At 47.5% G+C, this 60948-nt stretch overlaps 1 protein-coding gene across 1 annotated transcript; it reads right to left on the bottom strand.

Annotated features, from left to right (window-relative positions):
• Positions 1-17460: 17460 nt before the first annotated feature.
• Positions 17461-33278, bottom strand: LOC144491819 (hepatic and glial cell adhesion molecule-like). The gene is made up of 3 exons (XM_078210113.1): positions 33242-33278; positions 30265-30606; positions 17461-17843 (listed from the first exon to the last, which is right to left on the bottom strand). The coding sequence occupies exons 1-3, from the start codon at positions 33276-33278 to the stop codon at positions 17461-17463; spliced, it is 762 nt and encodes a 253-aa protein (XP_078066239.1).
• Between the last annotated feature and the right edge of the window lie 27670 nt (positions 33279-60948).

The raw sequence follows: 60948 nt of genomic DNA, 5'->3' as shown, positions 1-60948 counted from the left end.
AGGAAAAACAATGATTTACAGACAATCAGTTAAAAAAGAAACAGGCAATAAATACGTTATTCCATTTGACAAAATTTAACATTTAAAGTTGGGATACTGTGTGCAATTCTGGTCACCCTATTATAGAAAGGATATTATTAAACTAGAAAGAGTGCAAAAAAGATTTACCTGGATGCTATCGGGACTTGATGGATTGAGTTATAAGGAGAGGCTGGATAGACTGGGACTTTTTTCTCTGGAGCATAGAAGGCTGAGGGGTGATCTTATAGAGGTCTATAAAATAATGAGGGGCACAGATCAGCTAGATAGTCAATATCTTTTCCCAAAGATATAAAGCTAGAGGGCATAGATTTAAGGTGAGAGGGGAGAGATACAAAAGTGTCCAGAGGGGCAATTATTTCACACAGAGGGCGGTGAGTGTCTGGAACAGGCTACCAGAGGTAGTCGTAGAGGCGGGTACAATTTTGTCTTTTAAAAAGCATTTAGACAGTTACATGGGTAAGATGAGTATCGAGGGATATGGGCCAAATGAGGGCAATTGGGATTAGCTTCGGGGTTTTAAAAAAAAGGGCGGCATGGACAAGTTGGGCCGAAGGGCCTTTTTCCATGCTGTAAACCTCTATGACTCTATTAAAATCGCCTTAGATTCTGAAACAATGAATCCTGAGCATAACATTAAAAGTGTCAAATATTCATTCATCCAAATTAATAAGCAAGTCACACACCCCACACATATCTTTCAGACTCCAGACATGAAGGTGTTAAAATAAAGCTTTATGTTGTGTTGATTTGGGATCTGGAGTTGGGAATTTGTGAATGGCCGCTAATCCGCAAAGTTCCTTATTCCCAAATTTGATTTTGTGTGCTTAAAGGCCAATCAAAACATTATCCATACGACTGACTTTGTAAAATAATACCTTCTGTTTTACCGTCAGAACCTTCATGTGGTCACTTCAATGGTTAAAAAGTAACAAAACAAAAAAGACGAATCTGAAAAGACAAAGCAGTCTGAAACAATGATGATCAAGGCAAATTTGAAGGAGTTCAACAATAATAAACACACTCGTGGGATGCATCTTTAAATTTCCAGTGGATGTTTCATTTTACAGATGGAGGCTTTCTGAAAGATGAAAATGTGAAATGTAAACTGAAATGTTTGTTTGGCCCAACCTTGGGATAGAGCAGGACAGACTTAAATATCACATCCTGGTCACAAGGGAATGTTATTTTTCTGCTCCCTGACATACTCGTCAGTAGAGGGCAGTATGACACAACTCCCACAAGAAACAGGATTCTCAGCGTGTCGATAGGAACTTAACCTGAGAAAATCCAAATGGCGAATCCAAATCTGTATAAGTAGTTTTAAATTATATTAAGTGCATAGTAAGAGAAAAGGCAGTTTTATATGGCTTATTTAATTCTCAGAAAATGATGAGAATATGGAATCTGTTACCACATGGAGTGGCTGAGGCGAAAAGAATTGATGTATTAAATAAACAGCCACATAAGTAGATAAGGGAGAAAGGAATATGTTGATTGTGTGAGATGAAGGAAGAGAGGGGGGACGGTGTCTTGTGAGCAGTTTAAAAAACTGGCATAGACCACTTTGGGCAAGTGGTTTGCTTCTCTGCTGTAGTGTCTCTGGACGTTTGCATAATCAATGGCAGTGTTGTACCAACACATCACACCCAGTGCCAAAACATTGGATAAACGGATTTCTCATCTGAAATTCTTGGACATTTATATCATAATAATACAGATAAAGCTGCCAACACCTCAACATATAAAGAAGTTGCTCATCAACACGTCCCATTAAAAGCGTACAACTTTTTAAAAAGAACAGTCACAACCTATAATTCAGCATTTTTTTGTTGCAATTCACATAATGCAGCAGTGGCATATTGCAGAAAGTAACAAAATCGACATTTCATTAGATCTAACATTTGGGGCGCAGTTTTCTCATTTTTGCGGAGTTGGTCACGGGGAGGAGTTTCAAGTAATCAGCTGCCACAAGAATATGTTCCACTGAGAAAATGGTGGGATATGAGTTACAAATAGCACTTGAGGGGGTTGTTTGATGATCATTCACTTGTATCAAAAATAAATTATTAATGTAATCCAATAAGGTTAATTTAAATGCACGGTTAGCACTGCTGCCTCACAGCGCCAGGGACCTGGGTTCGATACCCAACCTGGGTCACTGTCTGTGCAGAGTCTGCTGTTCTCCCCATGTCTGTGTGCGTTTCTTCCAGGTGTTCTGGTTTCCTCCCACAAGTCCAAAAGACATGCTGGTTAGGTGCACTGGCCATGCTAAATTCTTCCTCAGTGTACCCGAACAGGTGCCGGAGTATGGTGATCAAGGAATTTTCACAGTAACTTCATTGCAGTGTTAATGTAAGCCTACTTGTGGCACTAATAAAGAAACTTAAATTTAAACAAATGTCTCACATGTTGGTAAACCAATGCAAAAACGTGACCAACCACCCGCCCCAACCCCCTCCACCCCCCACTCCCCCCTCACCCTACCCCCCCCCCCCCCCCCCACCCCCCCACCCCCCCTCACCCCCACGGAGGACCCTGCCTCCTTGCCATGGCTCTGCTTCCTGTCATGGGCCTGCGTCTTCAGGTCCCATCCCCTTAGCATTGCCCGGTGCCCAGTGGGCAGTGCCAGAGTGCCAGGCTGGCAGTGACCGGCCCTGCCCCTGACCACCCAGGTGCCTCAATGGCCTCGAGCCCCACTGTCGAGGCCATCACATCAGGTCCCCGGTAGTGGGGACCATATGTGATCCTCGGCAGTGAGGGCCTCCACCGGCGGGCCTCAACAAATGAGTCTGGACGAATGTATCCGCCTCGCTAATTGTACTGAATATTTACATCAGCCATGCACCCTTTCCAGCAGAACAATGACAGTAACATCGCGAGAGGCGAGAATCCTAGCATGAGCCCGATTTTCCGCTTCTCACCTATCTTACCAGCTCATCACACTGATCAACCAGCGTGCCGAGCCGGTCAGATTGCCCCGTTTGAATTTAAATATCTCTATCGAACCTCATCTTTATATTTTCTTCTCAAGGAGAACAACTACCACCTATCCACGTAACTGAAGATCCTCTCCTTGGAAACGTTCCTGTGAATCTCTTTTGCGTCCTCTCTAATGCCTTCACATCATTCCTAATGCTGAGGTGAAATAAGTGTTTTATGAAGGTTTATCATAACATCCTTCTTTTGGTACTTTCTACCCTATCTATAAAGCCCAGGATCCAAAATGCTTTATTCGCTATTTCCTCAACATGTCCCATCACACCTTCAATAATTTGTGCACATACACCTCTAGGAACAGGGTGGCATGGTGGCACAGTGGTTGGCACTGTTGTCTCACAGCACCAGGGACCTGTGTTCAATTCACGGCTTGGGTCACTGTGCGGAGTCTGCACGTTCTCTCCGTGTCTGCATGGGTTTCCCCCAGGTGCTCCAGTTTTCTCCCACAGTCCGAAAGACATGCTGGTTAGGTGCATTGGCCATGCTAAATTCTCCCTCAGTGTACCTGAACAGGTGCCAGTGTGTGGCAACTAGGGGATTTTCACAGTAACTTCATTGCAGTCATTATGTAAGCCTACTTATGACACTAATAAAAAACTTTAAAACCTCTGTCCATTTAAAATTGTGCTCCTTGGTCCTGATCTTCCAGATCTCCAGGTGGTGAGAGATTATCTATCAGCAACCTTCATCAGCTGCTGCAAAGTGTTAGTGATATCCTCGCCAGATAGTGACCTTGAGATGAATCCTAGATATGTTCCCATTGAGGTGATTGTATCTGTGTTGGTGAGGGCACGGGGGGAAGATGTGATGGTTTACCCTCTGAGCTCCAACATCTTCATGCTCAGAGGTTGACTGCAGTGTCATGGACAATGGAGAAGGCCACGTTCTCAGAAAGTGAGGACCTGAATTGGAGAACACAACAAATTAGTTTAGTGTAAATCACAGTCCCACTTCTCAACCCTCTGTCACATGTGTCTACTTTCTGTCCAGTGGTCAACACCAGAGGTGGGATTTTCTGGCCGGGCTCACCCCAAACCAGAAAACTCCACCCGAGGTCAATGGATCTTTCCATGGGGTCCACCTACCCATCCTCCCGCTACAATTTCCGTGGTGGACGGGACAGGAAAATTCACCCCCAGGTTTGAGGCTTTTTCGCTCTGTGTACTTTGCACTTCTGCTTCACTGTCCATGCTTGCCTGCTCTCCTGCCAGTTCTACTGCCTCCTCTTATGTAGTTGTAATTTTAAGTTGGGCACTCCTCATACGACCATATGAACAAGGAGCAGGAGTAGGCCATTCAGCCCCTCCAGCCTGCTCCACCTTTTAATTACTGATCGGATGATAACCTCAAATCTTTATCCTGCCTACCTCTGATAACCTATCAGTTCCTTGCTTTCCAAGAATCTCTGCCTTAACAATATTCAAAGACTGTGCTTCCGCCACCTTTACAGGAAGAAAGTTCCAAAGACTCATGATCCCCTGAATAACAATACTTCACCACTTCTTTATTTTAAATGGGTGACCCCTTATTTTCAAACAGTGACCCCAGTGCTAGGTTCTTCCACAAGAGGAAACATCCTCTCCACAACCATCATGACAAATCCCCTCAGAGCCTGATAAGTTTCAATCAAGTCACCACTTACTCTTCTAAATTCTTCAACACTAGTCTGGCATCCTTTCCTCATCAGACAACCCACCCATTCCAGATATTGGGTTGGTAAACTTTCTCTGAAATGCTTTCAATGCATTTATGTCGTTCCTTCGATAAGGAGACCAATATTTAATACTCCAGATGTAGAGTGCAACTGTAGCACAACCTCCCTACATCTGGAGTCAATTCCCTTCACAATAAATTATAACATTCTATTAGTTTTCCTCAATGCTTGCTGTACCTGCATACTAGTCTTTAGTGATTCATACACTGGGATGCCTAGATCCCTTTGCACCTCAGAGCTCTGCGACCTCTCGCCAGTTAAATAATTCTTTTTTATTCTTCTTGTCAAAATGGACAAGTTCACATTTGCCCACATTAAACACAATTTGCCAAACCATTGTCTACTGATTTAACCTATCTACATCCATTTGTAGCCTCCTTACAACCTCTTCGCAATTTACTTTTTAACCTATCTTTGTATCATAAGCAAATTTAACAACCATCCCTTCAATCCCATCATCCAAGTCATTTATATAAATTCATAGAATCATAGAATTGTAGAAATCCTACAGTGCAGAAGGAGTCTATTTGGCCTATCGAGTCTGCAGCAACAACAATCCCACCCCAGGCCCTATCCTCAGACCTCTCACATTTATCCCGCTAATCCCTCTAGCACATCCCGGGACACGAAGGGGCAATTTTGCATGGCCAATCAATCTAATCTGCACATCTTTGGACTGTGGGAGGAAATTGGAACACCCGGAGGAAACCCATGCAGACACGGGGAGAACGTGCAAACTGCACGCAGACAGTGACCCAAGCCGGGAATCGAACACAAGTCCCTGGAGCTGTGAGGCAGCAGTGCTAACCAGTGTGCCACCATGCCACCCCAATTGTAAATAGTTGAGGTCTCAGCACTGTGGCACACCACATATTACATCATGCTGAGCTGAAAAAGACTCACTTATACTTATTCCCTGTTTCCTGTTAGCTAGCTTATCTTTTCTTTATTCATTCATGGGATGATTTCAGCAAGGCCTTTGACAAGGTCCATCATGGGAGGTTAGTTAGGAAGGTTCAGTCGCTAGGTATACATGGGGAGGTAGTAAATTGGATTAGACACTGGCTCAATGGAAGAAGCCAGAGAGTGGTTGTGGAGGATTGCTTCTCTGAGTGGAGGCCTGTGACTAGTGGTGTGCCGCAGGGATCGGTGTTGGGTCCATTGTTGTTTGTCATCTATATCAATGATCTGGATGATAATGTGGTAAATTGGATCAGCAAGTTTGCTGATGATACAAAGATTGGAGGTGTAGTGGACAGTGAGGAAGGTTTTCAAAGCTTGCAGAGGGATTTGGACCAACTAGAAAAATGAGCTGAAAAATGGCAGATGGAGTTTAACGCAGACAAGTGTGAGATATTGCACTTTGGAAGGACAAACCAAAGAAGAACGTACAGGGTAAATGGTAGGACTCTGAAGAATCTTAGAATCTTAGAAACCCTACAGCACAGAAAGAGGCCATTCGGCCCATCGAGTCTGCACTGACCACAATCCCACCCAGGCCCTACCCCCATATCCCTACATATTTACCCACTAATCCCTCTAACCTACGCATCCCAGGACACTAAGGCAATTTTAGCATGGCCAATCAACCTAACCCACACATCTTTGGACTGTGGGAGGAAACCGGAGCACCCGGAGGAAACCACGCAGACACGGGGAGAATGTGCAAACTCCACACAGACAGTGACCCAAGCCAGGAATCGAACCCAGGTCCCTGGAGCTGTGAAGCAGCAGTGCTAACCACTGTGCTACCGTGCCGTCCCTGGAGCGTAGAAGATTGAGGGGAGATTTGATAGAGGTGTATAAGATTTTGATGGGTACAGATAGAGTGAATGCAAGCAGGCTTTTTCCGCTGAGGCTAGGGGAGAAAAAAACCAGAGGGCATGGGTTAAGGGTGAAAGGAGAAAAGTTTAAAGGGAATATTAGGGGGGGGCTTCTTCACGCAGAGAGTGCAGTTGAACAGAGGGATCTGGGAATACAGGTACAGAATTCCCTAAAAGTGACGTCACAGGTGGATAGGGTCGTAAAGAGTGCCTTTGGTACATTGGCCTTTATAAATCGGAGTATCGAGTATAAAAGTTGGAGTGTTATGGTAAGGTTATATAAGGCATTGGTGAGGCCGAATTTGGAGTATCGTGTACAGTTTTGGCCACCTAGTTACAGGAAGGATGTAAATAAGATTGAAAGAGTGCAGAGAAGGTTCACAAGGATGTTGCCGGGACTTGAGAAGCTGAGTTACAGAGAGAGATTGAATAGGTTGGGACTTTATTCCCTGGAGCGTAGAAGAGTGAGGGGAGATTTGATAGAGGTGTATAAGATTTTGATGGGTATAGATAGAGTGAATGCAAACAGGCTTTTTCCGCTGAGGCGAGGGGAGAAAAAAACCAGAGGGCATGGGTTAAGGGTGAAAGGAGAAAAGTTTAAAGGGAATATTAGGGGGGGCTTCTTCACGCAGAGAGTGGTGGGAGTGTGGAATGAGCTGCCGGATAAAGTGGTAAATGCAGGGTCACTTTTAACATTTAAGAAAAACTTGGACGGGTTCATGGATGAGAGGGGTGTGGAGGGATATGGTCCAAGTGCAGGTCAGTGGGACTAGGCATAAAATGGTTCGGCACAGACAAGAAGGGCCAAAAGGCCTGTTTCTGAGCTGTAATTTTCTATGGTTCTATGGATGTGGGCATTGCTGACTGGACCAGCATTTGTTGCCCATTCATATTTGCTCTTGAACTGAGTGACATTTCAGATGGCATTTAAGTGTCAAAGTGCCAATCATATGTTTTCTATCATGCCAATCTTTTACCCCCTACAGCATGAGCTTTTATTTTCAACAATAACCTTTGATGTGGCACCATATCAAAAACCTTCTGGAAATCTAAATACAGTACATCCACTGGTTCCCCTTTATCCACATCACATGTTACTTCCTCAAAGATCTCCAAGAAGTTGGGTAAAAATGATTTTCCTTACACAAAATTATGGGAGCGATTTTGAGCCTGCACTCTCCATCTGCTGGAGTAGTAGCACATGCTCAAAATTTGGAGAGACTTGGAAAATGCGGCTTGCGGTGGCAAGTTTCCAAGTTCCGATCTTCCTACTCCCTCGCTGTATGAGTAGCATGAAACACATTTTAAATGAAACTCATTTTAACACATTACCGTGTTATTAGCGAGTGTTCCCTCTGGGACTTGCCCCTCACCAGATATTCAGCGGGTGCCGGTGTCAAGTCATGCTCGTGCCATCTACAACTGGTCTTCTTTAGCATGAACCTGGCGCCTTCACTTCCGAGGGAGGTTTCAGAGGTGAGCGCACAAACAGCCAGCACCATCCACGGTGTGCACTGCTCAGGGGACACCGGAGAGGACTCGGAGGACACCGATAAGTTCAACTCATGGCTGGGGGGGGGGTTCCAGAATCACCATTTTGCGGAGAGGGGTAGGGAGGCGTCACTTACATGCCTTACCTTCCCTTCATGTTGGGCTACCCCTTGCTTTAAAGGGATTGTGAAGGCAGCACTTCCTGTGTCCTCCATCCTGGGTTCCTGTCCATATTGCAGCTGAGGGAGTGCCTTTCTTTAGTGGCGGCTGGCAAGAGAGTGCAAGGACTTGAAAACAAGAGGCTCAGAACTGGGGGCAACTGTGTGTCACCTGGGTGGGCTTCCATGAGAGGCCGGGCTGTCAGGGCAGAGTGGGGGATTCAGGAATGGGCTGCATTTCCTCTCATGCGGCTTGAAGGGCCCCACACTCGGAGCAGGATGACTGCAGTGATTGGAACCCACATTCAGGCAGTGGTGTGAGGACAAAGGGGAGAAGCTGCCCGACAGCCAAAAGCCAATTGTCAGGGGTGCTTGTGTGTAGCGGTAAATCTCAATGGATCACGGAAGGCTGCTCAGCTCTGCACCTATTGTGACCTGGGAGGAACAGAGTGCACTCTGGGAATGAGCTGGATATGCTAATAGCTGACCTCACGATTCAACTGTGCCTCAACTGTCACAAGAGGAAGACACTTGGCTGAATAGTCATCCCAGCCTCCAGTGGTTATGTCAATAAATACTGAGCAGCCAAACAGTGCAGCCACTTAGCGGAGACCACCTTTTAATCCCTTTGCAAGTGTATGTCCCAAGCATGGGTGGGGAGGTGGGCCTGGGTAAGATACTCTGTCAGAGTATCAGTGCAGACTCTATGGGCCAAATGGCCTCCTTCTGTACTGTACATTACAAGTAGCTAGTGGATGGTAAAGTAATTGTTTTCTGAGCATTTCAGCAAATTTGGTGGCAGTGAGTTAGGACGTGCAGAGTGGGAATCTCAGATTTTGTATTTGTTGAGGACCCATGCTAGTTGCAAATGAGAATTTGAAATGAGAGATGGAGAAATGACCTCCTGGAAGACAATTAACTAGAGAACTGGGGTTCCATCCAATATTATAGCTCGCTTCATGCATGAGTGGATTTTGCTGGATAGTACATTGCTTTTTGTTTTTATCTGGGAATTGGATAATACTTGAAGGAGAAATAATTGCAGGGCTATGGGGGAAAAGGGCAGAAGAATGGGACTAATTGGGTAGCTCTTTGAAAGATCTAGCTTAAGCATGATGGGCCAAGTGACCTCCCTCTGTGCTGTGGCATTCTATGATTTTATTCAACTGACATTGCCAGTAAGGCTGCAACATCGCACAGATAACACTGTTTTGTGACTATAGTGTTAGAATGGAAGGTGTGAGGGGTGGCTTTAAGGCACCTACTGAGTGTGCTGCCATTGGGTGGTAGTCCCAGAGGAATTGGAGGATGAGTGTCAGGGCTGTAGTATTCTATTCTTTACAGTGCATGGTTTAGAGGATCATGGAGCCTGTTGAGTTGGCTATCCTACTTATTGGCATAGAACAGTGGCAGAGACACCGCAGTGCCACGGCACCTGGCCAGGACCAGCGCCCTGCGGAAGAGGGTGAGGCTGGGCCTGTCGCTGTTCTGGAAGCAGCACTGCAGATGTGTAGGTACTGGCTGAGGGTATTCTGACGTCAGTCATTGTACCTGCAGATGTCAGAGATGTAGTGCTGTAGAAGGCTGTGTCTGTCCCAGGGGCCTGTAGACGCCAGACCCTGCAGGAGCTGGCACCAGGTGGAATGGGGAGACATCCACTACCTATGGCCCTTACACCCAGACACTCTGAATTTCTACACAAATTCCAGGGCAGCACAGGCGACCTGTGTTGCACCTCCCAGTCAGCCACACGCAAAGGTATTCAGGAGGTTGCAGATGCCCTTTGTGCAAGAGCTCACGATGTATATCAGCTTGGACTGGGACCAGGCGAGTCAAGATGCCAGGGCCATGGGCTTTGCCACCTTAGCAGGCTTGCCCCAGATGCAAGGTCTGCACCCTCAAGGCCCTGTGTGCCATTCATGTACCACAAGGGATACACCTCCCTTAATGTGCAGATTGTTTGTGGCCACATGATGCTCTTCATGCCAGTCTCTGCCCGTTTCCTGGGGAACACCCATAACAGTTACCTCTTGGAATGCTCTCAGATCTCAGCCATCTTTGAGGGAGAGCGACGCCTGGCTCCTCGGGGACAGGGGCTACCCACTCAGCAGGTGGCTGATGACGCCTATGCAGAGGCTAAAAACACCTGTGGAGATTCATTATAACGAGGCTCATGCTGCAACGCACGTGCTGGTTGAACAGGTGATTGGTCTGCTGAAGATGTAGTTCTGGTGTCTGGACTGGTTGGAGGAGGGTGCCCTACAATACAGCCCCCAGAGGGTCTCCCCCATCACAGCAGTCTGCTGTGCTCTCCACGACTTGGCTTTGCAGAGGGGATACCTGGATTTGGAGGGGATGGAGGAGTGCCACATCTCCTCGAATGAAGAGGATATTGAGGAGGGTCATGAGGGTGACCACACAAAGGAGGAGGTAGAAGAACCCTGGGCAGTGGACAGGGCCCGACTGGGCTGACGAGCTATGGATGACCTCACAGCGTCTCGCTTCGGAGACGAGTAGGACTCAGGAGCTCTCCCACCATGGGAACTAACATCTCCCCAGTGGTGCCAGCAGTATGCTCCCGTGCTGCTGTCAGGTGTCATGGGCAGAGCACTGAAGTTTTTGGCCGGACTCTGTAGGAGAATAATGATAACTTGCATTGAGGACAGAGCGATGCTCCCCTCATCCTCAGCAATATGTCTGACTCCTGCCTGACAGAGAGTTTAACACATCCTGCCATCGAATGGGCTTATCATCGGGCTCAGAAACGTGGGATGTACAGCATCAGCTACTAGAGGCCCCACCTAGGCCAGGGGTCCTGGTGTTCACATCCATCTTACAGCCGAGGTGAGGAGCCTGGCAGCACTTTGACTGCCTTTGGCCTCGTGATTACGAGAGAACACTGTTGGACATGAGAGGGATACACTTTGATGGAGGGGTACTGGGACCACCCTTCCGTGCATAGGGGTTGGGGGATAGGCTCCAGGGGGGCATGCCAGCAGCAGCATCTCCTTCCTGCATCACGGGTGTGGGAGGGACATGGCACTGCCATTCTCACACTCCACAGTGATGAGGTGCCATGTGAGCGCTTCTTTAATCAATAAACAGTTGTAGAACAAAAGCATACAGGGGACGATTCGCTCCGTTTGCTGAGGTCGCTAACTCTCGCGAGAAGGTCATAATGGGGTTTGGGCTTGGGAGATCTCAGAATGAGATCTTCCTCACCGCTTGCCGACACCATCATCAGGTTCATGCCCAGCGAGGGAGTGAACCAGATTGCCATCAATTTAAATGTATTTAAATATTCAGAAATAGCTTTACGCCATTTCCTCCGGGTTCCCCAGATATTTATAAAGGGTGCACTGACCTCTGTGGAGATGGCCTTGCTGGCATCTTTAGGCCCTGCCTCCCAGTGACAATGGCGCAACCCCTGCTTTTTTTTGTCAAAGTGTCAGAGGATCAGAAGAGGAAACCTGTCTGTTTCTCTGGGGAGATGCATGTCAATTTTCAGTCAGGACCTAACACTTTGCCTCAGCGTTTTGACTAAGATAAAGCGTCGTCAGATCAGGCTCAAGATGGGGTGCAATACCTTATCTTGTCAGTTTGGATCATGTTTGTCTCTCTTGTGGGGACTCAATTGGAATTTGACTTTGGTTTTTGGAGCAAGCAATGAATGGATTTGGGTTTGCACCGGTCCACTCTGAGCATTGGCTTTGTAACTTAAAGAATGGAGTAAAAATTTAAGACAAAAATTTTGGGGGGAAATTTCCACTGACAGTATCCCTGCAAACTGTACCACACAATGAAGTAACAGGTGAGTGGACAATGACTGCATTCTCTGGAGGGTTTCATGTTAATGTGGCACTTACCGCTTTAACTGTGGCACCTTTGATAGAGATATACTATGGTTAAAGTCAGAACTGTCATCACCACAGGGATCAGGACCATAAAACATTTTCTCTTACCTAAAACAGATACATAGAATTTTATGAAACAAGAAGGCATCATCCAGCTCATCAGATCCATGCTGACACTGAGAGAACCACTTAGTCCATCGCTCCCCGCACTCGATACATTTTTAAACATTTACTTTTCCAAATATCAATCACTTCTGCTTTAGAAGCCATTTTGATTTCTGCTGCCATCTCTATTTCTGCTGAAGCATTACACATTCAATAAACCCCACGCATGAAAAAATATCCCCTAACTTTTTTTTTGGTGCTTTTCAATCCGATGGGTGGAAATAGTTATTCCTAATTTAAAACCAAAGCATCTCTAATAGATGTCTAATCTCTATTGCCTCTTTTCTTTCTCTGTTCCTTCTGCTGCCATCTTGCCCAAACGTAGTGAGATATTGGTGGGAAATCCAGCCTGTATAGCCTGATTCACAAGTTCTTCAAGTTTCATTGATAACTTTGTGTAAAGACTTGTCCGAAACTGTCTGTGGGTGTTTATGAACAGTGGATCATGTACTGATACAATGTAAAGGATTAGTTTTCAAGGTGTAAAAAATAAAATTTTGTATCTGCTGCTACTACTGACCTGATAAGAAGTCTCCAACAAAGGTGTGTACACTTTGGCTTTACCACCTGACTTCATTCTGGTGTCAGCTAAAGGGAATCTCTGGCATCCAGCAACTTTGCTGTCTTCAAGCAGGCTAAGCAGCCAATCACATTGAAGTAATTGCAATATTTATTATTTATAATTTTAGAGAAATCAAGGATAGGGCACTCAAATGGGCTTAAGGTAGAAGTTGAAATATCACAAATAAACTTTAAAACAAATATTTTTTAAATCTAGGCTATTTTTCATCATGGAGTGGAGAAACTTGACATTCACGCAAATATAAAATCAGTTTTTCAGGGCCAGGCAGGTTAACTAGTAATAATTATGACTGTACATTGTTAAAACTCAGCTACATCTCAATTAGCTGGGTTTAATGCACAGCTCAGAGTCAGTAGTGCATAAACAGTGGAGGCCCACATTAATTTACATCCTTTGGAGCAACAGAGAATAGCTCACAGCAGTGATTCTAGAATTCCACATTTAACTACACATGCGGATGTGATGGTGAATACTGACAGTTTTGTCATCGTTACAATCACAAAATCGGAACAAAATATTTTGCTGCAAATGGCTGGCAATCTATTGGACAATCTGGCCGATAAAATCGGCCAATGTTCTGCCGCCTCAAAAAGAAACAGGAATAAAGTTGTGAAGAAAATCTGATTTAACAATAAATCCAAAGATGACTTGATGGCATGAAAAGGAAATTTGGCAAGATTACAAAAAAACAACGGCAAGTCAAAGAGTAGGATTCACAGCTGAGCTTCAGTGACACAAAAGAGTCATCACACTGAAACCTTTAGAAATGCACAGTTCATCTATGGGAAAAGGAACAGTGTTTGAATTCCCTGGGCCCGATTTTACCATCGCATTCGCCTGTTTTCGGGCATGAAAACTTGGTAAAGTCGGACATGAGGTGAGTAGCGCGATCCGCGCCTGCCTCCACGTCGGTTCCCCCTTTACCAAGGGCCGAAAATGACCGCCGTCGGGATTGCATCCGAAACGGGCATTTAAATGGACTTAATGAGCTGCACGCCCAAACATAACGGCATTTCCCCCTTTACCACTGCATTCGCCCATCGTTGCGAAACATACATGGTCTGCAAAGATCCAATTCGGGCGCTCCAGCTTCTGAGGACGTAAGTTCAGAGCTTCCAGCATCTCTCTGACTCAGATCGGTGGATGGGGGCATGGGTGGGGGGGTGGGGTGGGGGGGGGGGGGGATGATGGTGGAGATGGGTCAGATCGGTGGGGGGGGAGGGAGGTGGTTCAGGTGGCTCCACTCCGATCAGTGGAGGGGGGGGAGGGAGGTGGGTCAGATGTTTCTCTGACTCAGATCGGTGGGGAGGGGGAGGGAGGTGGGTCAGATGGCTCCACTCAGATTAGTGGTGGGGGGTGGGGGAACGGAGGGAGGTAGGTCAGATGGTCCACTCAGATTGGTGGTGGTGGAGAGGGAGGGAGGTGGGTCTGATGGCTCCACTCAAATCAGTGTGGGGGGAGGGGGGAGGGAGGTGGGTCAGATGGCTTCAGTCAGATTGATGGGGGGAGGGGAGGGGGGTGGGTCAGATAGCTCCACTCAGATCAGTGGGGGGCGGGGGGGTGGCGGGGGGGGGGGGGGGTGGGGAAGGGGAGGAGGGAGGTGGGTCAGATGTCCCTCTGACTCAGATCTGTGGGGAGGGGGAGGGAGGTGGGTCAGATGGTCCACTCAGATTGGTGGTAGTAGAGAGGGAGGGAGGTGGGTGAGATGGCTCCACTCAGATCGGTGGGGGGCGGTGGGGGGGGGAGGGAGGTGGGTCAGATGGCTCCACTCAGATCAGTGGGGGGTGGGGGTGGGGGGGTGGGGGAGGGAGTTGGGTCTGATGGCTCCACTCAGATCAGTGGAGAGGGGGAAGGGAGGTGAGTCAGATGGCTCCACTCAGATCGGTGGGGGGAGGGGCGGGAGGTAGGTCAGATGGTTCCACTCAGATCGGTGGGGGGAGGGGAGGGAGGTGGGTCAGATGGCTCCACTCAGATCGGTGGAGGGGGGGAAGGGAGGTGAGTCAGATGGCTCCACTCAGATCGGTGGGGGGAGGGGCGGGAGGTAGGTCAGATGGTTCCACTCAGATCGGTGGGGGGAGGGGAGGGAGGTGGGTCAGATGGCTCCACTCAGATCGGTGGGGGGAGGGGAGGGAGGTGGGTCAGATGGCTCCACTCAGATCGGTGGGGGGAGGGGAGGGAGGTGGGTCAGATGGCTCCACTCAGATCGGTGGGAGCGGGGGGTGGTGCAGGTGGGTCAGATGGCTGCACTCAGATCGGTGGGATCGGGGGGGGTGGTGCAGGTGGGTCAGATGGCTGCACTCAGATCGGTGGGATCGGGGGGGGTGGTGCAGGTGGGTCAGATGGCTGCACTCAGATTGGTGGGGGAAAAGGAGGGTCCGCTGCCACTCTGCATGTGATCAGTGGGGGGAAGGGGGGCAGGAGGCCACGATCAGTCTGGGTAGTGGGGGGGTGGGGGATAAGGGGGTCATTAATGTTGCGGGCATGAGGCAATGTCTGTGGGTGCCAAGGGGAGGCATTACCTGGCCTGGGAATGATGTGGCAAGGGCGCATTTTTCTATCTTTTTTTCAGTGCATGTGCAGTTGGAGGCACCGATCGGAGCTGTAGGGTTTTGGGCGCATTAAGCCCCGCCCACAGGCTTCTGCAGCGCGATTCGAAATCGCTGATATTTTTTCAGGCAGAGTGCGTTTGGGGAAGCCTGAGAACAGATCTAAAGTTGGATCTGAAACACTCCCAGTTTCAAGTCCGCCCAGCACTTCTGCCTCTCAATATTACAATGCATTCTGCAGAGGTCAGTCAACTGTCCTTTTGCAGACCTGACTAACTGGCTTATGAAATATTGCAAATAAAATTAGACTGAATACTCTGATGACAGATTTTTATTTGGGTGCTGGGCCAAAAAATGATTCAAAGGCTCTTTGCTTGCAGTTGAATTGGGGCTATCGAAACATCATTGGGCAAAATCAACAATGGCATGTTTTGGAACAGAGATTAGATCAGATAAGACTTCTGTTGAAATACCACCCACAACATTTCATAGAATCCCTACAATGCAGAAGGAGGCTATTCGGCCTATCAAGTCATAACCGACCACAATCCCATCCAGACCCTATTCCCGTAACCCCATATAATTACCCTGCTAATCCCCCTGACATTAGGGTTAATTTAGCATGGTCAATCATCCAAACCCACACATCTTTGGACTGTGGGAGGAAACTGGAGCACCCGGAGGAAACACACGCAGACACGGGGAGAATGTGCAAACTCCACACAGACAGTGACCCGAGGCTGGAATTGAACCCGGGTCCCTGGAGCTGTGAGGCAGCAGTGCCAACCATTGTGCCACCATGCTGTTCCATGTTATTTCATGCCTCACTATCACATTAATGTAACAATATGTAGCAGTGTAAAACTGCACGTTACATGGGAGGGAGGTAGGGTGGACACACAAAGCAAATAATTAATCTGATTTGCTTTTAGGGTTGGGTTGATGAAGCTTAAAAAGCTTCATTCTAAATGAGCAGCTGATGATCATTGTAGATATGTAATCAGTACTCTGTAGGGGGAGATACTGAGATTTCAATCCTGTACATGTTAAGCTTGATGGCGCCTGTAAATGATGCACAAGGAAAGCAGTATAATACTTTAATATCATTGTTTTCAATCAGAGCAAGTGAATTATATTTTTGTTCCAAGAGACACTGAATACCATTTGCCTTATTTTAACCAGTCCCACAACACCAGGTTAAAGTCCAACAGGTTTATTTTGAATCACGTGACAGATTGGAATGTGAAGAGTGGTTGGAGTGCGAGTCTTTACAAGTGATCAAGCCTTTACAGGTATTAACAGTGTGAGTGGAGAGAGGGATAATTATAGTTTAAAACATTCTCCAAGGCGGCCTTCAAGACACACGACAACACAGAATCGCCGAGCTGAAACTGATAGCCAAGTTCTGCATGCATGAAAATGGCCTCAACCAGGATCTTGTGTTCATGTCACACTACTTGTAACCCTCACCATACTGCCTGGGTTTGCAAAATCCTACCAATTGTCCCAGCTTGAGACAATTCACACTCTTTAACCTGTGACTATCCCTCTCTCCACTCACACTGTTCGTACCTGTAAAGACTTTATTACCTGTAAAGACTCGCACTCCAATCACTCTTCACATTCCAATCTGTAATTATCTTGCAGTTGTGTCTTTGCCTATACATGCTGTGTTTGTGAACTAACCTCCACTCACCTGATGAAGGAGCAGTGCTCCGAAAGCTCGTGATTCCAAATAAACCTGTTGGGCTTTAACCTGGTGTTGTGAGGCTTCTTACTGTGCCCACCCCAGTGCAATGCTGGAATCTCCCCCTTATTTTAACAGTTTTTAACAGTTTAAACTTCCTGGCTCAAAATATATTTATCATTTTGAAATTGTGGTTACATCCAGAAAACCATTTAGATTTGGAGAATTTATAAACCAGATAATAATTAGGCTGGAGTTTCCTCCATTATCCTACAGCAACTGGATATGCCATCTCTCAGCAAGATGGCCATTTTCTGTAATCCGCATCACAGCCCCAGTATCCAAATAAACTGTCAGATTTAGTAGCTGTTTTAGCCAGGGATTTAGAGGAAGGTATGTCTCAGAAGATCACCATTGAATATTTTTGAGTGAATTCCTGTAAGGAAATACGACGAATAAAGAGTTGCTGCATAGTACACATAATTTTCCCATAAATCTCACCAGTGGGATTGGTCCTGTTACTTAGGTCGACTTTCACTGGGTCGCTGGTTGCATTACTGATTCGGTTTTCTGCAATGCATCTGTACACATTTTGCTCCTCTTCAGTAACACAGTCTATCACAAGCACTGTCTTATCATATGTCTCACTGAGAGCTCCAGAAATGGACACCTTTTCCCACTGAATCTTGACATTTGTTCCTTTGGAGACAGAGCAGTTCAAAGTAATATTTGGTGAACTTGCACAGTTACCAAGAATCGCTGTCTCAGGTTGGGAAACTGGTTCTGAAATAGACAGATAATAATTAGCCTACATAATATAGCCATTGCATTAATTTATTTCATATTATGTGCCTTGTGAGACATTTCTGAATGATTTGATAAATCAGAACACAATTGCACGTCTTTCTTTTCAGTTTTGTGTTTTAAGCGATTAACATTAAATCTGAAGTTTCAATATATTAGAGGTCCTGATATTGACTGAATCATTGTTTTTGTATTTTAGCAATGCATCCAGTTTGTGCATCATACATTGTTATTAGCTGTCCCTCGATTGAGGATAATGTCGATTCAAGGTTGTAAGTGTCTGCCATATGGTTCTTCATGTGACTGAATAGGTTGATTCTTGACCGACTTTGGGAACTTGGGGCAGGATGTCCCATTAGCTATTGGCATCAGAGTGTAGGATTTGCTTCTTTTTCTTTTCTTCTCTGTTGCTACTCTGCTTCATCATTAAGACATTGGGGCTCAAAGTGTGTTGCAAATCAATGGACAAGGTGTTGCCTCTGCGAACAATTAATAGCAAGCTCCCCCCAGTCATTAATGTCAATGTTGCCATGCTTCAAGGAAAGCTGCAGAGTGCCTTTGAAGCATTATCTTTGTCTTCTTTTGGAATGTTAAATATTTGAGAGTTGTATGTCCAGTCCATCGAAGTTGATTTTGCAGGTGTTTTGCCTGAATGCTTGTAGACGTGGCTTCAGGAAGGATACGAACCTTCGCTTGATGGTTTCCCCCCGCACCCATTGAATCTGCAGGATACATCTGAGTTATTGCTGATGGAATATCTCTAGCCTCTTTATGCCCAGGTCTCACTTCAGTACAGGTGTATGGTGTCAACAACTGCTTTGTACACTAGGATTTTTGTTTCCTTGGGGAGGTCTTTGTTGTCAAACAGGCTGTGTTGTAGTTTGTAGACACTAAGGTCAATCAACCTAACCTGCACATCTTTGGAGTGTAAAGTAAAGTAAAAGTTTATGTATTAGTCACAAGTAGGCTTACATTAACATTGCAATGAAGTTACTGTGAAAATCCCCTAGTCGCCACACTCTGGCGCCTGTTCAGGTACACTGAGGGAGAATTTGGCATGGCCAATTCACCTAACCTGCACATCTTTGGACTGTGGGAGGAAACCGGAGCACCCAGAGGAAACCCACGCAGACACGGGGAGAACGTGCAAACTTCACACAGACAGTGACCCAAGACGGGAATCGAACCCGGGTCCCTGGTGTTCTGAGGCAGCAGTGCGAACCACTGTGCCACTGTGCCACCCTACATGCCACCGCGCCATGTGGGAGGAAACTAGGGCACCCGGAGGAAACCCACACAGACATGGGGAGAGCATGCAAACTCCACACAGTCACCCAAGGTCAGAATTGAATCTGGGCCTCTGGTGCTGTGAGGCAGCAGTGCTCACCAGGTGTGCTAGTGGAAGGTAGAGACATGCCAGAGGCTGTTTGGATTATCTCAATCTGTTGACACCCCCATAACTGACACTTGTTGTTGGAAACACAAAAAGCTTTCAGAAAAAGAAGTGCTACGTTTATTTTTGTTTCCATCTCCTTTATTATGTCCACTGCAAACGGTCTGTTTGTCTATTAGTCATCCTTTGCATTGACAGCCTTGCATACTGTATAATTTAATACTGTGAACAGATGCTCATTGCAGTGTGCATTGTGTTTCAAACGTTCATTTGAACTACTCTTTCCCCAAGTGATAACATCACAAGCCCATATATTCCTAAGATTTCCTTCTGTAAACTCTGTGCCATCAAGTAAAGATATAAAAGTCTCATTCATTGCAATTTCAATCCATACTTCTTTGGCTTATTCAGCCCGTGTTCAGCATTCTTGTATTTATTCTGTCTCATAAACCAAATGTTACTGAATGATGCAAAGACAATTATGCCCTCAGTTACAGTAAGAGGCAATTATTTTCAAACAAGGAAGGAAATGTCTCTGAAGTTAGATGGTGGAGAGGCTGATATATTGCCATGTGACACTCAGTGTTAGTGTTGATGTGCTTGATAGTTGTTTGGAAATCAATGGAAAGCAGCAGTCAGCAGAGGTAGCAGAGGCCATAAGACCATAAAATAGAGGAGCAGAATTAAGCTATTTGGCCCATCGAGTCTGCTCTGCCATTCAATCATGGCTGCTAAGTTTCTCAACCCCATTTTCTCGCTTATGTCTCATAACCTTTGATCCTTTTACCAATCAAGAATTATTTATCTCTTCCTCAAATACACTCAATGAACTGGCCTCCACAGCCTTCTGTGGCAATGAATTCCATAAATTCACCACTCTCTGCCTGAAAGAATTCCTCCTCATCTCAGTTCTAAAGGGTCGCCCTTTTATTCTGAGGTTGTGCCCTCGGACCCTAGTCTCTCCTACTAATGGAACCATCTTCCCCAAGTCCACTCTATCCAAACCTTTCATTATTCTGTATGTTTCAATCAGATCCCCCCTCCGATCCTTCTAAACACGATTGGGTACAGACCCAGAGTCCTCAGACGCTCCTCATGCATCAGGCTTTTCATTCCTGCGATCATTCTCATGAACCTCATCTGGACCCTCTCAAAACCATCCTTGCTTAAATACGGAGCCCAAAATTGCTTGCAATATTCTAAATGTGGTCTCACCAGAGCCTTATAAAGCCTCAGCAGTACATCCTGCTTTTGTATTCTAGTCCTCTTGAAATGAATGCTAACATTGCATTTGCTTTCGTAACTACCAAGTCAACCTGCAAGTTAACTTAAGAGAATCCTGAACTAGGACTCCCATGTCCCTTTGCGCTTCCGATTTCTGAATTCTCTCCCCATTTGGAAAATAGTCCACACCTCTATTCTTTCTACCAAAGTGCATAACCTTACACTTTCCCACATTGTATTCCATCTACCACTTTGCCTACTCTCTTAACCTGCCCAAGTCTTTCTTCAGCCTCGCCGCCTCTTCAATACAACCAGTCCCCCCACCTACCTTTGTATCATCTGCAAACTTAGCCACAATACCCTCAGTTCCTTCATCTAGATCATTGATGTATAAAGTGAAAAGTTGTGGTCCCAACACTGATCCCTGCAGACCTCCACTAGTCACCGGCTGCCATCATGAAAAGAAACATTTTATCCCCACACTCTGCCTTTTACCAGACAGCCAATCTTCTATCCATGTGAATACCTTGCCTCTTACACCATGGGCTTTTATCTTACTCGGCAGCCTTCTGTGCTGCACCCTGTCAAAGGCCTTTTGGAAATCCAAGTAGATAACATCCACTGAGTCTCCTTTGTCCAACCTGCTCTTTACCTCCTCAAAGAATTCTAACAGATTTGTCAGGCATGACCTCCCCTTGATGAAACCATGCTGACTTTGTCCTATTTTACCATGCCAAGTTTTCCAAAATCGCATACTTAATAATGGATTCTTAAATCTTACCAACGACTGAGATCAGACAAACCGGCCTATAATTTCCCGTCTTTTGCCTCCCTCCCTTCTTAAACAGAGGTGCTACATTAGTGATTTTCCAGTCCTCTGGGACCCTCCCGACTCCAGTGATTCCCGAAAGATCACCACAAATGCCACCACTATCTCTTCAACTATCTCCTTCAGAACTCTGAGGTGTAGTCCATCTGGTCCAGGTAATTTATCCACCTTCAGACCTTTCAGCTTCCCTAGCACCTTCTCCTTGGTAATGGTCACCATACTTACCTGTTCGTTACTACTTCTCCAGCGTAGTTTTCAAGCAGTCCAATGTCCACTCTTGCCTCTTTATATATCTATATCCCTTTATATATCTAAAAAAATCCTTGCAATCTTCTTTTATAATCCTGGCTAGTTTACCCTCATATTTCATCTTCTCCCCTCCTTATTTCTTTTTTAGTTGTCCTCTGTTGGTTTTTAAAGGCTTCCCAATCTCCTGGCTGTCCACTAATCACTAAAATTGTATGCTTTTTCTTTTGCTTTTATGCTGTCCCGACTTCCCCTGTCAGCCATAGTTGCCACAGCAGTGATGCTGAAGACAATGTAAAAAGAGGTGTGGGTTTTCATAGAACACAGAATCCCTACAGTACAGAAGGAGACCATTCGGCCTATCAAGTCTGCACCAACTCTTTGACAGAATATGGTACCCAGGCCCTCTAACAAAGTTCGAAATCTCTTGACGACACTAGAAGCTGCAATGGCAATGAGGTGGAATCAATTGAATGGCACAGCCTATCAGTGAGTATCTGATTTAATTGCAGTTGGAAAAGAGGGGATATCTCTTGGTTGAGTAGATTCAGCGGGGGGTTGTTGAGCTAAAAGAGATAAACACCACATACACAACACAGAACATGTAGTCCTGCTGGCTGAGTAGTCCTCAGGTGAACCATGCCTGGATAAGATGTGCCCTTGTGTTCATATCTCTGTTGAGAGGTTTGACCCCGACCCAGCCCCAGTCACCTCTCTGCTCAGCATGGGCACCATTCCCCTCTGCATCTTCCTCCTTCGCCTCTGATGAAATGCTTTTATCTAGAACTTTTTAATTCTTTAATAGGATGTCAACACTGCTGGCAAGGTGATATATTTCCAATTCGGATCATGTGTGGCTTGGAGGGGAACTTTCAGGTGTTGGTGTTCCCCCTGTGCTGCCCTTGTCCTTCAAGATGGCAGAGGGTGCAGGTTTTGAAGGTGCTGTTGAAGGAGCCTAGGTAAGTTGCTGAAGTGCATTTTGTAGATGGCACGCACTGTTGCCACTGCATATTGTTCGTGGTGCGCATCAATGTTTAAGGTGGTGCATGAAATGCCGATCATGTGGATTACTTTGTCCTGGATGGTGTTGAGTTTAGAACATAGAACATAGAAAAAATACAGCACAAACAGGCCCTTCGGCCCACAGGTTGCGCAGGTCATGTCCCTATCTACCTAGGCTTATATATAGGCTTACCTATAATCCTCAATCCTATTAAGTCCCATGTACTCATCCAGGAGTCTCTTAAAAGACCATATCGAGTTTGCCTCCACCACCACTGACGGCAGCCGAATCCACTCAGCCACCACCCTCTGAGTGAAAAACTTACCCCTGACATCTCCTCTGTACCTCCTCCCCAGCACCTTAAACCTGTGTCTTCTCGTAGCAACCATTTCAGCCCTGGGAAAAAGCCTCCGAGAATCCACCCGATCTATACCTCTCAACATCTTGTACACCTCTATCAGGTCACCTCTCATCCTTCGTCTCTCCAAGGAGAAAAGACCGAGCTCCCTCAACCTATCCTCATAAGGCATGCCAACCAATCCAGGCAACATCCTTGTAAATCTTCTCTGCACCCTTTCAATCATTTCCACATCCCTCCTGTAATGAGGCGACCAGAACTGAGCACAGTACTCCAAGTGGGGTCTGACGAGGGTCTTATAAAGCTGCATCATTATCTCCCGACTCCTAAACTCAATCCCTCGATTGATGAAGGCTAGCACACCATAAGCCTTCTTAACCACCTCCTCTACCTGCGAGGCCGATTTAAGAGTCCTATGGACCCGGACCTCAAGGTCCTTCTGATCCTCTACACTGCTAAGAGTCTTACCCTTGATATTATACTCCTTCATCCCATTTGACCTGCCAAAATGGACCACTACACATTTATCTGGGTTGAAGTCCGTCTGCCACTTCTCCGCCCAGTCTTGCATCCTATCTATGTCACGCTGCAGCTTCTGACATCCCTCCAACCTATCCACAACACCATCAACCTTTGTGTCATCAGCAAACTTACCAACCCATCCCTCCACTTCCTCATCCAGTTCATTTATGAAAATGACAAACAGCAAGGGTCCCAAAACAGATCCCTGGGGCACTCCACTGGTGACCAACCTGCATTCAGAAAAAGACCCATCTACAGCCACTCTCTGCTTTCTGCAGGCAAGATGTGGAGATGCCGGCGTTGGACTGGGGTAAACACAGTAAGAAGTTTAACAACACCAGGTTAAAGTCCAACAGGTTTATTTGGTAGCAAAAGGCTTTTGCTACCAAATAAACCTGTTGGACTTTAACCTGGTGTTGTTAAACTTCTTTCTGCAGGCAAGCCAGTTCTGGATCCACAAGGCAGCAGCCCCTTGGATCCCATGCCCTCTCACTTTCTCGAGAAGTCTTGCATGGGGGACCTTATCGAACGCATTGCTGAAGTCCATGTAAATCACATCTACCGCTTTTCCTTCGTCAATGTGTTTAGTTACATTTTCAAAGAACTCCACCAGGCTCGTAAAGCACAATTTGCCTTTGACAAAGCCATGCTGACTACTTTTGAGCATATTAAACTTCTCTAAATGTTCATAAATCCTGTCCCTCAGGATCTTCTCCATCAACTTAATTTCCTGGGCTATCCCTGTTCCCTTTCTTGAATATAGGAACCACATCCACAATCCTCCAATCCTCCGGAACCTCTCCCATCTCCATCAACGACGCAAAGATCATTGTCAGAGGCTCTGCAATCTCTTCCCTTGCCTCCCACAGTAACCTGGGGTACATCCCATCTGGTCCCGGCGACTTATCTGTCTTGATGCTATTCAAAATTTCCAACACATCCTCTTTCTTAATGCCCACATACTCAATCTTTTCAGTCCGCCTCAATCCTGTAGTACAACCACCCAGGTATTTTTCCACTGTGAATATCGAGGTAAAATATTCATTAAGCACCTCTGCTATTTCTTCCGGTTCTGTACAGGCTTTCTCACCTTCACATTTTATAGGTCCTATTCCTTCACATCTCATCCTTTAACTCTTCACATATTTATAGAACGCCTTAGGGTTCTCCTTAATCTTCCCTGCCAAGGCCTTCTTGTGACCCTTTCTGGCTCTCCTAATTTCTTTCTTAAGTCCCTTCCTACAAGCCGTATACTCATCTAGATCCCTATCATCACCTAGCTCTCTGAACGTTTTGTACGCTTTCCTTTTCTTTTTGACTAGGTTCAGCGCAGCTTTCGTGCACCATGGTTCCTGTAACCTACCAAAACCTACCTATCTCATTGGAATGTTGTCATGCAGAACTCCAGACAAACATTCCTTGAAAATCTGCCACCTTCGGTACTTTTCCTCGAGAATGCCTCCTTCCAATTTATGCCTCTAATCTCCTGCCTGATGGCTTCATATTTCTCCTTACTACAGATAAACACTTTCCTAGCTTGCCTGATCCTATCTCTTTCCAATGCTAGCGTAAAGGAGGTAGAGTTATGATCACTATCCCCAAGATGCTCCCCCACTGAGAGATCCGACACCCGTCCAGGCTCATTAGCCAGTACCAGATCAAGTACAGCCTCTCCACTTGTAGGCTTATCCACATGCTGTGTCAGGAAACCCTCCTGAACACACCTAACAAACTCTTCCCCATCCAAACCCCTTACCCTAGGGATATTCCAATCGATGTTTGGGAAATTAAAGTCTCCCATCACGACAACCCTGTTATTACTACATCTCTCCAGGATCTGTTTCCCTATCTGCTCCTCAACATCCCTGTTACTATTGGGCGGCCTGTAGAAAACACCCAGCAAAGTTATCGACCCCTTCCCGCTCCGAACTTCCACCCATAGAGACTCCGTAGACAATCCCTCCACGGCTTCCACCTTCTCTACAGCTGTGACACTATCCCTGATCAGCAGTGCCACTCCCCCCCCCCTCTTTTGCCTCCTTCTCTGTCCTTTCTGAAACATCTGAAACCCGGCACCTGAAGTATCCAGTCCTGTCCCTGTCCCCAAGTCTCCGTAATGGCCACCACATCACACCTCCAAGCATCGATCCACACTCTAAGCTCATCCACTTTATTCACTACACTCCTGGTGTTAAAATTGACACATCTCAAACCTTTGGTCTGAGCTCTCCCCTTCTCCATCACCCGTCTATTCTCCCTCTTACACTGTCTACAATCCTTCTCTATTTGCGGGCTAACCTCCTCGCTCTCAGTCACCTCATCACGATTCCCTCCCTCCAACCTTTCTAGTTTAAAGTCTCCCCAGTAGCCTTAGCCAACCTTCCTGCCAGGATATTGGTCCCCCTGGGATTCAAGTGCCACCCGTCTTCTTTGTACAGGTCACACCTGCCCCTAAAGAGGTCCCAATGATCCAGGAACCTGAATCCCTGCCCCCTGCTCCAGTGCCTCAGCCACGCATTTATCCTCCACCTCACTCCATTCCTGCTCTCACTTTCCCATGGCACAGGCAGCAATCCTGAGATTACTATCTTTGCGTTCCTCCTTCCCAACTGTCTACCTAACTCCCTATATTCTCTTTTCATGACCCCTTCCGTCTTCCTACCTATGTCAGCGGTACCAATATGTAGCACTGACATGTTTCTTGAGTATTTTACTCACCCAGACAAGTAAAACAGTATTCCATCACATGCCTGACTTGTGTTCATAGAATCATAGATTCCTACAGTGCAGAAGGAGGCCATTCGGTGCATTGAGTCTGCACTGACCACAATCTCACCCAAGCCTCATCCCCACAACCCCATGCATTTACCCTAGCTAGCACCCCTAACACTAAGGGGCAATTTAGCATGGCCAATCCACCTAACCCACACATCTTTGGACTGTGGGAGGAAACCGGAGCACCAGAAGGAAATCTACACAGACACGGAGAGAATGTGCAAACTCCACACAGACAGTGACCCAAGCCGGGATTCGAACCTGGGACCCTGGTGCTGTGATTCAGCAGTGCTAACCACTGTGTCACTGTGCTGCCTGTGGTCAGATGGTTTTGATTGTAACATCTCTGTGCCTCTGTCTTAGAGTCACATAAATGTGTGAGTTGGCATTGCTTCAAGGGATAACCAAAAGAGATATCCTTTGGCCCAAGAATTTCTTTTCCTCCTTTCTTCTCTCATGGGATATGAGCATCGCTGGCAGGACCAACAATTGTTGCCCATCCCTAATCGCCCTTGAACTGAGTGGCTTGCTAGGGCATTTCAGAGGGCAGTTAAGTGTGAATCACATTGCTGTGGGTCTGGAGTCACATGTAGGGCACACCAGGTAAGGATGGCAGATTTCCTTCCCTAAAGGACATCAGTGAACCAGATGGGTTTGAAAAACAATTGATGGTTTCATGGTCACCCTCACTGAGACGAAGGGCCCGATGTTATCATCAGGTTGCGCTCGTTTTTGGGCGCGAAAACTTGGTAAAGTCGGGCATGAGGCGAGTAGCACGATTTGCGCCCGCATCCGCACGGGTTCGCCCTTTACCAAGGCCCGTAAATAGCTGTGATCGGGACCGCGCCCAAAGCAGGCGCCACAGCCATTTAATTGCATTTGCATGCATTTAAATTGACTTAATGGACTGCACGCCCAACTTTACCGGCACATCCCCCTTTACCATCGCGTTCGCCCATCCAGAATCGGCATGAAATAGACATGCTCCGCAAAAGTCTTATTCAGGTACTCCAGTTAATGAGGAGGTAAGTGCTGAGCATCCGATGGCTCTTTGCTTGAGATCGGTGGGGGGAGGGGTGGGGGTGAGGGGGGAATAAGGTGGGTTCAACTTGCTTGAGATGCTTGATCTCTGCTTGAGATGAGTGGGGAGGGGGGAAGATGGGTCCAACGGCTCTCTGCCTGAGATCAGTGAAGGGGAAGGGGGGAGGGGCTTGTGATCGGACTGGGTGGTGAAGGGGATGGGGGGATAAGGGGGTCAGTAATGTTGGGAGGGGGGGACAATGTCTGTGGGGGCCAGAGGGAGGCATTATCCGACCCAGGAGTGAAGTGGCAGCGGAGCCGCATTCTTCATTTTTTTTTGCGCATGTGCAGTTGGAGGCACCAATGGGGGCTGCAGGATTTCAGGTGCGTTAAGCCCCGCCCACAGGCTTGTGCAGCGCGATTCGGAATTGCCGATATTTTTTTCAGGCAGAGTGCGTATGGGGGCGCCTGAGAACGGGTCTAAAAGTCGGATCTGAAACACTCCCAGTTTCAAGTCCACCCAGCACTTAGAACCAAAATGGTAAAATAGGGCCCTAAGTTTATATTCCAGATTTATTCATTTAATTTAAATTTCACCAATTGCCATGGTAGGATTTCAATCCATGAACCCAAAGTTGAACTCAGGCCACTGGATTACCATTACACCAACATTGCCTTGTAGTTTTGGTGATTACATGAAGAGCTGCAGACTGCCGGAGAATGAAGGCATCATGACAGCTGTCAGGATAGTGAGTTCACACATCCACAAAGATCTGTTGAATGTTTAAGCAGCCGAAGCCTTTCTTATTGATAAATCTTACTGTTCCAACACTCAGTGGTGCCTTGATGGCCACATGGGTGCAATTGATGATGTCCTGCAACTGGGGAGAAAGACCCCACTGTCCTTGATGCCAGCAAGGCTCCTCTGTCTAAAATTGTAAGTGCTGCCCAGCTCTTCGAACTAGGGCATCAGTGTCCTGCGAGATGCAGTGATGTGCTGCTGCTTGAGAGATGCCACTAATGTCCACTGCTGATCCTTGGAAGGAGCCAGAGGGGAAATACTTCAAGGCTACAGTTGCATTAGTGGCTACTGGCTGGGAATGGTGAGCTATACTGAGGCTCATTTCAACAAGGCCACAAATTTCAATGACCATCTGCCAGGGTAGGCACAGTATTGTGTGATGCTGATTCCCTGAAATGTCCAGGTAACTTCTTTGGTGGTAAACTCAACATTGTGGCCTTCATTGCCTTCCTGTTTCTTCAGCCTCTCCTCCAGCCTCCCCATGCCAGGGCTCTGTTCCTGAGGATGTTAGTCCTCTTTGCTCCTCATCTCTACATCCCAGTACCTCAATCCCATGTCCGGCTGTTGCCTTTTTTTGTGGTCAGCTGCATTTAAAATGCTTACTCACTCCCACCTGTTATGGTCCCATGATCCCTGAATGGTTACTTCCCCTCCACTGACGGAGCATGCAAAGACTACTTGCACCACAACTCTGCTCATCGGATGGCACCTGTGGATGAATATCCCTTCCCTCCAGTTATGAACCCTTTTATGTGCCTATCTTGCTGCCTCCTTCTAACTGGATTGTTTTCAGATCCATCGTGTAAACAATATCTGCCGACAAAAATTGCAAACCATCCATTTACAGATTGATAAAAAGCTTGTGAACAAACTTAATTAGACCTGGATCTGAATTGAGCATTTTACTGGGTCCTGACGTCCCTCCTCCTGAGCTAAATGACTGACTGTCAGAGCGGCGCCAGCAGCCAACAACGCAGCAAATGTGTAAAATTAATTGATTGCCTGCCTGCGCCCATATTTGGGTGAAAATCCTGCTCGCTGGGTTTACAATGTGCAGATGCTGAAACAATGATTATGTGACTGATGGTTCTATGGATTAATTATTCATACTAAAAGGTTTGGCTCAGCCCTAACTAACTCGGTGTCAACCATCATTTAAATGCAACTGTGAGAAAAATATTGTTGATTCAGTACTCATTACATTTTCCCATGTCGGAGGATTCTATTTATTGTTTGGTTATGCCAACGATAACTCACAAAACTGGTTTGTTCAGTGGATACAGATTTTACCATTTTGATTCTAAGTGCTGAATCTGGGCATAATTCAGATCCGACGTGTAAACCTGTTCTCAGGTGCCCCCATATGCACTTAGCCTGAAAAAAAGATCGCGATTCTGAATCGCACTGCGGGTGGGGCATATTGCGCCTGAAACGCTGCTGCTCCGATCGGAGCCTTCAACTGTGCATGCTCAGTGAAAAAAAATTTGAAAAACGCTCCCCTGTCACATTGCTCCCCGGGCCACATAAAGAGGCCCGGGAGTGATGGCCCCCACAGACATCGTCCCACCCCCACAACACAACTGTCCCGCTTATCCACCCATCCCCCCCCGCTACCGAAACCGATCGCAACCCCCTGCCCCACTTCCCCCCCCACTGATCGCCCACAGAATGGCAGCGGACCCCCCTTCCCCCCCCTCCCCCCACTGATTGCCCACAGACTGGCAGCAGACCTCCCCTGTTTCTGCCCCCCCCCCACCAGAGAATGATCGGATCTCCCTCCTCCCTCCCCACCTCTTTCCCCCCCCCCCCCCACCAGAGAATTTGGCCCATTGAGTCTGCACCGACCCTCTGCCAGAATATCTTACCCAGGCCTTCTCCCCCACCCTATCCCTGTGACCTCACACATTTACTATCGCCAATCCATCTATCCTACACACTGGGCACTAAAGGGCAATTTAGCATGGCAAATCCACCTAACCTGCACATCCTTGGACTTTAAATTGTGAAAGTGGTATTTTTTAAGTACCTTGCAAATGGTAAGTTGAAACAAAATGTATTATCTGCATTACTGATAGTAAGTGAAGGTTTTGACCCAATCTTTACTTAAGACAGAAACTGTTGTGAAATGATCAGAAACATTTTTCATTGTGACACATCCAGGCCTCAATGAAAAACTAATTTTAAAATGCTGCTGCAATTCGCTAAGTTGCAGAGGTTCCAGAACTTACCAAATACATGCATCCTGAATGTAATTTGATCACGGTTTTTCAGCTCTGACCCATTGTAGTCAATGTATATTTCATATTCTCCAGTGTCATTAACATGGACATCATTCAGCAGCACAAAACCTCCATAGATTCCAACTCTGTGTTGATACAGTGGGTGGACAATGTGCAACTTCTCTGGATGATTGGATTTCCATGTTAAAATCTTGAAGGGCACCGGAAATTTTAATCTAAATGTTACATCATACTGATCAGTGCCATTGTACGGTATAGGAAACAGGACCTGTTCTCCTGAAGTGGCATTAGTGATGGTATTAGGTGTGGCAGATAATGTTTCTCCACATGCTACAAACAAATGGAATACTGGAAAACACAAGCATAGATTTCACAAGTTATTTTTTGTTTGCGAGTTTAAGAAAAATAAAATATATTATTAACTTGTGACAAGTGAGGTTGAGGGGCAAGGTAAGTAAGGGGGTAGTTGTTGGAGTTGAGTTTACTTCAATTTGGGGATTAGAATTGCTCAATCCTTTAAGACAGACTCGGTAACCTGACCATTGAGTCCAAGCGGTGTATGGTGACTGCTGGAAGTGTTCATTTTTTAGTGGAGGCTGAATTTCTCCCTGTGCTAGTAATCTATGTGGTTTGAGCAGTTTGAACTCCAGCAGTAATATTATGGACACTCGTGGGGAGGTGGGCACAACCGTTGGTCTTTCCATTCAGCACATGCATTTTCCAGGTTTGTGTAAGGGGATATGTTCCTACTCTCAGGGAGTTTACATTCATATCCAAGTCAATGTCAATGTCATCGTGACAATTGTGAAATTCTCAATAAACATAGGGCTGGGTCATGACCATTAACAAGTATTACCTGTAGTAAATCTGTAGATGTCAACAATTAATGAATTTGAGCATTTCATTGTTTATTCTGCACAACTTGAACCTTTTCCTTTTCTTCATGAGCACTGGGTGATCCTAAAAGGGGATAAAATTAATAACCTGACAAAACGTACAATGTTTAGCAGGGATTCTCCTAGAAATATCAACAGCCTGAATACATGCAAAGGAGGAGATGTTTGCATTTATATAGCGCCTTCTGTGATCTCAGGATATCGCAAAGCACTTTACAGCCAATGAAGTACTGGGTACTTCTTAAGTTTAGCTCCTGTTGAAACTTGAAAAATGCAGGAGACAATTTGCACACAGCAAGGTCCCATAAACAGCAATGTTTTAATGGCCAGGTAATTTGCTTTCAGTGATGTTGATTGAGGGATAAATATTGCTCAGGAATGTATTTGGAACTAGGACATGACTGGAATAGTAGTGTACGATGAGGTGCAGATTCACCAAGGAGAATGAGATTGAGATGTGCAAAAACACTCCTCTCGAAAACCCTGGCCATATAGAAAACTATTTACCAATTGCAGTTAAGGTCAGCTTTGATTTTCACCATTCTGTTAGAAGATCATTCTGTGTGAATATTGAGTAATAACCATCTAGTACATTTTGAAATTCCTTTCCCATAATTCAGTTGAAATCTAGTCTGACTGCATTTAGAGTTAGGACTTCGAAGCCTATATAATGTCAGTGGAAACATTCCTGAGAGTTGGTCCTACTGTATAATGACCTACATAGCTGCGGTCACCACTGTGCCTGCCACCTTCTCAGTGGCAGTCTGCAATTGGTGGCACACAGTATGGAGAATAGACTGGTTAGAGTGCAGCATGCTGGGTTTTAAACTAACAGAGGCGCGGGAGGGTTTGGATAAAGGGAGAATTAGAAATCCAAAGAGAAAAGATTACACAGTAATAGAGTGTTGTGATATGTGTAAACACAAGCAGAATGGAACAGGAAGGGACAGAGAGTTTGACAGTAATAGCACACCAATGAGTAAGGTCCATGCAGGCAGTAATAGAAAAGAAATAAATTAAAGACCCTTTATCTGAATTTGGAAAGCATACACAATGTGATAAATGAACAAATGGAATTAATGGTTTAGATTTAATTGCCAATACAGAGTAATGATTACAAGGTGACCAAGGTTGGGAAATAAATATTCCAGGGCACACAATATTTTGATAAGACAGATAGAATGGCGAAGGGGAGGGTTAGCCCTCATAAAAAAAGGATAACATAAGGACATTAATGGGGAAGGAAGTAGAATCAGTATGGATGTAGATGTGAAATAGCCAGTGTCAGAAACATTGGTGTGAGCAATTTATGAGCCCCCAATTCACAGAATGTTAAACAAGAAATTACTGGACAGTGTAACAAAAGCAATGTAATAATTGTCAGTGATTGTAACCTTCACACAGACTGGACCAATTTATTTGGCAAAGGTGATTTGGAAGATGAGTTCGTAGAATGCCTCCGTTTCCCTTTCCTGGAGCAATAGGTCATGGAACCAACTAGAAATAGAGCTATTTTAGATTAGAATTGTGCAATTTGGCCAGCTTAATTCATAACCTCATTGTAAAAGATCCACTGAGAAATAGTGATCATAATACAATTGAATTCCATATTCAGTTTTAAAGCAACATATTCAAATCACAAGTAAGAAACTGAAAACAAAGCCAATTACATAGCCATGAATTAAGAGCTGGCTACAGTTGATTGGTAAGTGGACTGACAGGTATGGTGGTAAGTGAACAGTGGGAAATATTAAAGAAACAACTCAAAATGTTAAAATATATGTTCAATTAAAGAATAAGAAGCCAACACGAATGTTCCATCCATGGCTTACTAAGAATATCAAGGACATTATTTGATTAAAAGAAAATGCTTATGTAAATATGAGGATTGGGTGCATTTTAGAAATCAGGAAAGGAACACCAAGAAGTTATATAAATGGAATAAATATAGAGTATTTAGAATGAATTAACCAGGAATAATAAAGCATAGGTCAGAATTTTACCATCTCACCTGCCACGGCAATCGGAGAGGGTGAGGGGTGGGCTATAGAAAGGTCCATTGACCTTACGGTTCTGGGACAAGCGAAGCTGTAAAATCCCATCCATATTGTAAGAGCTTTTACAAGTGTATATAAAAAGGAAGAGAATAGTTAAAGTAAATATTGGTTCCTGAGAAGCAGAAACAGAAGAAATTATCATGGGGAATGAGGGAATGGCAGAGGCATTGAACCTTGTGGCTGTCTTCACAGTGGATGACATGAATTATGTACCAGGAAGAGGGTAATCCAGAGCTAGAAAGAGTGAGGGAGTTAAGGTAAATAATATCAGTCGAGAAAACATACTGGAGAATTTAAGAGTCTACAATACAACAAATCACCGGTGCCTGATGGCCTACATTCTAGGTTCTAAAAGAGGTAGCTGCAGGGCACTTCTGATGAAGGGTCATCCAGGCTCAAAACATTGGCTCTCTTCTCTCTTCACAGATGCTGTCAGACCTGCTGAGTTTTTCCAGCATTTTCTGTTTTTGCTTCAGATTCCAGCATCCGCAGTGTTCTGCCTTTATCTTAGTTAATAGCACATTTTGCTGTCCCATAGTTCATACTATTTAGCAAATTGATAAGAGAAACATTCATCAGCATTTTACTGCAAAGTGATGATATCAACATTTTCTCCAGGGTGATGAACAGAATAACTTTAAAACATTCTTTTTTACAGCTGCTTAATCTATGTGGTGCTTCCACAGGATCTTTCTCATCTCTTAAACAACGTTACAGTACAGGATCTTGATTGAAACTTTAATGAGCAAGTTAATTGACTAATAGCAATCTCGGTTTTTTGGCTCAGATCAAGTATAGTATTAACATGCTGTACATGTTTGAAGTCATGAGGTTACACTGAGACTTCATTTGAAGCAATTTTTTAAAGCGACATCTCGGCCTTTTGGCTAAGATGCAAATGAGATTGAACCTTGGAGGAGGTGCAATGCCTACTCCAATCAGCTTGGATCATGTAGATCAAGCCCAAGACAGGAAGTGAGAGGCCTGTCTTGTCACCTTGGATCGGGAATGTTTCACTTGCTGAGATTCTGAATTGGACTTTGATTGGATTGAATTGGATATATAAACAAAAAAAAAAGCAAAACAATAAATAATAATAAATAAATATCGAGGCAGATAGATCATTAAACCTATTTTCTAATTAAACTAGTCATTAGGGCAGCATGGTGGCACAAGAGTAAGCACTACTGCCTCAAAGCACCAGGGACCCGGGTTCAATTCCAGCCTTGGATGGAGTTTGCACGTTCTCGCCGTGTCTGCGTGGGTTTCCTCTGGGTGCTCCGGTTTCCACCAACATTCCAAAGATGTGTAGGTGACCATTGTAAGGTGACATAAATCCACCTATTTATGGACATTAATACAATATGTGGAATATGGACAAAACTGGCTGAAATGAGTTATGGCTAGTGATGGATGTGAGTGTGAGGGAACACTTTGGATCCAGTGATCATAATGCCATTAGTTTCAACCTGATCATGGATAAGGATAGATCTGGTCCTTGGGCTGAAGTTCTGAACTGGAAAAAGGCCAAACTTGATGAAATGAGAAGGGATCTGGAAAGCGTGGATTGGCACAGGCTGTTCTCTGGTAAGGATGTAAATGGAAAGTGGGAGGCCTTCAAAGGAGAAATTTTGAGAGTGCAGAGTTAGTATGTTCCTGTCAGGATTAAAGACAAAGTAAATAGGAATAAGGAACCTTGGTTCTCGAGGGAGATTGTAACACTGATTAAGAGGAAGAGAGAGTTGTATGAAATGTTCAGGCAGCAAGGAACAGATCAGATGCTCGAGGAGTATAAAAAGTGCAAGAAGCTACTTAAGAGGGAAATCAGGAGGGCTAAAAGAAGACATGAGGTTGCTTTGGCAGACAGAGTGAAGGAAAATCCAAAGAGCTTCTATAGGTATGTTAGGAGCAAAAGGATAGTGAGGGATAAAATTGGTCCTCTTGAAGATCAGAGTGGTCGGCTATGAATGGAACCGAAATAAATGGGGGAGATATTAAATGGGTTTTTTGCATCCGTATTTACTAAGGAAACGGGCATGGAGTCTACGGAAATAGGGTAAACAGGTAGGGAGATGGAACCTTTACAGATTAAAGGGGAGGGGGTGCTTGCTGTCTTGATGCAAATCAGAGTGGATAAATCCCCAGGACCGGACAGGGTATTCCCACGGACCTTGAGGGAAGCTAGTGTTGAACTTGCAGGGGCCCTGGCAGACATATTTAAAATGTCAGTATTCACGGGGGAGGTGCCAGATGATTGGAGGGTGGCTCATGTTGTTCCGTTGTTTAAGAAAGGTTCCAAAAGAAATCCAGGAAATTATAGGCCAGTAAGTTTGACGTCGGTGGTGGGCAAGTTATTGAAAGGTGTGATAAGGGATAGGATCTACAAATATTTGGATAGACAGGGACTTATTAGGGAGAGTCAACATGGCTTTGTGTGTGGTAGGTCATGTTTGACCAATCTATTAGAGTTTTTCGAGGAGGTTACCAGGAAAGTGGATGAAGGGAAGGCAGTGGATGTTGTCGCCCTGGATTTCAGCAAAGCCTTTGACAAGGTCCCTCATGGGAGGTTAGTTAGGAAGGTTCAGTCGCTGGGTATAAATGGGGAGGTAGTAAATTGGATTAGACACTGGCTCAAAGGAAGAAGCCAGAGAGTGGTTGTGGAGGATTGCTTCTCTGAGTGGAGGCCTGTGACTAGTGGTGTGCCGCAGGGATAGGTGTTGGGTCCATTGTTTTTTGTCATCTATATCAATGATCTGGATGATAATGTGGTAAATTGGATCAGCAAATTTGCTGATGATACAAAGATTGGAGGTGTAGTGGACAGTGAGGAAGGTTTTCAGAGTTTGCAGAGGGATTTGGACCAACTAGAAAAATGGGCTGAAAAATGGCAAATGGAATTTAATACAGTAAGAAGTTTAACAACACCAGGTTAAAGTCCAACAGGTTTATTTGGTAGCAAAAGCCACACAAGCTTTCGGAGCCCCAAGCCCCTTCTTCAGTTGAGTGGGAATTTTGTTCACAAACAGGGCATATAAAGACACAAACTCAATTTACATGAATAATGGTTGGAATGCGAATACTTAACAGCTAACAAATGGAATTTAACGCAGGCAAGTGTGAGATATTGCACTTTGGAAGGACAAACCAAAGTAGAACGTATAGGGTAAATGGTAGGACTCCGAAGAGTGCAGTTGAACAGAGGGATCTGGGAATACAGGTACAGAATTCCCTAAAAGTGACATCACAGGTGGATAGGGTCGTAAAGAGTGCCTTTGGTACATTGGCCTTTATAAATCGGAGTATCGAGTATAAAAGTTGGAGTGTTATGGTAAGGTTATATAAGGCATTGGTGAGGCCGAATTTAGAGTATTGTGTACAGTTTTGGTCACCTAGTTACAGGAAGGATGTAAATAAGGTTGAAAGAGTGCAGAGAAGGTTCACAAGGATGTTGCCGGGACTTGAGAAGCTGAGTTACAGAGAGAGATTGAATAGGTTGGGACTTAATTCCCTGGAGCGTAGAAGAATGAGGGGAGATTTGATAGAGGTGTATAAGATTTTAATGGGTATAGATAGAGTGAATGCAAGCAGGCTTTTTCCACTGAGGCTAGGGGAGAAAAAAACCAGAGGGCATGGGTTAAGGGTGAAAGGAGAAAAGTTTAAAGGGAATGTTAGGGGGGCTTCTTCACGCAGAGAGCGGTGGGAGTGTGGAATGAGCTGCCGGATAAAGTGGTAAATGCTTTTAACATTTAAGAAAAACTTGGACGGGTTCATGGATGAGAGGGGTGTAGAGGGATATGGTCCAAGTGCAGGTCAGTGGGACTAGGCAAAAAATGGTACGGCACAGACAAGGAGGGCCAAAAGGCCTGTTTCTGAGCTGTAATTTTCTATGGCAGTACGCATTATAGACTCCAAGTTGTCTGCGAAATCTAACATGTTTGTGCCCATGCAAAACTATCTCGATGGAAAAGCGATCCGCACCTCCTGAGATCCATCAAAAACCATTTATAGAGTCATAGAGTCATAGAAGTTTACAGCATGGAAACAGGCCCTTTGGCCCAATTTATCCATGCCGCCCTAAATTAATCCCATTTAGCACCTCATCAGCTCCAAGCACTCTCATCAAATTCAATCGACCGTTGGGAGAAGCCTGCCAGAATTTCAAAAGGCTGCATCTTTTTAAAATTGAATTAAGACAAAGGACGCGAGACTCTATTAGCCAGAGCACACAGGTTGTTCACTTCTCCACAACTACAGCTAGGGACTCTTCTCCAGGCAGAACCAAACAACTTTGACTAATCCGCAACCTTGTTCCTCATCGGCTCCAACAACTAAAAGGATTTGAAAATTAGTCTTCAACTACCAAAGAAAGAAATTCAACAAGTATTTACCGGCACAGATCCAGGACACAAGAAACTGCATTTTCAGACACAATCCCAGACTGAGGGCTTGGGTTGCACAACAAAGATTTTTATACCCACCTGACCACACGACCAAGACGCGTGTCCCTTGAAGGCAGGATGGCCCTGATGTTTTCTTAAAGACAGTACTGCCCCTTTGACCCCAGGAGTGGTGAGTATAATCTACAGTTCCCAGAAATCCCCAATTAGCCAAGTGTTAAGGGAAGGTAGGTTGGGAATTCTGTAAAATTGTGTAAATGTAAAAATATACGTTGTGTCGTTATAGTCTCTTCCTTCCATAGCATAGTAACTGATTATGTGTGCATGTTGATAGTGTGGCTAATATCATTCCTCCCTATATAAAATTTGGCCTTTTGCATCACCCACTCATCTCTCTTTTCACTCTGGTGGATCACAGAGCTGGAACATAATTCTGAAGTCTCGAACCATAGGTGTTTGGGCGCCTTGAAAATGCTCACTCAAGCGGGTTTACTGGTCAGGCATAAACAGTGGCCCACTTTCTCTCTCCCCTGCGAAATCATCCCAGTGTGACACTTCCACCATTTCCTCCACCTCCAGGAGAGACACACACATCCAAGAGTGGTAGCAGAAACCACTACTTGTGGAGTAAAAGACCTGTTACACCATGCTAAGTTGCCCCTTAGTGTCCCAAGGTGTGTAGGTTAGGGGTATAGAATCATAGAATCCCACAATGCAGAAGGAGGCCATTAGGCCCATCGAGTCTGCTCCGACCACAATCCCACCCAGGCCCCATCCCCACAAACCCATGCATTTACCCTAGCTAATCCCCCTGACACTAAGGCGCAATTTAGCATGGCCAATCCACCTAACCTGCACATCTTTGGACTGTGGGAGGAAACCGGAGCACCCGAAGGAAACCCACGCAGACACGGGGAGAATGTGCAAACTCCGCAGAGACAGTGACCCAAGCTGGGAATTGAACCCAGGTCCCTGGCGCTGTGAGACAGCAGTGCTAACCATTGTGCCACCATGCCACCGATAAGCGGTATTAGCAAGGTGAATGCGCGGGGTTACGAGGCTAGGTCTGAGTAAGATAGTGAGACTTTGCAAACTTGATGGACTGAATGGCCTCCTTGTGCACTGTAGTGATTCAATGAATGCATATGCATTGATTCAATTTCTTTCCTAGTCTTTGCAACGTTGGGTGCAAACGTCAACATTGAGCAGAAATGTAACTGCACCAGCCTTATAAATATTGTGCCGATAAGAACTGGTCAGAGGCTGGGAATTCTGCTGTGAGTAACTCACCACCCAGCTCCTCAAAGCCTGTCTACCATCTATAAGGCAAAAATCAGGAGCTTGATGGAATACATCTTCATTTGCCTGGATGAGTACAGCTCCAACAGCACTCAAGAAGAATCATCATCAAATCATAGAAACCCTGCAGTGTTTGACACCATCCAGAAAAAAGCAGCCTGCTTGATCGGAACTCCATCTACTATTCTAAACCATTTCTCCCTCCACCACTGGTGCACAATTGCAGCAGTGTGTTCCACATACAATATGTACTTCAGTAACTTGTAAAGGCTCCTTCAACAGCAACTTCAAAACCTGTGAATCTACTGCCTAAAAGGACAAGGTAGAAGATACATGGGAACACTACCAACTGTAAAATCCCCTCCTAGTCGCTCACTGTTCAGACTTGGAAATACCATTCCCATTCATTCACTGACACTTGGTCAAAATCCTGAAACTCACTAACATTACGGTGAGTGTACCAACATTACATGGACAGCAGCACTTCAAAAAGGCAGCTCACCACCATCTTCTCAAGGGCAATTTGGGATCAATATTAAATCCTAGTCCAGCCAATAGTGCTCACACTCCCACAGCAACAAACAAAAACTGTCTGGATCTATTTCTATTAACATTTTAACTTGTTGAATAATTTGAATATTCAAACCTCAAATTCTAGGGTTTCAAATCCTGTTAACAGTTAAATTTAAATGTAACTGCCACACAGCTGAACAAACTGCAGTTTGTTGGATCTGGCTGGGTTTCTCACTCTAACCTGTGGCCAGGGAGACAACTGAATAAATCTTCACAATATATTGAGCTAACCTGTGGACATTATTTTGAATGCAGCTTGTTTTTAAATTCTTAGTGTATGAATCACCATCTAGTCAAAAGAAGACATTCATTTTTGTCCCTTCACCTTGAAAGGTTCAGTAATTTAATACCTGTGGGATATTTTCATCAAATCATTTTTCTAAATCTAATTTCCTTCTCTCAATAAAAAGAGAAACTTTAATGTGGAAACTCACCTGAACCTTTTCCTGAAATTCTCTCCTCCCAATAGTTGTTGTGTGTCAGCTCCTTTGTGGAAACTTTGAGCAATCAGTGAATAGCAGCGACTGAGCAATGTCTCAGTGACAGTCAGGCTGAATTCAGGCACATTCATTACAGTCTGTTCAAACTCACCAGCTCATGTTTGAGGGGACTGGTTCCTTCCTGTCCAGGAGCTGCTTCCCAATCTCCACACACTCACCTACTTCCCCATTTCCATCTGATTGAATTCAAACCAAACAGGAACTTCACAAGCAGCACCTTCTGAAGGTCAGTAAATATCAAATACCTGTCTTCCTAAATTTCCATTTAATGTGCAGCTTTTGTTCCTTGTTCTGTTTTCACTTGGCTCTAGTCCATGTACATGTGTTTCTGAGCTGTTAATGCATATTTTAAAGTAGGTTGTCTTTGAAGATGGAATCAATATTTGTGTTTTACTGACATCTCTTGCTTGTTACATTATATCTGGAGTTAACTGATGGTGTTGACAGACTATTAATAAATTAAATCAATAATATAAGTAACTATTTCACACATTAAAATGTGGATCAGAGTTTAATTTAATTGTCATTTATCAGATTGTGATTTAAAACTGTTAGCACCAAACACTTTCTTTGCAAAATAAATAACCAAAGCTGATTATCTGGAAGTTTGGGAATTACCAATAACTGGGAGGATTCATTTTCCATTCACAGAGTTACTTTGTGGCTCAGTGATTAATTTCAGACACACTCTGCTGTCCAAGCCCTGAATCAGACACTGCCCAGAATTCACCACTTTGTAATTCACTCCCGGTGTAAAAAAGTGACAATTTATTTTCAAGTCGTCCTATTTCTAAAAAGCTGTCTGAATCTGCAGCTCTGTCTGCACCCTCTTCTTAGAATTAGTGGTAGGCCAGTGGTAGAATAATAGTGATAGGACTGAGATAGGGAGGAACTTCTTCACTCAGAGGGTGGTGAATCTTTGGAATTTTCTATCCCAGAGAGTTGTGGAGCATGTTCAGAACAGATATCAGTAATTTTCAGGATACAGTTGACAGCAAGGGATATGGGGATAATGTGGGGAAATTGCATTGAGGTAAAGGATCAGCCATGATCTAGTTAAATGGCAGAGCAAGCTCGAGGGGTTGAATTGCCTACTCCTGCTCTTATTTCCTGCATTGCTATGGTTTTCAGAAATGTGTTGTCACCAGTTCACTGGAGTTCCATCTCTTCTCTGTACCCTTAATTCTGAGAAGTCTGATAGCTAGAGCTGCACTTCAGTCATGAATAGTTCATTGTAAAAGAAATGGAAATTAGCAACATGTACAGTAATTCTGTTGTGCTTGTGTTCCTTTTTGACATTTCTCCTTTTTTTGTCCTTAATTTCTGTGTTTTACTTCGGCTTTTAATTGTCTCAGCAACAATGTGCAATGTTTATATCTCAGCAATCAACAAAACATCTATTTTTCACTGGAAAAACACCCTTTTCTTGATAAATACACAGAATCTGAGACTGGTTAAACAGCAAACACTAATGAGATTTGACAAATAATGAAGGGAAGCTCAGCAGCCAAAACTATTATTATCTGTAAACAGTTCGAGATGTGTAAAACTCCAGAAAGTAATGCTTGCAATAAAATGTTTGCATAGTTAGATGGAAATAATAAATCTTCATGGCGACACACAAGGGTGTTTATAGATTCTAAACCTTTTCACAACATGGAACATTACAATGCGTGCAGTAGGAGTCTCACCATCTAGTGACTGCAGTTATTGCCCATATTAGGAGAAATTCTGTGTTGAAAGGTTGAAGTTCATTGCTGCCAGCATATCTCAATAATTACAGGTAAGCAAGACTCTTCATTCTATCTTGAGCCATTTCACTAGAGAGATCTTAATGCTTCCCTCCCCTGTGAAATATCCAATCCTATCTGAAATTGTTTTAAGAGAAAAAATTACAAATGTCTATCAGCTTGCGTCAAAGTACTTTACAGCCAAAGAAGTGTTTTTATAAGTGTTATAATGTTTAACTGTTCAAACTGTTATATTGTAGAACATGAGGTGCACAGCAAGCTTCCACCATCAAAAATGTCATAATGGCCAGTTAAGCAATTGAGGGATGAATATTGATACGGAATTCTCCTGCTGTGTTCAAAATAGTGCCACGGGTCTTTTAGGACCACTTGAGACGGCAGGCACAGCTTTGCTTAACACCACATCTTAAAAATGGCACTCCCAAATGTGCAGCACCCCCTCAATACTGCATGGTTCAGGAAGTTGAGCACTGGAACAGAGATGAGTTTGAGCCACAGTTCATTTAATTTTGTCAGTCGTCCATCTGAATATAAGTTCACTTACTGGAGCTGTTGACTCAGTTTCTATTAATGAATCTTTGACAGACAGTTCTTGTGTGGATACAATTGTTTTCAATCTTGGAGTCTTCAACGTGACATGACCAGGGTGAGAGGTGTGTTGCATAAACTGTGTCACAAGAAACTTTTTTTAATGGAAAATCTTTTAAAACATGTTGGAAATATTTTGTGGTGAAATAGTAAACTACACCCCCCCCCCACCTCCTCCCCCCCTCCCCCCCCCCCCCCCCCCCCCCCCCGCCCGCCTCAAAACATCTCCTTGAGGGGGCAGCATGGTCGCACAGTGGTTAGCACTGCTGCCTCACAGCGCCAGGGACCCGGATTCATTTCTCGGCTTGGGTCACTGTCTGTGTGGAGTTTGCACATTCTCCCCGTGTCTGCGTGGGTTTCCTCCGGGTGCTCCAGTTTTCTTCCACAGTCCGAAAGACATGCTGGTTAGGTGCATTGGCCATGCTAAATTCTCCCCCAGTGCACCCGAACCGGCACCGGAGTATGGTGAACAGGGGATTTTCACAGTAACTTCATTGCGGTGTTAATGTAAGCCTACTTGTGACTAATAAATAAACTTTAACTTTATATGATTGACAGGTCAGAAGATAAAGAATATCATCACCCTTGGCAACAATATAGTGCTTGGTGGAATGAACATGTGCACTGTGGTGAGCTGTGCAGAAGAAGGGCCAAGATTACAGGAGATCCTACCCAGGTCACAGGGTTTACAGACAGAGGCTCTTGGGAGAGCAGTGATGCCAAAGTCTAAGATTGCCACGGTAGATAGTGCTACAGCCTCCAAGGGAAGGAACTTGCTCCCTGTTAGACCCAGTGTCCACACGTTGCCATTGCTTGCACAAGTCACCAGCGCTCTCACCACTTTTGCCTGCCGGGTTTTCCAGGGTGCTACCAGAGATAATCCAGGATTTCCCAGTTTGATGCACGGAAGTTCATAAGGCAGGTCACTGATTGATTGCTTGCCAAAAGTCACCGTTTTGTAAATTTATCCTACCTTCTTCTTGGATTCCCTCAGGTTCACCATATCATTGACTGCACACACATGACAATTCAAGCATCACCGCAGCAAACAAGAGATTTATAACCTGCAAGGGATACTCATCCATTAATGCATAGCTGGTATGCAACCACAAGACGATATTTATATAAAACAAAGTCAGATTCCCTGGGAGCTGACATGTTCATACTGTGACAATCCAAGGTTCCAGTGAACACAAACAACAACCTACATTTATATAGCTGCATTAACATAGCAAGACATACTAAGTCACTTCAGAGGACATTATTCATTACAAGAAAATATAGAGCAGATTACCGAAGCATTGATCAAGGTAATAGGTTTTAAATTTTAAAGGAGCAGAAAGATAGTGGAACAAAGAGATTTAGGGAGGGAACTTTAGAGTTTAGGATTGAAGCAGCTGATGGCACTGATGACAATGGGGCCTCAATTAAAATTGGGAATGCTCAAGAGGCCAGAATTGGTGGAGAGCTGAGCTCTCAAGGGCTTGCAAGCAGGGAGGAGCTTATAAAGAAAGAGAGGAGTGTAGCCATGGAGGGATTTGAAAACAAAGAGGATAATTTTAAAATGAATGTTTTCTTGGACTGGGAGCCAATGTAAGCGAGAGCAGGGATGATGGGTGAAAGGAGCCACTTTTCTCGCAGGCGTTCCATCTCTACATTGGTTAGTTGGACTCTTTGTGGTCAATGATCTACAGTCCTCTCTTACCGCCTTGCATTTTGAGATCTCTTCTTCTAGAAGTGGCAAGAGAATGGATGAGCAAAGCCCAGGTATTCATTCCATGAACCTAACCCATTTGGTGAGAGGGTCAATGAGACAGACATGTGGCATTGCATAAGGATTGGGGGGAATGTGACTGAATGGGTGAATGGGGTGGGGATGAGGTACAAAGGGACTGGGTGCTGATGACAGTTGAGTGGAAGTGAGCATTGATGTGATGGAGACAGAGGGCCTGATTTTACCATTTTGAGTCTAAGTGCCGAATCCGGGCGTCAAATAGATCCGCGCCTGGAATCCTCTTTCCAGCGAGCCCATACGCGTTTTGCCAGCTCCGGTCCGATCCGCGCTGTGGGCGGGGCTTAGTGCTGGCGGACCGATCGGAGCTCTGAACTGTGCATGTGCAGTTTGAAAAAAATCTGACAGAGCGTGCCCGTGCGTGAAAATAAAAAGCAGAAAGCGGAGAGAGCGGCTCTCTGATGGGGTCATCCTCTGGTTGGGGGGGTTGGAGGGTGGGGGGTAGCGTGGGAGGAGAGGGGGGGGTGGACCCAGATCATCCTCTGGTCGGGGGGAGGGCGTCCGCTGCCAGTCTGCGGCCGATCGGTGGGGAGGGAGGGGGCAGGGGGGTCTGCCGACACTCTGCGGGTGATCCCTCCTTCCTACCGGAGGAACGAATCCCTCCTGCCGGAGTGGACGTGCGGCCATGCCATCCCACAAAACCTTCAGGATGAAGCGATTCCTCGCTAAGAAGATGAAGCTGAACCGGCCGATTCCACAGTGGATCCGCATGAAAACCGGCAACAAGATCAGTACAAGTCCAAGAGGAGACACTGGAGAAGGACCAAGCTGGGCCTGTGTGGTGAACCATCGTTGGTTCCCACCAGGTAGTACTGAGCCAGGGTCTGGCCAGTACTATGAGTCTGTATATATGTTGCTGTTGGGGTTAGGGTTGGGTTGTTCTACTTGTTACTGTTGGGGTTAGGGTTGGGCTGTTCTGCCTGTATTATAGTTATTATGGTACATCCCAGTCGGGCTCCGCCTCCTGGGAGAGGTATAAAGGTCACTGCTCTGTCTGGGACCCCTCAGTCTGGGATCGTGTATTATATATGGTAGCTCTATTGTAGTAGTTAATAAAAGCCTTTATTTCCTCGAGCATCTCTAGCCTCGTGAGTTATATCGCGGATCAATTTTATTGACTACTAATTGAACTCTCGTCGTTAAAAAAAAAGGAGCAAATGTTAAAACCCGAACGTCTTACGCTGGACCCACGTGCGGCGGGCGCCTCCAACACCTTCGACCACTGGTTGAAATGTTTTCAGGACTACCTCGCAGCCTCCGCAGCGGTCACCACGGACGACGACAGACTCCGGGTCCTCCACGCGAGGGTAAGCGATGCTGTATATTTAGCGATCCTTGCGGCCACCGACTACAAAGGGGCCCTCGAGCTTCTTAAGAAGCGCTACATTAAACCGCCAAACGAGATGCATGCTCGATATCTTTTAGCCACTCGACGACGGCAGCCCGGCGAAACAACGGAACAGTACGCGTGCGAGCTCCGACAGCTAGCCAGGGGCTGTAACTGCAAAGCAGTGTCGGCAGACCAGAACATGAATGACCTCGCTCGAGATGCGTTTGTGGCGGGAATCGGATCGTCTTATATCCGACTCCGACTGTTGGAGCAAGGTAATCTCGATCTCACTAAGTCTATAGAGCTAGTGGATACGCTAGCAACGTCCTCCAAAAGCCTAGCGATGTATCCCGAAGACCACGTGGAGACAGCGTGGCAGGAGCAGTCGCAGATCCCACCTCGTCCAGCGGGTCCGAAAAGCTGCGTGATGGCGTGCCCACACTCGGGCCTGACGACAGCAGCAGCTCCAGGCGGCCCGCGGTGTTACTTCTGTGGGGAAGTGAAGCACACTCGGCAGCGATGTCCCGCTAAAGCGGTGTTGTGCTCTGCCTGCAGCAAGAAGGGGCATTATTCGAAGGTATGTCGATCCAAACTTACTTCCAGGAACAGCAGTGCGGCCTGCGACTCCCCGGAGCTGGGTTCCTCGTCGTCGGCATCGTCAAGGGTTTCTTCCACATGCGAGGCCAGGACGTTGCCATTCCAGACGACGGAATCGCAAGAGACGCGCGACCACCAGGGGTCACTGATTTTGGTGCCATCGCCCACGTGCGACCTATGGGAGCAGCCATTTTGGTCGGCACCGACCGCGAATGACCAGCAGGGGTCGTCATCATCCATCTCAGCTGCCTGCAGTGGCGCTCACGAACCAACGGTGGCATCAATCATCCTGGACCAGGCAAAGCCTCACAGACTCGACAAGTCCATGATGGACATACAGGTAAACAAACGCTTGATTTATTGTCTGTTTGACAGCGGGAGCACGGAGAGCTTTATTCACCCAAACGCCATGAAGCGGTGTGGCCTCCAGATCCAACCTGTCAAGCAGACGATTTCGATGGCATCAAGGTCCCGGTCTGTCACCGTGCGAGGGAGTTGCGTGGTAAATTTAACGGTGCAGGGCACGGTTTACAAGAACTTCAAGCTCCTGGTGTTACCGCACCTTTGCGCGCCATTACTCCTCGGACTAAATTTCATGGTCCACTTGAGGAGTGTAACCCTACAGTACGGTGGGCCACTCCCTCCGCTTTCAGTGGGAGAACAGCAGCCTCCAAATTGCCCAATGCGCTCCACCTGTAGCCTCTCGACACTTAAGATTACCACACCCTCCCTATTCCAGAATCTTGTGCCAGGCTGCAAGCCCATCGCGACTAAGAGTAGGCATTACAGCGCTGAGGATCGGATCTTCATTCAATCTGAGGTTCAGCGGCTCCTCAAGTAAGGGATCATACAATCTAGCGCTAGTCCTTGGAGAGCGCAGGTCATGGTGGTCAAGAGTGGGAACAAACCCCGGATGGTCATTGACTACAGTCAGACCATTAATAGATACACGCAGCTGGATGCGTATCCCCTCCCGCGCATATCTGACATGGTCAATCAGATTGCGCAGTACCGGGTGTTCTCCACCATCGACCTAAAGTCTGCCTACCACCAGCTCCCCATTCGCCCAGAGGACCGACAATACACGGCTTTTGAGGTGGATGGTCGCTTGTACCATTTTCTAAGGGTTCCTTTTGGTGTCACCAATGGGGTCTCGGTCTTCCAGCGTGCTATGGACCGAATGGTGGACCAGAACGGGCTGCGGGCTACCTTCCCGTACCTGGATAACGTCACCATCTGCGGCCATGACCAGCAGGACCACGATACCAATCTCCTTAGATTCCTACGCACTGTATCTCGCCTGAATCTGACCTACAACAGGGAGAAGTGTGTATTTCGCACACGCCGCCTAGCTATCCTCGGATACGTGGTGGAAAACGGGGTCATTGGCCCTGATCCAGACCGTATGCGTCCCCTCCTCGAACTTCCCCTGCCCACTAGCGCAAAAGCACTGAGAAGATGCTTAGGCTTCTTCTCTTACTACGCACAGTGGGTTCCCAATTACGCGGACAAAGCCCGTCCGCTCATCAAGTCTACCTCTTTTCCCCTAGCACCAGAGGCTCATTTGGCCTTTGAAAAACTGAAAGCCGACATCGCGAAAGCCACGATGCACGCTGTCGATGAGTCCATCCCCTTCCAGGTGGAGAGCGATGCATCTGATTTCGCCCTGGCCGCCACGCTTAACCAGGCGGGCAGGCCCGTCGCCTTTTTTTCTCGCACCCTCCAAGGCCCCGAAATTCGACATTCAGCGGTGGAAAAGGAGGCCCAGGCCATTGTGGAGGCCGTCCGGCATTGGCGCCAGTACTTGGCGGGAAAACGGTTCACCCTGATCACGGACCAGCGGTCCGTGGCGTTCATGTTCAATAACACGTTACGGGGCAAGATCAAGAACGATAAGATCTTGAGGTGGAGAATCGAACTCTCCACCTATAATTACGACATCATGTATCGTCCAGGGAAACTCAACGAGCCCTCGGCTGTCCTGTCGCGTGGAACATGCGCCAGTATGCAGGAGGACCGTTTGCAGGCTCTCCACAATGATCTCTGCCATCCAGGGGTCACTCGGCTCTACCACTTCGTAAAAGCCCGGAATCTACCCTACTCGGTGGAGGATGTCAGGTCCATAACTAGAAGCTGCCGGGTATGCGCGGAATGCAAAGCGCACTTTTACCGACCTGACAGGGCACAACTCGTTAAGGCCACTCGTCCCTTCGAAAGACTGAGTGTGGACTTTAAGGGCCCCCTTCCCTCGACAGATCGGAATGTGTACTTCCTCAACATCATCGATGAGTACTCATGATTCCCTTTTGTCATTCCCTGCTCTGATACAACCGCTGTCACGGTAATCAAGGCATTTCGTGATCTTTTCACCCTGTTCGGGTACCCCTGCTACATCCACAGTGATAGGGGCTCGTCGTTCATGAGCGATGACTTGAGGCAATACGTGCTCTCATACGGGATTGCCTCTAGTAGAACCACGAGCTACAACCCTAGGGGTAACGGACAGGTGGAACGTGAGAATGCTACAGTCTGGAAGGCTGTCTTACTGGCGTTGAAGTCAAAAAGCCTTCCAGTTTCCCGTTGGCAAGAGGTACTCCCTGATGCACTCCACTCCATACGCTCACTCCTGTGTACGGCAACCAACGCTAGTCCCCATGAGAGGCTGTTTTCATTCCCTCGGAAGTCTTCCTCTGGGACCTCATTACCGTCTTGGTTGACGTACTCAGGACCTGTCCTCCTGCGGCGACATGTCAGGGCCCGCAAGTCCGACCCTTTGGTTGAACAGGTCCATCTCCTCCACGCCAACCCTCAGTATGCCTATGTGGCATACCCTGACGGGCGAGAGGACACGGTCTCGATTCGAGACCTGGCGCCAGCAGGGGACTTGGAAACCCCTGTCGCTCCCATACCTCCTGTTAGAGACCCCCCAACTATTGTTTCCCCTCCTGACACGGCGCGGGCAGCATCGGGACCATCACTTAACCCTTTTACTCCCATGTACCGCTTGCCTGAGTCCAGGAGATGGTCGCCACTTCAAGACGTGTCCGAGCTCAACGGATTGTCATCACCTCGGGGTCAACCGGCCCGTGAGACATTGGAGGAGCCGTTGGACACCGCCTTGGGGAGAACGCCACCGCGAGTGCCTACTCCGGTGTCATCGCCGGTGTTGGAGAGGTCACAACGACGGTGCGGTCCCCCTGACCGTCTGAACTTATAGACTGATGACCAATTATTCTGTGTTTTTTTTGTACCCCGCCGGCCTTTGTCTTCAAAGGAGGGGTGAATGTGGTGAACCATCGTTGGTTCCCACCAGGTAGAACTGAGCCAGGGTCTGGCCAGTACTATGAGTCTGTATATATGTTGCTGTTGGGGTTAGGGTTGGGTTGTTCTACTTGTTACTGTTGGGGTTAGGGTTGGGCTGTTCTACCTGTATTATAGTTATTATGGTACATCCCAGTCGGGCTCCGCCTCCTGGGAGAGGTATAAAGGTCACTGCTCTGTCTGGGACCCCTCAGTCTGGGATCGTGTATTATATATGGTAGCTCTATTGTAGTAGTTAATAAAAGCCTTTATTTCCTCGAGCATCTCTAGCCTCGTGAGTTATATCGCGCATCAGCCTGTAAAGGGATACACCATCACTGGTACACTACCAGCCACAGCCAACTCTCCCGCTCTCTTGCCCCTGCAGGGAAGAGTAATCTGTGGCTGGTAGTGTACCAGTGATGGTGTATCCCTTTACAGGCCCAGCTTGGTCCTTCTCCAGTGTCTCCTCTTGAAGTTGTACTGATCTTGTCGCCGGTTTTCATGCGGATCCACTGTGGAATCGGCCGGTTCTGCTTCATCTTCTTAGCGAGGAATCGCTTCACCCTGAAGGTTTTGTGGGATGGCATGGCCGCACGTCCACTCCGGCAGGAGGGATTCATTCCTCCGGTGGGGATGTGGGATCGCCCGCAGAGTGTCGGCGGACCCCCCTGCCCCCTCCCTCCCCACCGATCGGCCGCAGACTGGCAGCGGACCCCCCCCCCCCCCCCGACCAGAGGACGATCTGGGTTCCACCCCCCCTCCTCCTCCCACCCCCCACCCCCAACCAGAGGATGACCTGGGTCAGAGAGCCGTTGCAGGCTCTGACCCCGCTCTTCGGAAACTGCAGCAACGACTTCAGACTTTCATTTTGCAGGTCGGTAACAGCGCGGATGCGGAACAGGCCTGAAGACGGTAAAGTGGGATGTGGCGGTAGAGTTGGGCGCGCGGTTCATTAAGTCGATTTAAATGCATGCAAATGCATTTAAATCGTCGGGCTGCCCGATTCGGGTGTCGGTAAAGCCGTGATCTACTCGGAATCGGGTGCAGATCGCGGTGTAGGCCCGACACCCAACGTTACTGCGATTTCGCGCCCGAAAACGGGTGCGAAGTTTTGGTAAAATCGGGCCCAGAGTGTAAGGGATTGAGAGGAGCTTAAACCAAATATACTCATTTATCCTAATCTCGCATCGCTTCCTGTTTTGCATAAACCCTGAGTGCTCTTCCCCTCAGCTACCTCAAACCACAACTTCTGTCAAAGCAAAAGGTTCTTTCCATTGCTGGGGAAAAGTACTTCCTTCCTCCTTCTACCTGCTACCTGCAGTAACTTCAGTGTTGTGTCATTGAACCTGGCACTCTCCTTGCTCGGTGTGCACCATTTAATCTTGAACAACTCCAATTTACATTTGTGACGGTCCCTTTTAATATGTTGGAGATCGAGTCACAAGGTTGCGCAACTTGAAGACGTGAATCCCAGAAGTCAATATTTATTGATTCAATTAAGTTGGGATTGCAGATTCTTCATTTGATTTCCACATTAGATCCATGCCATTCCACTGTCATATCCCGAATTTTGAAATCACCTTTATATTTATAATATAGCCTATAAACTTTACAAAGATTTCAAGAAGCAGAGCAGAAGAAATAGTAAAAGTTAAAGATGACTTATTAGTCACAAGTAAGGCTTACATTAACACTGCAATGAAGTTACTGTGAAATTCCCCTAGTCGCTGCACTCCGGCACCTGTTCAGGTACACTGAGGGAGAATTTAGCATGGCCAATACAGCTAATCAACATGTCTTTCAGACTGTGGGAGGAAACGGGAGCACCCGGAGGAAACCACGCAGACACGGGGAGAACGTGCAAACTCCACACAGACAGTGACCCAAGCCAGGAATTAAACCTGGGTCCCTGGCGTTGTGAGGTAGCAGCGCTAACCACTGTGCCACCTTGCTGCCTAGCATGAATTTCTGGAATATATCCAGGATAGCTGTCTGGAATTCTGTGTTTTAGAACTGACAAGAGAGCAAGTCACAATAGGCTAACTCATAGTACGGTGGCACAATGGTGGGCCTGGTAAGATGCTCTTTCAGGGAGCCGGTGCAGACTCGATGGGCCCGATTTTACCATCAAGTTGTGCCTGTTTTCGGGTGTGGAAACTTGGTAAAGTTGGGCATGAGGCGAGTAACACGATCCGCGCCCGCCTCCACACTGGTTCCCCCTTTACCAAGGCCTGAAAAAGGCCGCAATCGTGACGGCGCCCGAAATGGGCAGGACGACCATTTAAATGCATTTGCATGCATTTAGATTGACTTAATGGGCTACACACCCAATATTAATGGCACTTCCCCCTTTACTACCTGATGCACTATCAATCAAGCAAAGGCTAGTTTGTATGCAAGAACAAATAGGCTTTTATTCGCAAAAGATTTGGAGCACACCCAAGCTGATGAACTGGTCCAGAGACTGAGGCAGGGGGGGTGTGGAGCAGCCTTATTTATGCCTGGACCAGGGAGGGGTAGGAATCTCAGGCAGGGCCGGCAGGGGCATGTCCAGGCATGTCACACACACACACAGGCAATAAGCTTAACAGTGGTTTACCACACTACCGCATTCGTCAATCCGGAATTGGCACAAAACAGACGTGCTCTATAAAAGTCCGATTCGGGTGCTCCATCAGTGAGGGTGAGCGAGGAGGTAAGTGTATCACATCCAATGGCTCTCTGCTACTCATGGGTGTCCTTTCATTGTCGCCATTTTCTTTCTCGGGTCGGTGGCGGCTCTGTGAGTGTGTGGGGGATGAGGGGCTGTTGCTCAGCACGGTCTCCGATGTCCGACTTACAGCACGGCCCCGGATCTCAGCACTGACCTCGGGGCTTGCAGTGCTGCTGAGTCCTCATGCACTCAGCTCACTTCCAGCTGAAGGATGTCCACAAAACCCTTGCAAATTGCACTGCTGCAGCCTTGCAACTTTGCAAGGAGCTGTGATTGTGGGGAGCATGTGGCTGGGGGAATGGGGGGGCTGGGGAAATTGGGGGGCTATGACTGTGGAGAGCATGTGGCTGGGGTAATGGGGGGGCTGTGACTGTGGAGAGCATGTGGCTGGGGTAATGGGGGGGGGCTGTGATTGTGGGGAGCATGTGGCTGAGTGAATTGGGGGGCTGTGATTGTGGGGAGCATGTGGCTGGGGGAATTGGGGGGCTGTGATTGTGGGGAGCATGTGGCTGGGGGAATTGGGGGGGTTGTGATTGTGGGGAGCATGTGGCTGAGTGAATTGGGGGGGTTGTAATTGTGGGGAACATGTGGCTGGGGGAATGATGGGCTGTTATTGTGGGGAGCATGTGGCTGGGGGAATTGGGGGAGCTGTGTTTGTGGGGAGCATGTGACTGGGGGAATGAGGGGCTGTTATTGTGGGGAGCATGTGGCTGGGGGAATTGTGGGGCTGTGACTGTGGGGAGCATGTGGCTGGGGGAATTGGGGGGGCTGTGATTGTGGGGAGCATGTGGCTGGGGGAATTGGGGGGGCTGTGATTGTGGGGAGCATGTGGCTGGGGGAATTGGGGGGGCTGTGATTGTGGGGAGCATGTGGCTGGGGGAATTGGGGGGGCTGTGATTGTGGGGAGCATGTGGCTGGGGGAATTGGGGGGGCTGTGATTGTGGGGAGCATGTGGCTGGGGGAATTGGGGGGGGGGGTTTCTGTGACTATTGATGTGCTAGGGGCAAGCAGCATTCCTTAATCTCGACATGTGTTCATCGCCATCTCCCCAACCCTCCCTTCAGAGTGATGAGAAGGCCTTTGCGATGCAACCAATCGATCTTGCTGTTCTTTTGGTTGCTGCTGGAGCTGAGGAGGAGGTGCTGGAGGAAGAATTGCAGGCACAGGAGGCCCGGGCCTTACCACTTGCAGGAGTAGAGGGAGAGGACCACCAGAGGCAGGAGGTGGCCGCCATTCACCCAGAGGGAGGGCGCAGGAGAAGGAGGGAGCAGAGACCCCGGCAGTTCCATGCACGAGTGTCATTTGAACAGATGTCGGACATCGTGTGCCGTCGACATCTCCGCCTCAGAAAGGAGACAGTGCAACACCTGTGCAACCTGTTACAGGACCTGAAACCTAGAGGCGGGGGTGGGGAGGGGGGGGGGGGAGCGGGGGGCGGGGGGGTGGGGGGGGAGGGGCACCCGTGGCTGTCAAATTCTATGCGACTGGCTCCTTCCAGACCCCGAGCGGAGATGTCTGTGACATCTCCCAATCAACACACCTGTGTCAAACATGTCACTGAAGCCCTGTGTGCCCGGGCTGGGCAGTACATCAAATTTAACCTGGACCAGGCCCATCAGAACTCTGGGCTGCAGGGTTCACAGCCATTGCGGGGATGCCTAACGTACAGGGGGCCAGCGACTGCACATACGTTGCCCTCAAGGCCCCCCTACAGAATCCACGGAGTTTCATCAACAGAAAGAGTTCCACTCCCTAAATGTTCAACTCGTATGTGACCTAAACATGGACATTATGCATGTCTACGCAAGACATCCAGGTAGTGTGGATGGCAGTTTCATTGTCAGGAGCGTGGACATCCCGGAGGCATTTGAGGAGGAGCCCAGGCTGCGGGGGTGGCTCATGGGTGATATGGGTTACCTGCTTTGGACATGGCTGATGATGCCTGTGCGGAGGCCTGTGACTGAGGTGGAGACCCACTATAATGAGGCCCATGTAGCCACCCGCGCGATAATGGAGAGATGCATTGGGTTCCTCAAAATGCGATTTCGGTGCCTGGACCAATCTGGTGGGTCCCTCCAATGCAACCCAGTGATATCTTTCCGCATAGTGGTCACTTGCTGTGCCTTGCACAATCTGGTTCCACAGAGTGGTGACATATTGGAGGAGGAGGAGGACGTGGAGGCTGGCCAGCCGGGCGTCGCTGGGGAGGATGACCAGCAGGAGGACAAGGAAGAGGAGGAGGAGGAAGATGCGGAAGAGCACGCTGAGGAACACCAACCAGGCGCTGGAGGCCTGGCAGCCCAACTGAGGCATATAAGGGCAGCAGGGGAGGCCCTGATCACCACGCGGTTCAGTCGCTAGGGGTTTGTGTCTGTGGGTTCCATCCCCCGCCCCCTCCCCCCCAAAATTCCTTCCATATCCTGCAACATTGTCACACCAGAGTGGTGGGCCTGGGTACGCTGTGTTAGTGAGTTTTTGGCAGGCAGGAGGGTGATAACGACTCGCTAAGCACCATTATGATGATGCCCTGGTGCAAACTAATCTGACTTCAACCTGAGCTCCGCATGCACTCTAGCACCTGGGCCCACATCTGTGTAGTGGGTAAGGGATCTGAAACCCCCAAACAGGCCCCTGGAGTGGGTGGGATTGGGGATGGGAGAGAATTGCTCTTGGGACCTGGGGAAATAATGCCTTCTTTTTCTCAGTGGCAGAGCATTGAGGGGCCTCCCCAACTGACATCAACATAAAGCATCCCTCCGGCGATCATCAATGGAAGAGGATTCCTATTCGAGACAAATCTGAGATAAATTAGTCACAGGTGGGTGGTGAAAAAACATTTAATTGCAATAAAGGTGTTCAGATAAGACGTTTTAATATAAAAACTTGTGAACAGAAAATGTTAAGGTGCTTAAATATCTTTCTAACTAGTGCAGCCCTTCACCTGTGCCATCTCAGTGCAACTACAACTTCCTAACCTTACGTGGCCTACCACTACATCTCAGTGACTCCCCAGAATGTACATCAGAGGTGGAGGAGGCCAGCTGCCTACCATGCCCCTGTGGCCTGTGATGCGCATGACGGGTGTCCTCTGGAGGCCCTGGACCTTGAGGGCCCTGGCCTGCTTCCAGGTGTCTGGGATGTTTCCATGACACCCTCTTCATCCTGCTGCCCCTGAGATGCCCCAGTGTCAGGAAGGGGGGTGTCAGAAGGTGTAGCCACAGCCACAGTCTCCTGGCTGGAAGGCCCCGGCATGAGCCTGAGCCCTTCCTCCCCTCTTGGGGTTCCTGTGGGCCCCTGGGTCACCCCATGGGACAGCGGTGCTTCTGCAGTGAGCTTCAGAAGCTCCAGCGTCACCTGGCACTGCCAGTCCTCGAGGACCACCTACATCCCACCCATGGTGGTCGAGCCCTCTGCGGTGGCCACCTTTCAATGGCCGCAGCAAGTGTCCTCGGAGACTGGGCCATGCTCTGCAAGGCCTCAGCCATGACTCTCTGAGACTGGGCCACGTTCTCAAAGGCTGCTGCCATAGCCCGCTGTGCCTCAGCGCTGTCCCGCTGGGTCTTCTGCAAGCTCTCGAGCCTCACAGCCATGGGCCGCAGAATCCCAAGAAGCCTGTTCAGTCCCTCAGCTGTGGCCCGCTGTGGCTCAGCTGTGGCCCACTGGGACTCAGCTGTGGTCTGCTGTGACTCGGCCATCGCTTGGAGCCTGCCACTCATGGTGAGGATCCCCTGTCCCAGGCTTTCCACTGCAGACGCCACCTTTGCAGTGCTGGCCTGGGAAGCACACAAGACAGCCATAGCTGGTCCGCCTGAAAGCCTTGGGACTCCTCCCAACAGCCTCGCCGTTGGTCCAGTGTGGCCGTCAGCTCCTCCTGCATTCCCTGGCTCTGTTGCTGCATCTCCAGCAGCTGAGGGAGAAGTGATCTCAAAGGCCCAGCCATGTAGCCTGGGGCTAGCTGAGCCCTCACCTCCGGCAGGCCCCCGCGTGCCAGAGGCTCGGATGTTCCCTCCTCCACCCAATGTACATTATCAGATGTGTCGTGCTCACCAGAGAGTGTCCCAGAAGCCTCACCACTAACTGGATCCACCGACGTGTCAGTATCTGAGATGATGAGTTCTGAGGTGGCAGCTGATGCTAAAACTGTGCCACTCTCGGGGGTCCCTTCACCCATATCCTCCGAGGACTAATCCGAGCTGTCTGGACCAGGGTGGGTGGGAGCTGCAGTACGGGCCTGGAGTCCAGAAGGCCCCGGGGCATCTGGATCTGTCCCTGCAACACAGGACACAAGGTTAAGTGCAAGGGAGGGAGAGGAATCCGGGATGCCAAACACGTGATTCACATTTCTCCATTGAACATAGAACAAAGCACCAAAAAAATTGCATCACAGGAACAGGCCCTTTGGCCCTCCAAGCCCGTAACAACCAGGCTGCCCTCTGATTTATTACCCCCTACCCTTCTGGGGACCATATGCCTCTATTCCCATCCCATTCAATAGCTGTAGAGATGTCCCTTAAATGTCACTATCGTATCTGCATCCACAAACTCCCCCAGCAGCGAGTTCCAGGCGCCCACTACCCTCTCTATGCAAATAAACATGCCTCGTACATCTCCTTTACACTTTGCCCCTTGCGCCCGAAACTCGTGCCCCCGAAAAGTTGCCTCAAAGTGAGTGGAGGAATGACGGGTGCTCACGTCTTGACGGCAGCCCAACCATGTTGTTGCTGACAGCCTACACCCCCCCTTCCCTTCACAACTCCAATGCCCACTCCTCAAAGGGGATGAGGACCCGGAGGTCTGGCTCACCACCCCCTGTCTTCGCCCTTTCCCTGGTGTTATGGTTAGTCTTCTCCTGTGGAGACAGGAGGAGCCATGAAAGAAATGATGGCATGATTCCTGCAGAGTATCAGGTGGGGCCCTTAGAGGACAAGCACAGTGGGGCTCTTGGGGGGATAGGAAGGAGGTGCTTAGGGGTCAGGAGCTGGAAGCATGCAGGGTGCTGGGATGGGACGATCTGGGGGAGATTTGGGGAAGATGCAAGTTGGGGTTCAGCACTCACCCTTGCTGCACGGATGAGGTCATTGACTTTTTTCCGGCACTGCTTCCTGGTTCGCGGGGTGTGGTGAACCATCGTTGGTTCCCACTGGATAGTACTGAGCCAGGGGCTGGCCAGTACTACAAGTATGTACATATGTTGCTGTTGGGTTAGGGATGGGTTGTGCTACTTGTTGCTGTTGGGGTTAGGGTGGGGTTGTTACACCTTTGTATTGTAGTGTTGTGGTTCATCCCAGGCGGGCTCCGCCTCCTGGGAGAGGTATAAAGGTCCCTGCACTGGCTGGAGCCCCTCAGTCTGGGATCGTGTATATAATTGTTAGCTGCTTTGTTACAGCAAATAAAAGCCTTTATTTCCTGAGCATCAAGCCTCGTGTATGATAACGCGCATCAATTTTATTTGCTGTAAATAAACTCTCGTCGAAGAAAAAAAAAGAGCATGGAGCAGATACTGAAGCCGGAACGCCTTACACTAGATCCACGTGCGGTGGGCGCATCTAACACCTTCGACCACTGGCTGAAGTGTTTCGAAGACTACCTGGCAGCCTCCGCAGCGGTCACCACAGATGATGACAGACTCCGGGTCCTCCATGCGAGGGTAAGCGACACTGTCTACCTCGCGATCTGTGCGGCCACCGATTACAGCAAATAAAATTGATGCGCGTTATCATACACGAGGCTTGATGCTCAGGAAATAAAGGCTTTTATTTGCTGTAACAAAGCAGCTAACAATTATATACACGATCCCAGACTGAGGGGCTCCAGCCAGAGCAGGGACCTTTATACCTCTCCCAGGAGGTGGGGCCCGACTGGGATGTACCACAACACTACAATACAAAGGTGTAACAACCCCACCCTAACCCCAACAGCAACAAGTAGCACAACCCATCCCTAACCCAACAGCAACATATGTACATACTTGTAGTACTGGCCAGACCCTGGCTCAGTACTATCCAGTGGGAACCAACGATGGTTCACCACAGGGGGCCAGTGCCCTGGCACTGACCAAGCCGGTGACTGCCACCCAGGCTGCATTTCCATCAGCCCCCCGTACTGCAGCTCACGCCCACCCTGGTCCAGACAGCTCGGATGAGTCCTCGAAGGATATGGGTCAAGGGACCCCCCGAGAGTGGCACAGTTTTAGCATCAGCTTCCACCTCACAACTACCATCCCAGATACTGGTTCTGCGTCCTCCTGGGGGAAGAGGGTGTCCCGCCTCGCTTCTGCTGCAGCCTCCCCAGGTCACCCTCAGTACATTGGGGAGCTGATCGTGCCCACATTTTGTGCAGGAATGCCTGCCTGCCTGTCCATTCTTGTGTTTTTATGGAGCTGCCCCTCGTTAGAGCAGATCAGCTGCAGGCAGTTTTGCAGAACATTCCAGCAAGTTACATGCAGTTTGCTTGTTAGCATTGAGGGGAAGGCAAGTGAGCACTTGCAGGTGTGCTGATGGGGAAGCAGGGGGTGGATCAGTGCCTCAATGATTGGGGAAAGGGGAGAGAGAGAGAGAGGGAGGTGTCACACAGCCATCGGAGTCTGGAAGGTCCAGGGTGGGGGTGAGGGGGATCACTCTGCCTGAGATCAGTGGGGGGGGAGGGTGGATCTCTCTGAGGTTGGTGTGGGGGAATGGGGGTCTGCTGCCACTCTGCCTGAGATCATTGGGGGGAAGGGGGGAGGAGTCCGGGATCATTCTGGGTAGCGGGTGGGTGGGTGGGGGGGATAAGGGGGTCAGTAATGTTGTGGGGGTGGGGCAAAGTCTGTGAGGGCCAGGGGAGGCATTAACCGACCCGGGAGGGATGTGGCAGAGGAGCCACATTCTATCATTTTTTTTCTGCGCATGCGCAGTTGGAGGCGCCGATTGGAGCTGCAGGGTTTTGGGTGCATTAAGCCCCGCCCACAGGCTTGTGCAGCGTGATTTGGACTCGCTGTTATTTTTGCAGGCAGAGTGCGTCTGGGGGATCTGAAACACTCGCAGATTCAAGTCTGACCAGCACTTAGAATCAAAATGGTAAAATAGGGCCCGATGGGTCAAATGGCCATCTTCTGCACTGTAGGAACTTTATGGTTCTTGGGTAATTGGTGAACATCCTGATTATAAGATAGTATAATAGCCTACCACTTATGGTAATGAGATTGTGCTAAGTATCATGATAGAACAGTGACATCAGTAGTCATTAGCTAGAGACTGTGCAGCAGATAGAACTGTCTGCACTCAGGAGAGAAGTACTTACCCTTTAGCTTATTATAGTGTTAATAAAGTAGTTTTGAAGTAACCACCACTCTGATCCCAGCCTCCCATCACCTCAGTAGGTCCTGCCAGTCCTTGCAAAATCTCCCCCACTTACCTTGTTATCAGGCTGCAGTGACAATTGTCACATTGAGGTGCGAATTTGATCCCCATGGCTGTTCCATGTGTCTGGAAGAAGAACTGGTTGTTGAAGGTGAAGACATTGTGGTCCGGGATGAAGCGGATAAGCTGTGGAATTGCGTCTGGAGATTTGCAATTATCAGCTTTGGGTATTGAGGCAGTTGCAGCAATGCCATTGGAGACCAAATTCACTCCTCAAAATGCCAACATCTTCATGCACAGGTTCAAACAAGATCTCTTCACCGCACAGGACCTTCAACCGACGCTATACACTAGATACATCGATGACATTTTCTTCCTTTGGACTCACGGCGAACAATCATTGAAACAACACTATGATGACATCAACAAGTTCCATCCCACCATCAGACTCACAACGGACTACGCTCCAGAACCAGTTGCATTCTTGGATATACGCATCTCCATCAAGGACGGTTACCTCAGCACATCGTTGTACCGCAAGCCCATGGATAACCTCATGATGCTCCACTTCTCCAGCTTCCACCCTAAACACGTTAAAGAAGCCATCCCCTATGGACAAGCCCTCCGTATACACAGGATCTGCTCAGATGAGGAGGATCGCAACAGACACCTACAGATGCTGAAAGATGCCCTCATAAGAATAGGATCTGGCATTCGACTCATCGATCGACAGTTCCGACGCACCACAGTGAAAAACCACACTGACCTCCTCAGAAGACAAACACAGGACACGGCGGACAGAGTACCTTTCGTCATCCAGTACTTCCCCAGAACGGAGAAGCTACGACATCTTCTCTGGAGCCTTCAACATGTCATCAATGAAGCCGAACATCTCGCCAAGGCCATCCCCAACCCCCAGTACTTGCCTTCAAACAACTGCGCAACCTCAAACAGAATATTGTACGCAGCAAACTACCCAGCCTTCAGGAGAATAGTGACCATGACACCACACAACCCTCCCACAGCAACCTCTGCAAGACGTGCCGGATCATTGACATAGATGCCATCTTCTCATGTGAGAACGCCATCCACCAGGTACATGGTACACACTCTTGTGACTCGGCCAACGTTTTCTACCTGATACGCTTCAGGAAAGGATGTCCCGAGGCATGGTACATTGGGGAGACCATGCAGATGCTACGACACTGGATGAATGGACACTGCTCGACAATCACCAGGCAGGAGTGTTCCCTTCCTGTCGGGAACACTTCAGCAGTCAAGGGCATTCAGCCCCTGATCTTCGGGTAAGCGTTCTTCAAGGCGGCCTTCAAGACACACGACAACGCAGAATCGCTGAGCAGAAACTGATAGCCAAGTTCCACACACATGAGGACGGTCTCAATAGGGATCTTAGGTTCATGTCACACTATCTGTAACCCCCACGACTTGCCTGTGCTTGCAAAATCTCACTAACTGTCCTGGCTTGAGACAATTCACACCTCTTTAACCTATGATTAAACCTCTCTCCACTCGCATTGC

The sequence above is a fragment of the Mustelus asterias genome, chromosome 3, assembly GCF_964213995.1.
Source record: "Mustelus asterias chromosome 3, sMusAst1.hap1.1, whole genome shotgun sequence".
Taxonomy (NCBI): domain Eukaryota; kingdom Metazoa; phylum Chordata; class Chondrichthyes; order Carcharhiniformes; family Triakidae; genus Mustelus; species Mustelus asterias.
The sequence above is the reverse complement of the archived record's forward strand: the minus strand, read 5'-3'. Positions and strand labels throughout refer to the sequence as shown.

What these genes read in the sequence shown, in the direction of transcription:
- LOC144491819 (XM_078210113.1), bottom strand. Translation starts at nt 33,278, where the DNA reads ATGGATGGGATTTTACAGCTTCGCTTGTCCCAGAACC. An exon ending in GCTTCGCTTGTCCCAGAACC is followed by an intron (nt 30,607 to 33,241) that starts GTAAGGTCAATG and finishes ATTTGTTTGTAG; the next exon opens with CATGTGGAGAAACATTATCT. An exon ending in ATTCAGGATGCATGTATTTG is followed by an intron (nt 17,844 to 30,264) that starts GTAAGTTCTGGA and finishes TGTCTATTTCAG; the next exon opens with AACCAGTTTCCCAACCTGAG.